The sequence below is a fragment of the Neomonachus schauinslandi genome, chromosome X (genome assembly GCF_002201575.2).
Source record: "Neomonachus schauinslandi chromosome X, ASM220157v2, whole genome shotgun sequence".
NCBI lineage: Eukaryota > Metazoa > Chordata > Mammalia > Carnivora > Phocidae > Neomonachus > Neomonachus schauinslandi.
This window is the reverse complement of record NC_058419.1, coordinates 43934922-44007010: the sequence shown is the minus strand read 5'-3', so window position 1 is coordinate 44007010 and position 72089 is coordinate 43934922. Positions and strand designations below refer to the sequence as shown.

The window sequence follows — 72089 nt, the reverse complement described above, 5'->3', positions numbered from 1 at the left end:
GGACTGGTCGGGGAGGAGGTTTCACTGAAGCTCTCTGAAGCTTCCAGAGTTTTTCCTTTCTGGCCACAGAATAGGAAAGGCACTGACAAACTCAAAGTCAGGAGTTTGGGTTGAGGGAGGTCTCTGGAAACAAGCAGGGAGCTCAGTTCTGGCAGTCAGGGAACTTTTATCCAGTGTCTCCCACACCCCCAAGATCCTTTTTAACTGGAGTCCAAGCCCCCAGTCCACAACATCTCCCTCCATCTGCTGCCTCCCTTCCCACTGGTGACCAACGTAGAGCATATTTGTGGAGAAAATGTGGGCTCCAGAAGGGCTGTGAGGGTATTATATTGTTGTTCTATAAATAGTTCCCTTCAATTCAGTCCATTGCTCTGAGAAGGAATTCTGACAGCTGATTCAGAGAGATTTTGTGGACTGGGTGCCTGGACTCTAGTCAAAAATGACCTTGCTTCCTTCCTAATTGTTACCCTGGGGCTGAAGAGCTATATGAAGGGAGAGCTGGGAAGGAAACCCTGAGTGCACCAGCAAGGCCAGATCATGGCAAATGGTGATTCTCAGTGGTTCCTATGTCCTCTTTCATCCTGTGGCAACTGCACAAAGCTAGCTTGATTGGATGAACATCTCAGGGTGAAGGTATCAAATGGCATCCCTGTATCTCTAGACCAAACTGTTTATCCATCCTAACCTGAGAATAGGGACCCAGCTCCCTTTTTAACCCCCCCCAATTTTATTCTCAGCTTCCAAGGTTTTTATTTATGCTCACCTAGGTGTTGTTGTGTGTATACTCTCAAGTCTTTGTGTCCATGTTTTGTTCTCCCAGCTTTTCCTGTTTCCTACAGACTGGTTCTATGTCAAAAACTCCACTAGCCTCCTTCTTCAGGACTTTGGAACACAATAGGAGCTTGGTAAATGGATCTTGACTTCCTGCTCAAGAACCGAGGGTCACACGAAAGGTCTATGCTATGTAAAACCAGCATAGTGTAGCAATAGTGGGAAAATTTGCTTATTATGTAGAAAAATAAGGTTAAATACTCATCTTATGTCATATACAAAATAAACTTTAGAGGTATTGAAAACTTAAACATGACAGGCAAAACTATGCAACTAAGTAAAAAATGTAGAAGAATATCTTTGCAGCATTGGGGTAGAAAGGTTTTCTTAAGGAGAGCACACACATCACAAGGCAAAAGTGGATGGATTCGATTAACGTCCATAAAAGTAAAGATTTCTTTTCTATGGAGGACATGATGGCAAATCAGAGGTGACAGATTTGGAGAAAATATTCATAATGTATATGAACAGAAAAGGTTAATATCCAGATTATGTAGGGCAAGAAAGAGATGGGAAATCTGATAGAGAAAACAATAAATGTACAAATAGGCAAGTTACAAAAGGGGAAGCTCAAATAAGTGTATCATCATCATCTGAAGAAATGGTCAACCTCATTATAATTAGGGAAAGGCAAATTAAAAGAGCAGGGAGATACTCTTTTATACCCTTAGACTGGCAAAACATTTAAAAAGAGTAAGATAATAACAAGTGTTGGTAGCAATGTAGGGAAACAGGGATCCTCATGCATTGCTAGGAATTATGTAAATGGATATAGCCATTTTGGAGAGGAATTTGGAAGTGCTTAGAAAATTTAAGTTTTTACATACCCCATGAGAGAGCAATTCCACTTCTGGCTATATATCCCCTAGCAACTGCTCTCAAGGGTACACAAAGTGGCTTGTATGAAAACGCTCATTGCAATGTTGCAATAGAGGGGAGTTGGAAACAACCTAAATGCCCATCAGCAGGAGAATAGATACATAAAATGTAAAATATGCAAATCATGGAATACTATGCAGTAATCAAAGGAAACACACTAGATCCATAGATGAAAACCTAATCAGCTCTCTGTAACTATGATACTACATGAAATAAAGAAGCAGAAAGAGATGTACAAAATAATACCATTTATGTAGAGCATGCACACAAGAGTGGGTGTCCATCTGGAAAGGAGATGGGATTGCGAAGGGCAATAAAAAGGGAAAGAAATAAAGTAAGAAGAATAAAAATAGAAATAAAATAAAACAAAGTGGGTCATGCATGAACTAATGATAGTGGGACTCTAAAAGAATTCTAATCAGTGCCATTCTTTGTATGTGAGGCACAACTCCCTGCCCGCCAAAAAGGTAAATAAAATAGAAAGAGAAATAAGAGAAGGTATAAGAAAGTGCCCAAAACCATGTCTGGCAACCAATACTTGCTCAGCAAATGTGAGTTTCCTTTTTCCTGATTCATCTCTCTTTTTTTTTTTTCTTTGAGAAGGAAGTGATGGTGACGAGGGAGTACTAAGAGCCAAACACCTGGGCATTTGGATCTGTCCATGGATGCCAACTGGTCCACCTGGAAGAGGAGTGCCCCTGCTGGAGGACACCAAAATTGAAACAAGGGCATGTGGTTAGAGACCAGCAAGAGGCTTCCACATCCTGAATGCTTTTCATTGGGATGTGAGCTGTCTTTGTTCCTTATGTCCCCAGTCCTACCATTTTTGTACTGAGAACTTGACCCAAAGAGCCCAATCAGTAGGGTTGCCAGGCTTGCCGTCCTGGATCCCGTTCGCTCAATGGTAGGGAGAAGCTTTCCCTTTTCTCCTGGCTGAGCCAACACTGAAACCTCCTGGCTGTGCTGAGAAAGGGACTCCATAACCAAGACACCTGACAGCTAGTTCAACGAAACTGCCCCTCCCATATAGGGACACAGGAAATGAACCCCAAAGCAGTGATACTGTTGAAGAGACTTAGCCCACATACTGAGCTAAAGAGTCCCAAGCAGGAAGGTGCTCAGAAAGCTTGATTTTCGCTTGCCTCAGCCTTGATCTCTGCTGGAGGCTGATCAGGTTAGCCCAGCCTGGCACAGCCTGAACAGGGCCAATCCTAGAGATAGTAGCCTTCAGGGACATGCTGCCAAAGTAGAGAAGTAAGAGGAGGAGTGGGAAAAGCCTTGCCCTCAAGGGCCTGGTTTAGGAAGAGCAGTCTGTGAGACATGAGTCGTGACAATGGAGTAACCAGACAGGAATGCCTCAAGTCTCCAGTCTGACTTTGACCTATTTTGTAGCTGAGGGATAACATCCATCATAAAGGTCCCAAGACAGAACCAGGCCAGTGTTCCAAGAACCAGGAGAATGGTATTGTAGGAAAGGAAAAATTCTTCCTCTATCCTTCAAGATTTCCCAGCTGGACTAAGAATCAAATTGACATGAGGCAGATTAACAGAAAAAACAAACAAACAAAACAACCAACCCACCACAAAGTTTTATTACATGCACATGGAAGCCCAATGATGAAATTGAGAGCTAAAGAAAGTACCAAGGCAGGCAGCTTTTGTTCTGTTTAGACAAAGAGACAACAAATCTGTGAGGAATTGATAGGACAAAGAGGACTTGACTTTGGGAGCTTCAATTAGTAAGGAATTCTAAACAGAATTTGGGCTGGGGTAGTAAATTAGTAAATAGTAACAAGAGTTGTTTCTACAGCCTTCTCAGCCCTGAATTTCCTAACTCTGGTGATAAGGATGTCTCTTTACCTCCTGGAACAGGGCAGGGGCCCTTCACATGGGAGATTTATTTCCTGATTTCAGGTGATGGAGGAGGGTCTGAGCATCCTTCTTGCACAGGCTGTCTCTTAAGTAACTTTTATTTAAAATAACCAGTATGCCAAAATGGCTTCTGGAAAGAGCAATTGTTTATCATTTACTCTCCTTCTCTTCTGAACCAAGCTCCTGTTTGCTGGGATTCTTATTGGGCCAGTGTTAGGACTTGACATTGACCTTAGCTTTGGTGTTGCTAAGAGAGATGGAGGCCTGGTCCTACCAGGCCACAGAGCTGCTTGGCTGTCTGTGTGGGGAAAAAGGGACTCAGCCATGTGGTGAGCATCTGTATTTATGCCCACTGGTCTCCTTGCCTTCACTGTATCTTCACCTCCACCTCTTCCCCCACTTCCAAGCTGCAGAGCCCTCAGTCCCTCAGTCCTCCTGGCTCATTCTTCTACATCTGTTGTCTATCTGTCTGTCCCTTTGCTTTCAAGGTCAGGCAATTGGGATTTGCTGATTTATTTTTTTTTAATTTGTATTTAAAGATTTTGCAGGCTTCCTGCCCAGGACCGCAAATGGCATGGGGAATGCCAGTCTGCTCTGAGTACTCCTTTGTCCAGCGTCCTTGGCAGGATGAGGGAGGGAGGAGGGGCCAGGGCCAGGTGATAGGGGAACACTGCTGGTCATATGTTCCAAGGCTCACTTTCTCAGCTTTTGTTATCAACGGCCCTTCCGGCCCTCCTCCCACTTGGACTCCTGAAGAGATAGGCACTGAGGTTGGTGGGGAGGGAGGGTGCAGAGAGAAAGGAAGAATTAGAGTTATGGAACACTTACCATGTGCCTCTGAGGTCAGCACTATTATCATTCCTCAGTTTATAGTCGAGAAAACTGAGGCCCAGAGAAGATAGATAACTTCCCCAAGGTCTCATGGGCAGTTGTCTGTGGAGCTGAGACTCAAAGACAGGTGTGTCTGACTCCAGCTGTGTTGCCTTTAACCACTCAGCTGCTCTGTCAGGAGCCCTAGGTTATGCTCCTGGCCATGTCACCAATATTTGTGGCTGTTAATGCAAAAACCTTCCTAGGCCTCCATTTTCTCTGGTAGAAAATGGGAAATGACAGCCTTTGTCCTACCTACCTAATTCCCGGCATTGTCATGAAGATCAAATGGGTTAGGGGATATGAAAGAATAAAAAAACGACATCTCCCTGGTGAGAGAATGGGGAATAGAATGAACAGTGTGGTCTGTGAGTTGGGCTGCTGGGGTTCTGGTCATGGCTGTGACCTTCTCTGGTACTGTGACCTTGGGTGAATTACATCAGGTTGGGCCTCAGCAGTAAAATGAAGGAGGTAAACTCGAAGATCCCATTCAGGTCTATGGCTCTGATCATTTCCCCTCCCTCTAGTCTTAGGCCATCTGCCGGCTGCTAGAGTGAAATTGTCCCACTCAGCTTTCTTCCTTCACTGTGTTCACACTGAGTGGCTCTGAAATGGCTTGGCATGAACACAGAGCGAGAACTCAAACAGTCTCCCTGTCTCCTACTGTCCCCCTTTCACTCTCTACCACCACAGTCTTGGTCCCAGGCATCACCCTCCCTGCTACATCCTTGTCATTAATGGGAGAAAAGACTGTGCCTTGACCCCATCTCATAGCCCAGCACAGCCCTACTCCCACTGGACCCCTCTGAAGAAAAATGAGTGACATTGGGGGTGCCTGGGTGGCTCAGATGGTTAAGCGTCTGCCTTCGGCTCAGGTCATGATCCCAGGGTCCTGGGATCAAGCCCCACATCGGGCTCCTGGCTCAGCAAGGAGCCTGCTTTTCCCTCTCCCTCTGCCTCTTTCCCTGCTCATGCTCTCTCTCTCTCTCTCTGTATCTCTGTGTCTCAAATGAATAAATAAAATCTTTAAAAAAAAAAAAAGAGTGACATTGACTTCACTTCATGTCACACTGCCTTTGGGGATGTGGTAAGATCCTGGTCCCAGGCTTAAGCTCTGAAGCAGCTCACAATAACAGAGGCTTGACTGCCATTTGCAGTCCTAAAATGCTATGCTCCCAGTCATATCATGAAACAGCATTTTATTGGGTATTTGTTATGTGCAAAATACTCTGCTGAGCACTAGGAAGGGAATAATCAGGTAGATGAGAAATTTATAGGCTGATGGGCTAGACGAATGTGTCTCCCAGTACATGTAGCACTTTGTGTATTTACAAGAGCATTCAGAACTTAATTGCATTAGATTCTCAAAACTTCTAGGAGATATGCAGGGCAGTATCATCTTCATTTTACAGATGAGTAAACTGAGTCATGCAAGTACCTGTGAGACCATATGCCTGTAAAATTAGAAGAGTAAGAATTGAAAAGTAGGTGGCAATTGCAGAGCTGTTGGATGATGTGAGGTGGACACATTCTAAGGACACAGGGTGGTGAGCTACTGGGAGAGAAGCATTGTGGGAAGGCTTTGTTTTATGTTTAGCAAGCTTATTCTCAGGGAACTGAGGGGGTCAGTCACCAGGACTGTATTTTTATGCAGAGGAATCAAAGCTTAGGGAACTCATGGGACCTGAGCACTGTTCTCAGGTAGCCCATGGGTTGAGAAGATGGAGGGATACTGCAGGATAAGCAGAGTGAAGGGAATAAAGATTCCTCTGGATACCCTCTGTTGAATCTGCCTTAGGGAGGTTCCAGAATGGAGCCGTAGGATTTTATTGGGAGTCCAGGAAGGTCTCCTCAAAGTTTTGCTCACAGAACCTTTTAATAAGCCAGTCCTGTAGGACAGCCCTTGCACCTGCCCTCACTAGGAGCGCTCTCTGAGCCCCAGGAGCTCGGCATATTCCCCAGGCCCCAGTGCTCTGGCCTCTTTAAAGGCAGCGTGGGCAGCCACGTTTGCCAAGCTCCTTAACTAACAAGCAATCTCTTCTCTGGCAGCCCTGCTCTGCCCTTCAGCTGGAATAATTGACCACAGAAGTATGTGCATGTGAGTGTGTATGTGTAGGGGTGTGTGTGTGTGTGTGTGTGTGTGTGTGTGTGTGTGTGTGTAAGGGGAGCCGGAGGAGCAGTTGTATTGCCTGGGGAGGGGATTCTCTCCCACTTTCCAGTTACTTTATTAGCTACCTCCTTCTCCAGACATCTGATTTAGCTAAGCTTCCTCCTTTCCTTTTTTGGCCCTTCTCAGATTCCTGGGAGGGGCTCCCTGCTCTGTGCCCTAAGGCCACACTGGCCCAGGGCCTTACTAAAGCAATGCAATAGGATTTTTTTTTCTGTGCCCCCGGGCATGGGGAACCAGATCCTGAGTGGCAAAGGACTAAATCAGGAGGTGGAGGGCAGGGGAGCAGGCTCATCCACACATAGGCACACTAGCAAGGCAGTGTGCATAGTGGTAAGGAGCACGGGATTGGGAAGCAGATTGTTTAGGTTGTTTAGGTTCAAACCTTGGTTTATATCCTACCAGCTGTGTAACAGCTCTGTGTCTCCGTTGCCTTGCCTCTAAAAGGGGGATAATAATAATACCTTCCTTATAAGGATATTTTATAGATTCAATGCATTGTTGTCTCTAAAGCGGTTAGAATAGTGCTGGGCACGTACTAAACACTCAGTAACTATTAGTTGTAATTGCTTTCCCTTCTCCACCCTCCACCCATAGTCAAGGCAGGATGAGATGGATCATGGACAATTCCTCAACCAGTCTTGCCCTTCCAAGGCTGGAGCTTGTCTGACCTTTGAGAAAGTGTTATCCCCTACCCGGCACCCCACTCCAATACAATTGCTGTTGATGTTGTTTTAGTTTGCCTTGTAGGGAACAGGCTCAGGAGGATTTGTTCCCAACTCCCAGGCCACCAGGGATTCTTATTAGATACTTGCACTGATGAGGTACCATGGCACCTTCTAAAGGTCTCTTTCCAGAGATCCTTGGCTCAGCCTCAGCCCAGTATAATCAGCTCTCAAGCCTTGAAGACTTCTAGAAGTGCTTCCTGTGTGAGTTCCCACATTGTCATTCCTTGAGGGTGTGAGGACCAGTGATCTACCTCACACAGAGAACAGAATGGTCTAGATCAGGGTTGGCAGTAGGTGCCCCAAGCCTCCTTAGTTAAGAACAGCAGAAAATGCCAGAGGGAGCTGGGGAGGAGGTCATGGCCTATACAGGAGCCAAGGGAAGGCCGTCCATGCCTTTAGCAAGAGCATGCTCCTCACTGACACCCACCAATGCAACCCTCCAAAGAGGTTACCTCAGGAACTTGATCAGCCTAAGGGAATAAGAGAGTATAAAATCAATGAAAATTCCAGCACAGGGGGAGGAGGAAAAATAGTTGAGAGATCCAGGCCAACTTTGAAGAAGCAGAGAATTATAAATAGCTGAGCTTTTCATTTTTTTCCTTTTGGTCGGGGCGAGGGGAGGGGAATTAGGAGGGTGCCGAAGTTGGACAGGATGCAAGAAACATTTGTTCTGCCTGCTCTAGGAAGAGGTGAGCGCTTGTGAATTCAATTTTCTGGATCAATGTCTGGAGTGGTCACATACCGCCACAGATCAAGGATCCCCTTGGCACTAGAATTCTCTTTGCAGCAGGAACACCCTGCCCGCCTCACCGCCACCCAGCCCCCAGCCCTCTGCCCACAGACCCTGCTACTTCTGGTCTTCCCAGGGCGTGGGCATGCCTCTTTGCAAGATTCGGTGGCACCATGTTGGCTGACACTTGAATTTACATTTGCTCCATACACACTGAAGGTAGCTTTAGATTGGACACTGGGAGTGAGGGTGGCAGCATAGCCCTGCCCCTTGCCCCCAGCCATTGAAGTCAACTTAGAGGACTCCAGAGGAGGTCGGAGCTGAGGACTTGAGTCTGGAAGAAAAACATTATTCATCCCACAAAGTCCTTTAAAGAGGCAGGCCTTCAGTAGAGAGTCATTTCACTTGGGGCTTTGGCATTTGTTTGGGATAGGATGAGGCTGCAGCATGGTCCTGTTCCTGAGGGTTAGGTAAGAGGGTGCTGCCAAGAAGACACTGGCTAGGAGGGAGCTGGGAGGGTAGAAATCTTGACAAGGTGCTTGTCAAGTCAAGCCAGCCCTTAGGCTATGGGGATATGGGAAGGAACTAAAGAAAGAGAACTACTATTTATTAGGTCTCTATGATTATGTGTCAGGCAGAGTGCCAGGGCTTCCCTGTAATGATAATGGTTACCTTTTAATGAGCACCTACTATGTGTCATGCACTTCCTGTACATGATTTCACTTACTCTTCACAACTACTCTCTGAGTTTGGCATTATTATCTTCACTTTTAAGTTAGGCAACAGGAGTTCAGAAAAATTATGTGACTTGCCCAAAGTTGCACGGCATGCACAGAACTGAGAATTGATTCTACTTCTGCCTGACTTTGAAGCTGGTGCTCATTATACTACACAGGCATTCCTCAGTGTAAAATCCTCGTCATCTTTGTCCCAGGAAATGCTCTGGGAAAAAAATAATTTCTTGATTATATTAGTCAGGATAAGATAGAATAAATATTGTAATGGATAGCCCCCAAATCTCAGTGATTTAATGCAATCACCAAATATTTTTTATCCATGTCACAGTCCAATGCTGCTTGGAGAGAGTGATGATGGGCTGGGCTGGTGGGCACTGATCTACATAGTCATTCAGGGACCCAAGCTCATTTCATAGTATGGCTTGGCTACCTTTATGTTCCTGAAGCCCTTTACTGGATCCTCTGCATTCTGCTAACAAGTAAGGGAAAAGAGAGAAGGTAGAGGAGGCACACCCATTCTTAACTGCCACAGCCTGGAGGGGACACACATCATTTCTGCTCACATTCCAAGTAAGGATGACCACCTCATTGCAAGGAATCCTGGAAAATGTAACTTGGTGGTGGGCCCTGTAAGAAGAGGAAATGGGTTTGGTGAGATCTGAGTCTCTGTCACACTGATCCGATACTCTAGTGTAATCCCCTAAAGTATCAGCTGTGCTGATTACTAGATTGTGACCTTGGACAGGTTACTTAGCCTCTCTGTGCCTCAATTTCCTCATTTACAGAATGAAGAGAACAGTAGTATCTATTATGTGATGAAGATTATATAAAGATTAATACATGTGAAGCACTTCTCTCAGAGCCTAGTGCATAGCAAATGCTTGATAAATGACTTCTAAAACTGTAAACCTCATTCTCTTCATCTTTTAGAGACCATATAAGCACGTTTCCATTTTGGACATTCTGAGAAGTCTTGAAGTAGAAACACTTATTATTTTCAACTTTGGTTAACCCAGCCTTTCCCCAACAGAGCCTTGCAGAGCCCTCTTTTTTACATTACACCTTTCAATATCCAGTGGAACTAACTGGCATCCTCTGGAACATGCTTTGGGAAACTGCCTTCTCCTTCCAGCCGGGGACTCAAATAAAATGTGTCAGTGCTTTGGAGATGTTTCCATTTGATGTTATTGATTCTTTCCATTCATCATCTCCTCTTTGGAGAGGGGTTGAGAGGAGGTTCTTTAAAAAAAAAAAAATGCCTGCCTGTATCACCTGGGCTGCTAGGGACTGGGAAAGAGGCATGGTGTCTTTGTTGGGGCTGGGGCTTTCTGAGGGGAGGAGCAGAAATTCAGTGAGTGGCTTTGGTGGCTATAGGATAAACAAGAGGATGAAAGTCCAGATGGACCAAATCAGCCCTCCATTCTACCCTTTCAGATCAAAGCTTGGAGAATCAAGTCTCAAGAATGCCATGGATCATTCCAATGATTCTATTCCCCTCTTAAATCTATGAGTGGAAATGGGAAAATGTTCTCTGATTAGTTAATAAAGAGCAGCCATGAATAAGGCACCATACTAGGCTAGGGCTTTGTGGGGAGGGGATAACTGGTCCCTAGAGCCCTTACATGCGGGCTATATGTAGCACACCCTCTCCCCCTGCTAGCCACGGTGCCCTTGTGGGAAGCCCCTGAACATGGGCTTGGGCAGCTCATAAGCAGCTACTCTCCTAGCCGATTCTCAGGAAGGAGCCACTATATTTGAAATAGTTTGCTTCTACTGTCCCTTTCTCAAGATGCCAGACCCTCCTCCTTGGTCCCATCTCTCTGGCTTCCTCTGTTGCCTTCTGGCCCAGAGAAGGAGCCCCTCTCATCATACCTGAAACCAGGGATGGTTGACAGAGCTTTAGCTCTACTCTTCCTTCTGTAGACTGCCACCTGCTCACCAAGGCCACCCCCCCAAATGAAAGTATAATCCAAATAAAGTACCCTTAGTCAGATACAGCCTCCAAGTAAACTCCCTTGTTCTCCTAACACACAATTCGAGATCGTGATCCCGAAACGGCAGCTACATAAAAATGGCTGGAACTTTGTTCTTTGCCTCCCTCCTTTTCTCTCTCCTCACCACCTCTTGAGACTTTCTTGACTGGTAATTATCTTAGAGCAGACATGCCTAGGTCAATGAATGCTCACACTTCTTCATCTGAGGGCTCTCACAGCTGTGACTCATGCCCACATCAGCCAGCACATCTGCCCCCTCTTCCCAAGAGTGCTTCCTTTAGCATCTCAACACATGGCACCAGATGGGAGGGAGAGAAGAGGAGGCAGGAGGTAGCGTCATTTGGCGGGGGGGGTGGGGGGGGGTGCTAAAGTAAGCTCTCCAGTGTGGAGGACATATCTTATACCCTTTCTGAACCCCTCCTCCACCGCTCCTCCAGCACAAGGTGGGCAGGAAGCTGACAGCGGTAAGAATTCACTTCACCCTACTGGGTGCCTGACAGCCAGTTCTCCGCCGTCAGCACTAGTCAGAAGCTCCGCAGGGACAGTTCTGGCTCCTCCCTCCCTGCTCCCTCGCAACCCCTGCGCTGAGCTTGCAGCCTCACCAGGCTGGCTCTGCTGGCCTGTGAGCACCTCAGCTCCCCAGCAACTCAGCCTGGAAGGGGCCTGACAGAAGAGGTTTGCCTGGTTTTGTTCTGTGCAGATATGGTTGGGTGATTCAAGTAACCAGGTGCAGGCCCTGGGACCTATCACAGAACACATCAACATACATACCCACCCACCAAACACACCACACACACACACACACACACACACACACACACACACACATTTTGATGAGCAACTACTGTGTGCAAGCCTACTGAGAACATTTGAAGTGGCTGGGAGCAATCATGGAGGAGATGATATACCAATATGCCAACTAAGATTAAGATGCAATTTATCGGCAAATGGATTTTTTTAGAACAATTGCTAGGAACCTAAGAGAATCTCCCTTGAAACACTCTTTTTTTTTAAGATTTTATTTATTTATTTGACAGAGAGAGAGACAGCAAGAGAGGGAACACAAGTAGGGGGAGTGGGAGAGGGAGAAGCAGGCTCCCCGTTGAGCAGGGAGCTTGATGCGGGACTTGATCCCAGGACTCTGGGATCATGACCTGAGCCAAAGGCAGCCGCTTAACCGACTGAGCCACCCAGGTAGCCCTCCCTTGACACACTCTTAAAAGCAGCATGATATAAGGCAAAGAACAAGCCCTGGGTTCTTGTGTGGGTTTCTCTTGCTTACTAACTGGGTAGTTTTGGGAAAGTTATTTAAATTCTCAGAGTCTCAGGACACCTGGGTGGCTCAGCCAGGTAAGTGTCTGCCTTCTGCTCAGGTCATAATCCCAGGGTCCTGGGATTAAGCCCCACGTTGGGCTCCCTGCTCAGCGGGGAGCCTGCTTCTCCCTCTCCTTCTGCCTGCCGTTCCCCCTGCTTGTGCATGTGCTCTCTCTCTCTCTGACAAATAAATAAAATCTTAAAAAAAATTCTCAAGTCTCAGTTTCATTATCTGCAAAATGATGACGATAATAATTTCTTCTTTGTGGTATGAAAGTAAGATAATGTATGTATTACTCATTATAGCAAGGGAGAATGCACACCGTAGGGAATCATGGGGTGTTTCAGCATTTGGATGTAAGTGATTTGGGAGAGGGTTTAAAGAAGTAGGGTTTCACTCTGAATTGGATGTTGTCAGGAAGCAGAAGTAATTCTATAACTGGGTATCTCAAAAAGTCTTATCTAAAAAGAGGGGGAGATTAGAGCTAAGATAAAGATGTAATTTAAGAAGTAGGAGTCACTCATATTAGCCAGAATTGGGAGAAGTTTGGTCGTGTCTATGGCTTAGATAATGTTCTTGTTTTGTCCGTGTTCAGATTTGGTGACCCAGCGGTTTTTCCGCTCTAATCCTTTCCCAGATGAGCTATTTCAGCCCCCACAGTGGTCTTTTTTGGTCTTGATCCATCATGGCCACAGAATGGCGGGTCTGATGTTGATGCTCTATGACATTGTTTGGCAGGAGAACATTAAGGCCCATCTGATACTACCAGATCAGGTCCTTATTGTCGGGGGGCTACCTGGTTCTTTCTTAGTGCCTCCTGTATAGCCAAGGGCAGATGAAGTCCGGCTATAGGACACTAATCAGTGACATCCCGATTTCCACTATTGCCAAGATTTTGCTGACTAGGAGGTTGCTTAGAGAATGTAGTCTGTGGTAAGACTGGGGTTAATCTCTTCTGCTCCTTACACTGCAGGGATGAGTTGTTGAGTCCTGCGATGTGACCATGGTTGTGCAGTAGCATTTGGATCTCTGAACAGGCTATATCAGCCAACTGTAATACTGACAATTATCAGAAACAAAATGATACTTAGTCAAGGAAACAAGTGGCTTTCCTCTGCTCCCCGGCAGTTTTATTTATCTTCTGGTATACAGTATGTGCTATGGCATAAAATTCCCCTTGACTAGTTTAGAGGAAATAAAAGGTAATGTGATGCCCATAACAGTGCTGGCTACTGAATGTAGACTAGTTTGTTGGGCTTTCTGAGTAGAGGTTACTTACGACTTTTTCTAGAGTCAGAAATAAAGTTTGGACCATCTTTTCTAGTTGTATTATTCCGAATGTGGGAACCACAGCTTGGATGGTATCCATGAAGAGGCGGTCAGTTATCCCTTCTGGGGAATTCTCCAGAGTAGCTTGTGTATGCCTCATTTGGGAGGTAACTGGGTAATTTGGGGGGGGGGTGATTTAAAAATTATTTCTAGAGAAACCCGACCCTCTGATGAAGTGGTAATTTTAAATATCTGAAAGTCAGAATTATCCTGAATATACACAATATAAGTTAGTGTGATGTCTGATATCCACATATGAAGATGTATCCTAGTGGGGCACAGACTATATCGGGAGCAAAAGTATCATTTATGACAATAGCAGTGAGCCTGTTTTTATGCCCTTCTAAATTAACAGAGTTTTTTGAGTCAAGTTGAACAGTTCTTGCAAAGCAGGCCAAAGGGTCTCTGAAGATCTGTGTAGGACGTGGAGAATTCCCTAAGAGAAGTAAGCAGAACGCTTTTCCTTCTTCAAGTAAATGAAGAAGCCTAATTGGGTTTTGAGTGTCATAGCAACTGACAGTGTGAAGGGGGAAGCAATACTTCCTAGGAGGTCAGGGCACTAGCTGAAAATTGGTAAATGTTTTTTGTCCATAAAAGAATTTGCACAGCATAGGGAACCATTGGGTTTAGTGGAGATCTAGAACTAAGCTAATTGAAGTTTTTATGTTTTGCTATTGCTGTTATAGCTCTTAGATAAGGTGCTTTGTCTTAGCTACTGTATCTAATGAAGGACTGAAATGAGCAATATACCTTTGACCCTTCCCATGTAATTAAGTTAGTACCCCAGTGCCTATCTAGAAACCTTATAACAAAAAGAGAGGTTGTGAATTTAAAATCCTGGAAAAATCTTTTGGTAGAGAGTTATATATCAGTCTTTGTGCTTAAATATGAGTATGTTTCTTTTAACTTTAAAATTATTCAACACAGGGGCGCCTGGGTGGCTCAGTCGTTAAGCGTCTGCCTTCGGCTCAGGTCATGATCCCAGGGTCCTGGGATCGAGCCCCGCATCAGGCTCCCTGCTCCGCGGGAAGCCTGCTTCTCCCTCTCCCACTCCCCCTGCTTGTGTTCCCTCCTGGCTGTCTTTCTCTCTGTCAAATAAATAAAAAAAAACTTAAAAAAATTATTCAACACAGAAAGATATCCGTATTTGCATATTTTACTTATATCTGGAAGATAAACTCCCTTTTTCATATGTCAGATTACTTTAATACTAAGTTTGGTAGACAAAGTTCTTACAACAGTTTGACTTAAAAGTTGGAGAAATTTAGAGAAACCTAATAGTTCTTATTGTCCTTTCTTTTATGAGATGAATAGGCATATCTTTGCGTTACTTAATGGCTGTTTTAGAAAACTCAAAGATTGTTTAGGAATAAAAGACATCTTAATAGTTTTATTATTCTGCATTTGGGAAAGGCAAAATTAAGAATAGTTGTTAGGGGCACCTGGGTGGCTTGGTAGGTCAGTTGGGCTTCTGACTCTTGGTTTTGGCTGGGGTCATGATCTCATGGGTTGTGAGATGGAGCACCAAGGGCTCCTTGCTTGGCGGGGAGTCTGCTTGAGGATTCTCTCCCTCTGCCCCTCCCTCCACTAGCATGCACGCACACACCCTCTCTCTCAAATACATAAATAAATCTTTTAAAAATAAGAATAGTTGTTAGTGGGACAAGGTAAATCATACATATCTAAAGGAAGAAGTATTTATCGTTAACACTGTAAAATTACCTAGCAATAAACAACAACGTCTATTAGGAATTAACTTTTTTAAAGTAAGGAATTGTTTAAAACACAATTTCTGAATATGTCACAAAGCGCTGAGAGTAACAATTTGGCGACAAAAAGGAACCTCTACTGATCATTTCATTCTACATAAAAAAAGACACATATTCTAATTTTACTCCTTTGGGACAATATTCATGTAATAATTTGTAGTAAAGTATTTATTAATGCATCTTTTTATATATGTACTTATGTATACATGGATATATAAATATGAAAATAAGCTATAATCTCAAGCTTTTAATTATAGTTTTAAATATAATTAATTTATCAGTATATTAAATAAAATATATAATATATTAAATAACTATTATGACTTTTTTTTTAGATTTTATTTATTTGACAGAGAGAGACACAGTGAGAGAGGGAACACAAGCAGGGGGAGTGGGAGAGGGAGAAGCAGGCTTCCCGCTAAGCAAGGAGCCTGATGCGATGCGGGTCTCGATCCCAGGACCCTGGGATCATGACCTGAGCCACCCAGGCGCCCCCTATGATGACATCTTTAATGAGCAAAATGAAAATAAGATCCATTATCTTATATACATGTTTCTACTTTTCTGTAATTATTGTACCAAGTACAACTATTTATATTCATTCTTATCTTTAATCAAAAGAACCAACTTTTGTTTCTTCAAACAGAAAACTAGAGGACAGAAAGTAAAGAATTATTTAGCTACTTTTTCTCCATGAGTAATTATTTCTTACCATTTTAACAGTTTCAAGAGGCAAAATATATATAAAATATCATCCAAAAGTGTTTGCATATTCTGTTAGTTGACTGCCATTTAAAAAAACAAAAATAAATATGTTTATATCTGGTTTGTTTTCTCTTTTTGGAAGTATCCAGACATCCAAAGATTATTTGTAATTAACTTAGGTCTAAGATCTTAACATTATCTACGAATCTGGAAATTATAATTTAACTAACACACTGAATTCTTATGATTTATAGCATTTTAAGAATGTCATCATATTAAACTTTTGAAAAGATATCCATTATTACTATTCTATTTAGTTGAATACAATTTTCTACACTTAATTTCAATTTAAACACATTTTGGAAACAGTGGTGATGTAGTTTTGGAATGTTGGTAAGGTCCGGAGCTGATGGCCAGGAAAGAATTCTATTAAAGCAAGCACAAAGGTGGGGTGGGGGAGGGAACAGATGGACTGGGCAGAAAGAGCTGCTGCACTGGGGAATGGCTTGGGAGTTTGGGAGTTGGGGAAGGTAAGGAAAAAGGGAGGTGTCCAAAAGGATTTTCATATGCTAAAAAAGACCCTCAGGAGGGGCGCCTGGGTGGCTCAGTTGGTTAAGCGACTGCCTTCAGCTCAGGTCATGATCCCAGGGTCCTGGGATCGAGCCCCACATGGGGATCCTTGCTCGGCACGAAGCCTGCTTCTTCCTCTCCCACTTCCCCTGCTTGTGTTCCCTCTCTCTCTGTCAAATAAATAAATAAAATCTTTAAAAAAAAAAAAAAGACCCTCAGGATACTGGAGGCCTTGCTGTTGTCAAGCTGAGGTTGTTTTTCCCTCTAGCAAAGCATTAACATTAAGACAGTTGGGAGTTGGGACACCTGGGTGGCTCAGTCAATTAAGTGTCTGCCTTTGGATCAGGTCGTGATCCCAGACAAGTCCCTCATCGGGCTCCCTGCTCAGTGAGGAGCCTGCTTCTCCCTCTCCCTGCTGCTCCCCCTGCTTGTGCACCCTCTCTCTGTCTCTCTCTCTCTCTCTGACAAATAAATAAATAAGATCTTAAAACAAGAAAGACAGTTGAGAATTTCCTGGAGGAATGTCACACATATCCCACCTGGGAGTGCAGGTGAGGGGCGTGCTGGGGGTGGGGGTGCTTTGCCCTCAGCTTGCCTTCTGCTCCTGCATCCGTGTTAATTTATTGAATTCATAAAACCAATGTAGGAAATTTAGGAAGTTTGAATTACAAAAAATTTAAATTTATTCTTAAACAAACCAGAATAGTGTACTAAAGATACCGAATCACACCAAAATTCTTCTTCTTCTTAAGTAGGCTCCAAGCCCAGCATGGACCCCAACACAGGCCTTGAGCTCAGGACCCTGAGATCAAAAATTAGATGCTCAACCAGCTGAGCCATCCAGGTGTCCCCCAAATTCTTCCTTTAACCTGAAACTAAAGCCTCTTCTTATTTTCTTATAGCTATAATAACAAGGTTATTGTGTAAATATACTTTTCAGGGCACACAAAAAGTAACATGGTTTAGTAATTTTAAAATTTTCTTTTAGACAAATTTGACTTTATTTGGACTAGATATTCCTAGGGTATATGCAAGACAACTAAATTATTTTTTGAAAAGTTAGTATTTAAAGTTTCACAAGAGAGGAAAAAGAAAGTGGAACAAAATAAAGTAAAAAGGAAAGAGAGAACCAGCTACAGTCAAATATGTAATTATCACTAAAAAGGGCTCCTTATGTTTCCTCTACAAGGTAAAGAAAGAAATTAACCTGTAGAAATACAGATTTTGAGGTATGCACACAAAAAGAGTGGCATATAGCTGGTTTTGATATAACATGGACCCTTGACAAGTTCATCAAGCTGTATAATTAAAAAGGCAGCATTTATTAATCTTCCAAATATGGAGACAGAGATGATATCGCCTGACTTTTAAAAAAACTGCTCTCTCTTTTAGACAAACAAGATAATCTCTTCATGAGGGTTGCTTTTGCTTTTTGTTCTAAAGTGCCTCTCGTTCATGCCCAGAGCTCCTTAAAGGGTACACTGCAATTTTAAAATATCCCTCGTGAAACTGTGCCAATTGGAGGGATAAGCATACAACTTAGCATCAAAGGGAGCAAACATGAGGGAAGCAGGTGTTTAGCCTGGAAGATGTCCATTTTTAGACTGAGAACATCCTGTGAGAACTCAACAATCTGTAAAGAGGGTGGTGGTGAACTTTGCCTTCAGAGTTTGGTCAAAGGCAAATCGCCACCAATCCAAGGCCAAACAAAACCCTCTGATTCTGGGTAGATGAAGCTAAAGAAAGCAGGTTTCAGGGACACAAAGACAAGATTGAGAAGTCTTTTTTTTAATTAAAGATTTTATTTATTTATTTGACAGAGAGAGATACAGAGAGAGAGGGAACACAAGCAGGGGGAGTGGGAGAGGGAGAAGCAGGCCTCCTGCTGAGCAGGGAGCCCGATGTGGGGCTCGATCCCACGAGCCGAAGGCAGATGCCCAATGATTGAGCCACCCAGTGGCCCCAAGAAGTCTTTATAAGGTTTTGAAATGATAACCTGAGATAAAGTTTGTCTGAATGACATTGGTGTGAGGAGACCTTCTGAATGTCTCAGTCCCTGGGGCCAGCGCAAGGAAAAGTTCATCGAATCTATGTCATCCTTTCCCTATAGACAACATTAAAGACAGACTATAGGAGCAATGTGTAAGAAGGCTAGAAGACAATTTCATCAAGGAACAATACAAATCTGACCAGATAACCAAAAACACCCCCAAGGGATCTCATTTCTACAAAAGCAAAATAAACCCAAAGCTGACGAACTTCCATGAGATAGCAGAGCTCAGTTCAGCGTGGATTTACCTCCCAGATATGGGCAGATTGGCACCTCAAACAGCTATACCCGAGAAGTCTAAGATGTGGTCACTATTACTAAGTGGAAGAGCTGGGTCCAAGGCAGTGAGTGTTTCAAGTGAATCTCCGTGACCCTCTGCTTCTGTCCATGCCCTCTAGCCCAAGACCACAAGGAGCACACCTGGGCTGGAACAAGTTGAGCTTACTGCTTTGTGCCAGGAAGGTAAACACAAGGGAGATAGTGGGGGTGTTGAGGTGTCTCTCTTTGTTGCAATGAACAATAATCCCAATTTGATCAACCCCAGGCATGTGCTGGCGGTCTTTGGCTGAAGGCCATTGACAGTGCATGAAGTCAGAGTGTGCATTTGGGCTTCTGCCATTTACTGAAGGTACGACCTTAGGCAAATCACTTAAGTCCTCTGATACTCAGTTTGCTTATCTGTAAATTTAGCTAGGAACAGCATCTACATCTTTTGGCTGTTGTCAGACCTAGAAGTAAAATTTGTTTAAAAAACAAAACAGAAGGATAGCTAGGTTGCATCTCAATAGGTGCCTAGATGAAATGGCTCAGGAATCCAGTGGACCAGTGAGTCTGGGTGCCTGTAATTTTGCTGTGGATAGTGAGTACTGCTTTATTGGCTCTGGAGTTGGCCTCAGAGAGAGGCTTGTATCCTGCAGTATGCCCTACTCCCTCAGTTAGGGAACCCTTCACCTGAGAGCAAATTTCTCCAAGGCTTATCTTGGACATATTTGTCCTCTAATGTAGTGTACTGGGTAGTGGGAAGAAGACTAGAGTGAGAAGAACTCGGTTTCAATCCTCACTCTTCCAGTGCTAGTTGTGGGCTTCAGAAGCCTCAGTTTACTCGTGTGTAAAATGGGTATAACAACCCTACTTCATGTGTTGTACAATTAACAGAGATTATGTTTGTGCAAGAGGAGTGGGGTGATAAAATGATTCTTTCATTAGTTGACATCAAGGTTTCTGTTAAGAAGAGGACACTCTTTTTTAAGGAAAATACGCTGATATACCAATTGCAGGGAAGAAGGAGAAGCTCTAATGGAAAGGACTGGAAGATAACACATGTAGCTAAACTGCCTTTCATAAGAAACAAACATGAATTTGGAGTGGGACAAAGAAGGGAAAAAAAAAAAAGGAATGGGAGAAGGGAGAATGAAGCAGGAGTGGATTGCAGGAGAATGGTGTGCCGAGAAGTCCCAAGTGGTAACGTAGCCTAGAACTTTTAAATGCAAGAATGTTTAGCAATCAATTTTTAATTGTTTGTATTGCTATAACATATGCCCCTTCATCTACTCAAACTTTGATAAATTCTGTTACTTGCAACAATGCTTCATGTGAGAGGTGTTCAAGGAAGTTCCAGGAAGGAAAGCAGCATTCCCAATCTGGTGTGACAAAAGATAGAAAGAAGAGAGTGGCCATGAAAGATGAACTGGGTGTGACTCAAAAGCTCATTAGGAGCCTAAAATCAGAACCACATCGGCCAGCTTCCTCAGAATTCTCAGAAACCTTTTATCTGACTGTGAAAGGACAAGCTGCCCCTCTGCTGACACCTGGCTTACATGTGCCCTTAGGTCTGGCTGAGCACAGGTAGGTGCTCCACGCTAGTTGTATCTGAATCTCCTTTTGGTTAATGTCTCTAATATGCTTTCCAGACGTGGTTGTAGACTCCCTCAGGCTAAGGGTGTGTCCAGAAATCCTCCCATTTTTTGGATCCCCCTCAAAGCCTGGCAAAGTACTGGATACAGGGGCGCCTGGGTGGCTCAGTTGTTGAGTGTCTGCCTGCTGCTCGGGTCATGATCTCAGGGTGCTGGGATCGAGCCCTGCATGGGGCTCCCTGCTCAGAGGGGAGTCTGCTTCTCCCTCTCCTACTCCCCCTGCTTGTGTTCCCTCTCTCGCTGTGTCTCTCTGTCAAATAAATAAATAAAATCTTAAAAAAACCCAAAACAAACAAACAAAATAACCAAAGTACTGTAGAAGGATGAGAAGAGAAGAGAGAAGACAAACCCGGAGAAGGTCAGGCTCTACATATGAAAAGCTGCCACTTACTGTGTGCTCTGTCCCAGACTGGGGTGGGACATGAACCCAGTTTGGCTTGCTACAAAACCCAAACTCTCAGGGCTCATCCCAGCTTGCCTCCTGTCAATCTTACCTAAAGCTAGGTGTGACTGCACCACACCCTCCACCCCTCCATGCCCCTCCGGCCCCCAAGGCTCACAAAATGAAGGAATTGGGGGTCCAAAATGCAGAGTAGAATGTGTGTCCATAGGGAACCGTGATTTCTTGTTTGCGGTTTCCCTAGCAACCCCCCATCCCCAACCCCAGAAGCCAGCTTGGCTGGCCACTGAAACTGTCTTTGTTGGTAGGGTTGCCAGAATTAGCAAATAAAAATACAGGACGCCCAGTCAAATTTGCCTTTCAGATAAACAATAAACACTTTTATAGTATAAGTATATCCCATACAGTATTTGTGACATACTCATCCCAAACAATTATTTGTTGTTTATCCGAAAGTCAAATTTAATTGGAAATTGTGTATTTTATCTGGCAAGCCTACTTGCCTGGGCACGGTATTTCAGAGAGTGCAGAAATAGGGGGCTTTTCGAATTTCCTGTTCAGTGGCTTCAGCAAGGAACCTAACACCTGCTGTTTTGGGCAGCCCTTCAGGAAACTGCTTCAAGCTCAGTCCTTATGACCAGCTCGAGTGCCGGGGTAGGCTGACCAACTTGTCAGGAAATCCCATATCTCAGGAAACCTTTTAGTTCTTGGCAAACCTAGATGTTTTTTTACCCTAATGAGGGACATACCTAGAGGAGCTGGAGATGTTGGAAGATAACATATGTGGCTAAACTGCCAGGTGAGTCTCAAAATATCTCAATACCTCTTCTTTTTTTTTTTTTTTTTTTTTAGATTTTATTTGAGAGAGAGAATGAGAGAGAGAGAGAGAGAGAGCACATGAGAGGGGGGAGGGTCAGAGGGAGAAGCAGACCCCCCGCCGAGCAGGGAGCCCGATGCGGGACTCGATCCCGGGACTCCAGGATCATGACCTGAGCCGAAGGCAGTCGCTTAACCAACTGAGCCACCCAGGCGCCCCCTCAATACCTCTTCTAAGCACATTGCCTCAGGTCCATTTTAAAGATGGACAGGTTCTGGGGAAGGCTAAGAATCTTAGATCTGAAAGGTGTTGGTTCTAGAGATCATTAAAGTTCAGCCTCTGCTTGTTAAATGTTTATTAAACATTTCCAGAGAGATTCTGTCACCTCACCTGGTTATTGTTATTGTCATTGTACCTTAGTATAGGCACTGTGCTAAATATTTTATGTTATCATCTTGTGTAATCTCAATAATCCTGTGAGGTTACTACTATAATTTTCTAGGAATTAAAATAGTAGAGACCTACAGAGGTTGAATTGTCCAAAGTCACAGAGCTGCTATTTGGTAGAGCTGGTATTCAAGCCCAGCGGTATCTGACTTGAGTCTGTTCTTAATAATTTTTTTTTGATAGAGAGAGCATGCACATGAGTGTGCAAGCATTGGGGGGAAAGGTGGAGGGGCACAGGGAGAAGGAGAGAGAATCCCAAGAAGGCTCCACACCCAGGGCGGAGCCTGACACAGGGTTCAATCTCATGACTCTGAGATCAAGACCTGAACTGAAATCAAGAGTCGGTTGCTTAACCAACTGAGCCACCCAGGCACCCCTGGAGTCTATTTTCTTAATCACCATATTCCATTGCTCATCTGGAAGGCCCATCTGATATCTAGCTAAAATCCTTCATGCTACATGTCTAATAACTTCCTTCTTGCTTAGTTACCCACAGAGAGAAGATGGCTACTCCCAGGAAACCGAGGACTAGCCACGATCTCCAAACCGACTTTAATTGGGATAGCCACCCCACCCCAGCATCTACCAGCTACCTTCATGTCCCCCTTTTTGAGGAAATTTGAGGACAGCTGGCCACCTCATGCCTAGAATGGAGAGTCCTATTGGCTCTTTAGGCTTGTAGTTTAGGCTCAGCGGCTCTCTCTAAGGCCAGATCCTTGGAGGGGTTCTCAGTGGGCTGAGAATTGAATAGATCTTCTGTGGCTGGGCAACAGTGGTGTAGCCAGGGTAGAGAGGACATCCCAGTGAAGATTTGCTTCTCTTTCTGAAGGCCCCTGCTGTGGAGAGGGAGCAGAAGCTAAGGGGAGTTGCTGCCACTCTACCCTTTGAAACCCTTCCAAGAACTGCTGGATTCAGCCTGTGTAAAGAATTGCAGTGCTTTAGAAAGTTTGAAGGATTTTTCAAGGGTAACCCAAGGAGCATGTAAAACCTTCTTTGGAGGGTCCTCTGGGGGAATGACTTCTTAGACTTTATGATTTGGGACTAATTGTGCTTAAAAAGAGAACCCATTTTCCTCTGGGGCCAAGGTGTCTACAGCCCAGGAAGGGGCAGGCCAGCATGGCGGAGTGCATTAACCTCTCCTTGCTTTAGGGGCTGAGAGAAGCAGCAGCTCCAGAGTCTGCCCACAGTCTCAGCTCCGGTGCTCAGTGTCCCTCATGTCCTCCTGGCTATGACAGAGAAAGTCCCACAGGAATGGAGTTCCCAGGGACAGAATAGTTGGAGGGGAGGAATAGTTGGAAGGTAGGGTTGCCTGCCCCATCCTACTAGGTGGCAAGAGGAGCCCATACTGGTGGGAGAGTAGCTGCCCAGCCCTCTTCCTAGGCTTGGCCGGGGTGGGGGGGCAGAAGGAGGGCAGAAAGCAAGCCTCAGAACCCTAAGAGGCTAGGGCAGGGCTGTCTCCCCATGCGGGTCATTTGTTCTAATCTCTGACACCATGATCTTAGCATCATGTGCTTACCGGGAGTGTCCCACTCACAGCAGAGAGAACTGAGGCTCCCTTTCTTCTCCATCCTGGTTGCTGGCACAGTTTCCCAAGGAAGGCACCCCAACCCCGAGGGCAGACAATCTGCTCCGTAGGAGGTGTCATCCATAGCCCAGAGTGACTTACCTGGACAAGCAGCCAGAGCTGAAGGGCTTGGCCTGACTTCTCTGAAAGGGACAGCCCCCCCTTACAAATATTATCCAATAATAATAATAATAATTTTATATATGTATATAAAATCATTATAATTATTATTTTTGGAGGGGGTCGAATCGTATCTCTGAAAAGGCAGCATTGAAAGAGGCTTGAGCAATTTCCTGAGAGGGTGGCAGACGTAGCCCTCATTGTTTGGGGCCGACAGAGGGGCAGGAAGGGCCCAGTTTCCCTGGAATGCAGAGGGAACCAGTGAAGACCTTTCTTGCTTTCAAGGGCTTATGCCTTCTCCTCCCATGGGTAGCAGGACAAGAGCAACCCCTCTCCCCCATCCAGCTGTGCCTTGGGAGTGGGAGCTGGCCAACCTGCCACAGCGAGGGCTTCACTTTCAAGATGGACCTGCCACCGTGGAGCAGACTCGAAGGGCCTGCACACTGCTGCCCCTCAATCTGCCTGAAAGACTTTTCAAATGAGATTTCTCAATAGAAAAAGTAATAAAAAAGTAATAAATGCATATAATTACAAATTCCCACCATACTAAAAGGCATAGAGTGAAAAGTCTCCCTCCCACTCCATGCCCCCATCCCTTTCCCCAGAAGCCACCACTCTTACCAGGCTATGTGCATCTTTCCGGAAAGATCAGAGATTTCCCTTGAAAATGTTCTGTTTTTCTTTTGGATTAGCTTGAATCTTAACTTTACTGACTCCTCTTTTTCTGACCTCAAGTTTAACCATACACGAAGTAGAGAAAATAGTATAATGAGCCTCCATGTACCCACCAACCAGCTTCAATAATTTTCAACTTTTGGCCAATATTCTTTCTTTTTTTTTAAAAAAGATTTTATTTATTTATTTGACAGAGAGAAACACAGCCAGAGAGGGAACACAAGCAGGGGGAGTGGGAAAGGGAGAAGCAGGCTTCCAGCCGAACAGGGAGCCTGATGCGGGGCTCGATCCCAGGACCCTGGGATCATGACCTGAGCCGAAGGCAGCCACTTAACGACTGAGCCACCCAGGTGCCCCTGGCCAATATTATTTCATCTAACCTTTTCATTACAATTTTCTGTAGGAGGAAAGATCCCAGGCATCATGACATTTCACCTATAAATAATTCTTATGCATCTCTGATAAAGACCCTTTTAAAAAATATATTATTTATTTATTTGAGAGAGAGAGAGAAAGAGAGAGCATGAGTAGGGAAGGGGCAGAGGGAGAAGCAGACTCCTCACTGAGCAGGGAGCCAGATGTGAGGCTCCATCCCAGGACCCTAAGAACATGACCTGAGCCAAAGTCAGACGCTCAACCGACTAAGCCACTCCGGCGCTCCTGATAAAGACCCTTTAAAAAAAAAAGATTTTATGTATTCATTTGAGAGAGAGAGAGAGAAAACACAGAGGGAGAGTGAGAGGGAGAGGCAGACTCCCAGCTGAAGAGAGAGCCCAACATGGGGCTCGATTCCAGACCCCGAGATCATGACCTGAGTGAAGGTAGACGCTTAACTGACTGAGCCACCCAGGTTCCCCTAAAGACGCTTTTAAAAAACATAATCACCATGCTATTATCACACCTAACAAATCCAACAAAGTCCTTAGTATCATCTAATCCCCACTGGCTGATTTTGAATCCCACTGATCTACAAACTCCAGCAACTTGCCCTGCCTGGATTTCTAACATGGGCATCTGGCTTAGTCTGAGAAGTACAGAAGGTTGGCGACTTGGGCCACAGCAGCCTAAAGCCTGTCCATCCTCCCCCTGGCTGTTCTTGCTGTCTGAACAGTTTTTTTTTGGAGCAGAACAATCTTCTGGGCAACTTCCAAGCAATGAGAATCAGGAAAGAGGCATTCTCTAGAGGTAGCTCTGTCTTTTACTTGCTGAGTGGCATGGAGAAAGCTGTCTCTGTACCCCATCAGTAACAGGGAACAAGTAACATTGGTTCTCAGGAATTAGGTGAGTATTTGACAGCCAAGGATAGTAGTAGTATTTTTGCTGCACTGAGAGATCATATCAAACATGCAGCCTCTTTGCAGGCACCACTGTGCCAAAGCTGGCTGGGTTTTCATGTTGGTGGAGGTGGGTTATGTGGACAATTGATTTCTCCATTTGCTAGTAGCTATTTGGCATGCCCCCCAGGCACTCCCAACTTTATTCATCTGATTATTTTGGCTTCCAGGCTACCTTTCACGCTATCCCAAAGCCATGGGCATCTCCACGATCCACATCCGACACATCCCCTGCTCCCATTCATTTTTGCACTGCTCTCTGAATCTTCAGGAAGGGAAGAAGAGCACCCTCCCCCACCACCCTATGCCAGCTCAAAGTATGTGACATCTCTGGCCCTCAGCCCTCAGTTCTGTTGGCCAGAAAGGCATAGCCAAACCAATCGGCATGAAGTTGGGTGTGGAAAGTTCTAGTCAGAAGTACATAAGACATAATATATTGCCTGCCAACCAACCAGACTTCTGTGCCAGGGCTAGAAAAGCTGTAAGAAACAACCACTGGCCTTCCTCAATTTGGTCTGGGAGGACTTTATCTTGGGGAAGAGAAGCAGAGCCTCAGCTCCAGAAGCCTAAATGCTAGCAGGTGACCCCAGATTTTCACTGGAACTGTGCCTTCTCTGTTTCCCTTTACAGTCTTCTCTGTGGACATGGTGGGAGATATGGACTGCCAGACTGGGCACTTGAGCCCTTGCTTAGTTTCCTGGGAGAAATTCACTGGACTTTGCTTTCACTGGAACACTTTTCAACATTCAATTTATACCATGTACCAAAGAGAACCCACCTGCCCAGTGGCCTTCAGGAATCTGGTGCTATGGGATCACACCACAGAGAGTGGAAGTAATATCAAAGTATTTTGGAATTATTTGCAAGAAAGCTGCACAACCAAAGCAAGCTAAGATCGAGGGGGCCCAGATCCTCTGAGGTACCATCAGAATTTCATGAAGCAAACTGTTTACTAATTTCATACAATCCTGCATTGTTCCCACAAGCACCCAGTGCAGACAGCTAGCTGCCACCAAGAAGGTTGGCAGTGCCCTCTTGAGGAATCCCTGGGCACTGCCAGGGACCCAGCTGGATTCTGGAGAACATTTGCCAAGGGCGCCCAGCAGAACCATTAGAAGTAGAATTAATTGCAGCAGAAATAGGTGAGGGTGGGTAGATTAAAAAAAACAACCCTTGAGGACCTGGAAAGAAACCCCGATGAAGCCCGTGGGGAAGGCTCAAGAGACGGGTGGTGAGTGGGTGCTGAGGCAGAGTGTCAAGACATACAGAGTGACTACAACATACTAGATCCTGGGGAGCTGGAACCTTAATCAACTGGAGACTGTGAGCATTACCTGGCTGAGCCCTTTTCCCATCCAGGGGCCTAAAAAAAAGGTGGAGACAGGAAGATATGATCCATCAAAGAGTGTGGAGAGAGAAAAAGAAAGAGGGACACAGAGACAGAGAGAGAAACAGAGACAGAGAGCAGAGACAAAAAGACTGAGACTTGGGGAGAAGACAGAATGAATAGTAAGGCGATAGAGATGAAGGAAAGGAGAAGAGAAATGTGTATTTGGGGAATGTGGTTGAAAAATTTGTATCTGTGAGTTTATTGGGAACATATCTTTTCTTCCAAGTAGCTTAACAGTTCCAGAGCTGCTGCTGAGAATCCAGGAGCAGATTTGTGAGGTGGCCCGAACTGAGCAATTTCCCTTGCATGCAGAGCTGTCTCATCTATCTGAGCCATGAAAAACCATCTCACCATCTCTCTCATTCCCTAAATCAGAACCCCCAAAGTTTGGACTGGATTCCTTCTGCCATCTGAGGAGTTGAGGGCACACATTTGGTGACTTCTTGCTTTTGATCCTCCCTCTCCTCCAGGGCCATTCTGACAATGATCATCCAGAAGTTAATTGTCGGCAAAATCCTAAAACCCAGCTTCCTTCATAGGCAGAGTCTATGGCTGGAGAGCCGGGCTAGCGAGGTCAGGGGTCCTGGGACTTTCTACCATCAGTCATATGGTCTTATTCTAGTCTACTCTGTAAAACTACCACTATGCAGTTCTGCAAAAGGGGCAGCATTTCCAGGGATCCTTTTTCCTTGGGGTTGGTATAAGAGCAAAGGATCTAGAGTTCTAGGATCCTGGACAAACCTCAAATACTGCAGGATTCAGGACCTGGGTGAAGCCACAGGGACATCTGTAGAAGACTCAACCATTTCCTAATGGCAGAGCCCAAGCCAGAAACATGTCCAAGGTCACAGCCCGAAGAGAACACTGTAAGACACAACCTTGTCACTCTCCACCACAGGAAGATTCGAGACTCTGTTCAGTACCTCCTCTTCTCCTCTCTGTCCCCAAAGCAAAGCCATAGGAAAAACTTGGTGGTGGTGGTGGGGGGTTCATGCCTTCTTTTTCTGGAGTCTTCCAACAAGTACTCCTTAAGTTATATGCCAACCAGTTTCCTTAGAGGCCACCCATGGGAGAATATGGCCCTCAAGGTCAAGAGAGCAGTGTCTCTCTGAGGCCCCTGAAGGGAAAGAGAACACTAACAAGGAGCCTAGATAGACAGTGGTTAAGATTCACCTCTTCTAGAAAACCTTCCCAGGCTAATTCCACCTAACATTAGGTACTCAAATACCTTCACAGTCTTTAGAAACAACTGTCATTTGGGTGCCTGGGTGGCTCAGATGGTTAAGCGTCTGCCTTCGGCTCAGGTCATGATCCCAGGGTCCTGGGATCGAGTCCCGCATCGGGCTCCCTGCTCTTTGGGAGCCTGTTTCTCTCTCTGCTTCTTTCTCTCTCTCTCTGTCTCTCATGAATAAATAAATAAAATCTTAAAAAAAAAAAGAAACAACTGTCATTGGTAAGGCAGATTTCATATATTTCCCCTGTTTTTGTTATTTGGCCATTTTTTCTTAGTGTTTTTTTTTTCTCTGAGGCAAGGACTATATTTCCTTTCCCCTTCTCTCCACCTTTACTGGCAGCCACTGCTTTACCCCAACCTGCTCCCTGCCTCTCACCAGCTTGGCCTTAGCTCTTTGATGACACTACAGTCTCAGGATGGGATATTGACTACCTGATTCCCAGATCCTGTTAGTGATTTGTCTCGAAGTCAATAACGGTCCTTGGAAATCACCGACATCCCTAACTCTGACCTTCTCTTTGCCTTATTCTGTGAACATGCATTGGTCTTGTCCCCTCTCTGGGTCTCTGTTATCTATAAAATTTTTACAATTGTAGCCTCCCCTAGCTTAGTCAAAATCTGTTTGTGGAATCAACAGCTTGTGTTTTGTCCTCATTCGGTTGAAACCAAGAAGGATTTGGAAGGAATTATTTTTCTTCTCTATTGTGATTCTAGAGCTGGGTAGGGGGAGGGATGCTTATTTCCCAAGGAGTGGGGGGAAGGGGAAAGGTGGACAGGGCAAAGAGCAGCTAGGAGTGAGGGGTGGGGTTGGGGCAGAGTTGGAAGGACCCTGGGGATAACATCTAGGTTTCTGACCTTGACCACCTGGCCAGGGCTACAGTTTCCATGGCTTCTGACACTTGTGCTGCCACATCCCACATTAAATAGACCCAAGCATCAGTTGGAGGCTTCTAGAACTTCATCTTTTTATTTCTACCCCAAACCACATTTCCAGATGTCTCTGCAGCAAAGTGAAATTCCACACAGGCAAGGCTTAGAGAAAAACAGAAAAACAGAAAATGAAACAATTGGCAGTGAAAAGCAGAAAGAGAAGATGGAGCCCTTAGAGAAGGGAGTATCCCTAAGGAGGTGGGGACAAGGGGAGGAGAAGGGGAGGAGGAGAGGAGGAGGAAAGCGGGCCTGTCTCTTTAAGGGGGTTGGCTGTCAATCAGAAAGCCCTTTTCATTGCAGGAGAAGAGGACAAAGATACTCAGAGAGAAAAAGTAAAGGACCGAAGAAGGAGACTGGAGAGACTAGGATCCTTCCAGCTGAACAAAGTCAGCCGCAAAGCAGACTAGCCAGCCGGCTACAATTGGAGTCAGAGTTCCAAAGACATGGGTGAGTTTCAAAAACTTTAGCATGGAAGATTCAAGCAGGTACAGAAATTTGCAAGAGAATTTCCAACTGGAGGGTTTCGGGGTTTCCAATGGTTTCAATGAGTTGTGTTTTGGCACTTGTTTTGTTTAATTCCTTAGCACTCAATTAAGTTAACTCCTTCTCTGCTGTACTGAGAATGTTGTTTTATTACCAAAGAACTCCAGCAGCACGTGGAGAGTACCACAGGTCCTTGGAGAGAGTGCCCAGAGGGTTGGATATGGTCATGTGTTCTCTTACCCCCTCACTTCCCTCTACCTTCTCTTTTCCCCTGTTCTCAGGCCCTGGTAGTGGCTGGGTCAGCTGACATCCCTGGTTCTTCTGGAGACAAATGAGTGTTGGCTAGCCCTCAGATGTATAAAATAACTGCTTGCTGATACAAAATTTGGACTCTGTTTGGCATCAGAAGGAAATTGGGAAATTGGGCAAGATGGAACTCAGGCTTGGCTATGGCTGAGAGGGCCAATCTCAGGTTCAGGGAATGAAAATAAAGGCCTCAATGGCTTTACCATGGGGAGTGGATATGGGTAGCAGGTGTGTGTGTGTGTGTGCGCATGTGCATGCAGGCACACATATATGGGTGACCATATCTAGCAAATATCACAGACTCAGCCTTTCTGAGGGCATGATTCAGACTCTAAATCCCTCCTATGACAGGGAAGCTGCTGGGACCTTAAGGCTCTTACTGACTTGGTTGAGTACTGAAGGCTTCTCCAGGTTCTATGAACAAAGAGAGAAGCTATAAGATCTGGTCTTTGGTAGTGTTTACTCAGAGTACAGAGCACAAGGGTCTTTGTCCACACAGGATGCCACAGAGATGTGCAGACATCGTTCACATTTGGCAAAAGAGTAGCAGCTTGAATGTATCCTAAATGAAACGAGAATCAATTGTCCTCTGTATTCACCATCAAATGTAGTACCCAGAAGACTCCAGCAACATCCATGGAAAAAGGTTTTCGATTATATTAAGCTGGTGTCAGCCTTTAGGTTGTTTCATCCTGAGAGAGATCTTTGAAGCATGTATTCAACATGGATAACTAAGAGGGCAGGGCACTGGACTAGAGCCAACACAACCAGGTTCGAATCCCAGATCTGCCACTTACGAACTTCATGACCTTGGGTAGATCACTGTGAATTATCACTTCATCTTCTGGAAAATGGGGATAACAATAACTGCTTTGTCTACTTTCAGGGTTGTGAAAATCAAGTAATAATGATGTGGATGTCCTTTGAAAATGGGCAAGCTCTATAACAATTATAAATAATGATCATACCAATTATTATGCAATAACACGTGTATAAGCTGACTCTTACTCTTTCCAAAGTGGTTTGGGCTTTCTTTGTGTATACTTTGTGCACTTGGGTAAGAATCATTTTACCAACTGAGTGTAGCCAGGTGAGAGGTGAATGTTAGGGGAACTCAGTTCCTACCCTCGGTAACATCAGGAACCCTATGTAATGTCAAGGCAGCTGATTGGGTAGGTTGTGAATTAAAAAATGGAGAGGGAGTAAAGAACGATGTGGACTATTACTTCCTCAGGGGATGAAAGCCTTGAGGAAAAGGCAGGAACAAATGAGGTGACCACAGGGACAGTTTCCTGTTATGGAGGCTGGATGATTTCCTCCAGGGGAATCTCCAGGGGAGATTGCCACAGATAAGGGCACAGTTGAGGTTGTGTATTGGATCCCAGATCTTGGGGGTGGGCAATCCTTGGGCCAGGTGCACATGAGTGTAGCCACTGAGTTTTCAATTATTCAATAACAAAGTATCTCAAGTCCTTTGTAAATAATAGACCATCTCTAACAAGGTACTGTACTGCTACTACTTCCGACATGGAGTGTGTTGCTGTTCAACAATTGTAGTAGACAAATTATATCGTGGAATCTGGGATTGGAAGGAACTTTAGAAGCTGCCCGAGCCAACTCTCAAGGCAGGATTCCCTTCTACAACAGCTAATTAAATGTTCCTATCGCCTTTGTTTAATCACCCCCAGAAACATAGAGCTCACTACCTCAACCACATACAATCTTACAGGATGGGAAGCAGAGAGGAACACTGAATTCAGTATTATCTATATAAAAGGTTTATGGGGGAAATGATAGTTCATTAAAGTTTGTCCTGACTTGGGAAGGGTATGTTCTAAATGAGTCTTTGGGATAACAATGGAACCGGAAAAGAGCTAAAGAGCAGTAGCTGATTATTCTCTGCTCAGTAACACAATGCCATTACTGAACAGCAAAACATTGGCTCCTGCAAGCCTGTTGTCTGAGAACAGTGGCTGTTACCCTGGTAACTACACTGTGATGCTTCCCTCCAAAGGTGGCTGTTTGCCGAGGAGGGTAGTGTTGGCTGGTGCAGGCTAAGTGAGGGTAGCCCAGGCAAGAAAGAAGTGTGGATACAAAGCAGGGGTCCAGTTTTACAAAATTCCTGAAGACTAACTGCATCCCACCAGGATGGCAAGAATGCCACAAGAATGCCAAGAGCTAAAAAGAAACCAGATCCAAACCAGCATACTCATTTACTCCCCCTAGAGACAGTGACTAAAAAGATCATGACAGCCTTCCCCACCCCATTCCTCACCTTGGCCCTGCAGAGCCAGAGGAGCTCTTGAAGAGCCAAGCAAACTGAAAGGCTTGCTCTGCTTGGAGGGGCTTTTGCCCTGGCTCTGCGCTATGAAAGCTGGAAGTTTAGTCAAGAGCCTGACAACTGGAACTATCCTCTCAAAGCTATATAAGTAGTAGTAAGGCCTAAGAACCCCTGGGAGATGGGTGGGAGGGGACATAGAGTGTTTAAACCCATCAAGGCACTGGCACCCAGCTAGTGGCATCTTTTTCCCTCATTGCCTTTTTGTGTAGTATCTTGAAGCCCTGAAAACCATCCCCAGGGTATAGTTCTTGGTCTTGAAAGAAAACAATGTAGAAATGCCCTCCTTGCCTACAGAACTTCAGATCCAGAGAAGATTGAGTCAGGGCAGTGACATGATCAGGTAAGGTCACATCAACCTGGAAGGCAAACAGCAGGTTTCCCTTTCTTTCCCACTGTTAGGGCCTACCCAGTTCCAAACTTACCTCAAAAACCCCATGAGTACTGATTGATTACTTCCTCCTTGGCTATTTAAAAATGGTTGTAAAGGTGATCTTACTGCTCTGTACTTGCCTCTGAGCTCTCTGCTAGGCAGGGCTCTGGAAAAGAATCAGTGACATCCCAAGGAAGAGAACAAAGCTCCCCAGATCAGCTTCACACTGCAACCAAGGAGAGAGGAGGAAACGGTGAGAGACTGACCTAAGGAATAAGGTATAGAAAATGTTGTCTCTTAGCTTATTATCAGGTGCTTCTCTTTTACCTCCACATACATGGGCAAGTTCTCTTTTACCTCCACATACATGGGCAAGATGAAGACAATGTGTCAGGAATAGAGTTTAGTAATCAAGCTTCTATTCCAACCTCCCAATGTTTGGGCATATATTGGCGTGTGTGTGTGTGTGTGTGTGTGTGTGTGATGTGTGTGTTTGGGGAGGAGTAGGGAGTATAGGAAATAAATTGGTCCAAATGCTGTTGCTATAGTAATAATAATATCTGTCCAAACAAGAGGCTGAGTTTCCTTTTTATTTAACTTTATCCATATGACTTGACCATCCATTAGGCTTAGATTCCCATGTCCCAGTGGTTGCAGGGCCCCCTTCCACCACTTGAATGCAGTATAAGTGCTGAGTTCATGTAGGGAAGACAAGATTATAGTCAGGGCTTTGTCTGACCAGGATAAGGCCAGAAGCAAAAGTCTTTGTCTCTGGCACCTCCTGATGATTGTTGTTTTACTCCTAGAACCCACCCACTGATCTCCATCCATCCCCAGTACCAGTCACGGTTGCTCTAGCATCTTGGCCCTGTCAACTGCTATAGGCCCCAATCAAGGAGGCCTCTGTTCATGGAGTGAGGTTAAGGGGTGGGTTCTGGGAGGAGGGTAAGACTGTAGAGCAGATTAGAGACTTAGGGAGATGGGGCCAGTTTTTCATTCAATGAGTTTGCCTGTTGTTTAGATCTATTGTATAGGGTTCTTCTATCTCTCCCTTTGTCAGCTGGATTCAAGGGACAGGCTAGGAATTGTGCAAGGCACAATTGGTCTCTTTCTACCATCTCTTTCACTGAAAGCCCTTCCTCTCCTCCCTTTGATGAGTTCCCAGATTCACACTGAATTTCCATCATGAAGCTGGTCCTTGAGGCGTGCCCAGGGCATGGGAAAGGAAGGAGGGTTTGGGAGCTCTTGGCTCCTGCTTAAAGAGACAGCATCAGGATCAACACAGTCCCTTGGATGGACATGGATCTGGATAAGATTAACAATGGTCCTGTTGATCTTTGTCAGATTCCTGTGAAAACTATTGGTCAGAAGGGCTTGAAGTTCTAGCACAGATTGATTAGACTCATTTTGGAAGTTTGTGGATAAATCTAGCCAACACCTTTGCTTACATTTTGCTCACAGGACTTGATCATATACATTTTAACACTAAGTTATAGGTAGCTTTGGTCTTTGATTCACAGACACAAGTTTGTTCTCCCTAGCAAGACTGAAAGGTCATTGAAGAAAGGGACTGGCCTTTATAATTCCCTTTTGTTTCTCATAGTGCCCAGCTTACTTCAAATATGCTTAGTAATTGTACTGAATCCACATCAAAAGAAATGAAAGGAAAACACTGGGAAGGGTCATTATTTTTCTCTATGACCTCTCATCAAAGTCAGGCAGTTTAATCCAATTGAATTGCACTGGGTAATATTATTATTATTGTAGTTCTTTTATGCCAACTCTACCATGTGACAATCTGTGCTTAGCCTGGAAACGTGAGCATGACTCTTAAGAGAGCCAAAGGACTTCAGAATCCCTCACAGCCTTCCTGAATCAAACCAGTACCCTTTCAACCATGAAAGGTGCTGAAATGTAGAGCTTGTGGCTTTAGGCTATTGTTCACACATTCCCAAAGACATTTCTTGGGCTGTGAAAAACCAAAGTGAACACCATGGACCTTTCTCAGAATGTTTTGATTGTCAACTACTTTGATGAAGACACATTTTTTGTTTTTTTTGGCATGTTCTGAGTTTTTTCCAATTGAAATTTAAAAGTTGATTTTTTTGTTTGGTCAGACTGACTGAGATTCTTCACTTCTGTTGAACTTAGATGTCCCCAGAACGACATTTCATCTGTGAAGAGATGGACATGTAATGTGTATGTTGATATCGTTGAACTATAGAGCTCCAGAGTGATTTTTCTGGGGCCATTTGTTTCCAACTCCACGTTAAAGACTCATTAAAACCTGTCTTTCTTGTCCCTTGCTTTGAGTGGCAGTGCAGCAGAAGTTATTTGAGGTCTAAGAAAATAGAGGAAAAATGTATGTAAAAAGAAAGCATATTGGTGGATGATCCAGAGTTGCTCCCAAGGCTTAGCCCTTTATCACCCAGTAAGGACACTACATCTGACACTCTCTGGTTATTTGGATGATGATCAAGGGATCAGATACACCAAAGAGGATTTTTTCTTATCTTTATAACCCTGGAGGGGGCATCAGCTAAAGCTTAGAGTGGAATTCCCTGTTTGGCTAGCAAGAGTTCAAGTTCCTTCGTCCCTGATCACACCTGAGCCATTTAGCTCTTCCCAGGGTGAAAAAGCTGGGGTGAGTGAGTGGCACAGGACGGTAACTTGCTAGGTTTGATGGCTGTCCTTACTCTGGGCTAAATAAACAGTTCTGCCATTGTTCCCTGGGTCTGACCCCCTCCCCACCCCCAGGCCTGCAGGCCCCTGCAGAATACCAATGAGGCTCCTGGGATCTCAGAAAAAAACAAGGCTTCTTTGTCCAGGGGAGCTATGGAGGGCTCTGTCCAAGCCCTGACCCTGTGCTGGGGAGAGAGGGAACAGAGAGGTCACTGACCTTCTCCTCCCCCCACCCTCAGGCTTCAGAGACCTTCTTTACTAGAAGAGTCTAGAGTTTGGGGGTGGGGAAGAGTTGGATAGACAGTAGGAAAATGGCAGCACTGTTTATTTCCAAGCTCTTTTTCTTAACTTACAGGATGCATCTAGTATCTTAACCTGTTGAGAAAGAGGAAGATCAATTTCTGGAATGTTTCCTGAGAACAATGATCAATTTGAACTGCTGTGTTTTTCTTTCTGGTATATACATGCATGTATACACAACACACACGGTGCACACATGCATGTATACACAACACACACACACACACACACACAGCTCTGATGAAGCACTGTTATCAAGCACTATTGCCAAGTTCATACTAAGTAAACTTTGCCTCCACTATAGCAACACAGCTACAAATTGATTGCTTCTCATAGAGGCCAAATTTTCTGACAGCAGTTCTTCAGTTCTTGGAAAAGGATGAAAATTCAGTTCTGCTGCAAATATTAGCTACTTAGTCTGCTTGCCTTGGGCTTCTGAACCTCATCTCTGGTGTCACATACCAGAATCTTTGAGGAAGATGCTCTTTGAGGACCAAGGGAGGGCTTGTCATTTTAGGGGATGATGGATAATAGAACTCACTCATTCTGTGGCTCTGAGAACAGAGACAAATCCTTCTACCTCAACTTTCTCATCATAGAGATAATGTCGTCCTTCAAAATCTGTTCACATTGCATCAGCCATGCAGATCCACAGATGTTTAATCACACAGGGCTAAAAAGAAACTGTACTAGTATTAAGAGGGTAGGGCAAAGGACTCCTCTAGTCCTTGCTACCATGGCATAGACAAGTGAGATTTGGATAAAAATTCAAACCTAGAAATTAGTACAATTTGCTTTCTTTTTATAAGGAGTTCCAACATGCTTTTCCAAAAACAGCTTCTCAGCACATCAGCTGTATATGTGTATATAATTCATATATACATATGATATATATAAAATATTTCATATATCATATCTATATATATTATATGATATATGAATAGATGTATAAAATCAGCATGTGCACACACACACACACACACACCCCACACACATATATGCTTTATGTATTTGGGATCTGGCCAAGTGGCCCAAGGGAACCACAGTTTCCTCATCTAGTCTGCCATCTACTTGACATTTGTTAAGTTTTGCTCCATGTGGCACTTACAGCATGGGGCTAGTACTTGGGGCACAGCTGTTCTTAGAGCCTACGACTTCTTGTGTGCCTTTCCTGTTTCTCAGCAACACTGGCATGGGGCCTAGGGTGACAGGTCTCAGTATCTCAGGGACTCTTAGCACTTTGAGACACCTGTGTTTCCAGGCTCTGGTGTGTTTTCGTCATGCCAGAAAGAGGTTTCATGCTTTGCTGACTTTGTATAGAGTCTTTTTGTAGCTGTTTGTTTTTTTTTTAAGATTTTATTTATTTGACAGAGAGAGACACAGCGAGAGAGGGAACACAAGCAGGGGGAGTGGCAGAGGGAGAAGCAGGCTTCCCGCGGAGCAGGGAGCCTGATGTGGGGCTTGATCCCAGGACCCTGGGATCATGACCTGAGCCGAAGGCAGCCGCTTAACTGACTGAGCCACCCAGGCGCCCCTTTTTGTAGCTGTTTTGACAGGACTCTGGTGTAAGCCTGAGGGTGCAGATATTGGCCAAGCTGCAATATAGGGGGACAAATCAGCCAAGCAAAGTGTTCAAAAATCATCAAGCTTGCATTTTTATTACTGTGAATAATAGTCACCCTCCCATTACTGTCTCCTGCTCTCTGCCAGTTTCCTCCTTCCCTTTGGACTGCTCTCCACATAATATTCTAGATGAAAGAGAAGCAAGCATTCCATGCGACAAATACACCCAATGTTCAGGAATATCCAGAAGCATGCAATTTCCAAAGTTTCCCCCACCTGGAATGCTCTCCAAAGCTCAAATCCTGTCTGACAATACCAACATCTCTGGCCTGCACCCGTCCCTTTGTGGAACTTTTGTTGCATTTACCTTCTGTAACCACTTACTTGGCTGCCTAAAATTGTTAGTTGAAAATATTAGGTCTACTTAGCTCATTCTTCCTCAGTAAACAAAAGACTCCCATATGGTGAAGTCTATGTCTTTTATGTTTTCACATCCCACATAACACCTGGCACAATGCTGGTCATATAGTAAGTACTCCATAAGAGTTGATAAATGACTGAAAGAAACAAATCAGAATAAAAAAGGAGAGGATGCTCGCATAATCTCCCCAGCTTGCTACTTTGATGACAGATTATTTTAAAAACCCATACATTCTGGGAATTAAAATTAAGGACTTATTTTCAAGAATGGAACAAAGTGATGGTTTTTGGGTCAATCTCACATTCCAGAAGCCTAAAGTTGGAGACTCTTGTGCTTTTGGACTCTGGAGTGACTACTCCATCTGTGCATGTGAGCGCAGGGCTTGACTGGTCTGGCAGAGAGGTATGAGTGGCATGAGCTACTTATGGAATATCCCTGACTTTTTCCCTCCTTCCTTCCCAGGCTTGTTAGAGTGCTGTGCAAGATGTCTCGTAGGGGCCCCCTTTGCTTCCCTGGTGGCCACTGGATTATGTTTCTTTGGGGTGGCACTGTTCTGTGGCTGTGGACATGAAGCACTCACTGGCACAGAAAAGCTCATTGAGACCTATTTCTCCAAAAACTACCAGGACTATGAGTATCTCATCAATGTGTAAGTACCTGTTATCATACACAAACCCCTCTTTATTTCCCCTCTCTCCCTGGAGACATATAGAACTCATTAGCTCCTTAGTGATTAGTAGGGGGTTTAGCCTAGAGCCAGACAGGATTCCCGAGTCTTCCCTCTGTTTGCAGATTTCAACTATGCCCCATCTGAGGTCCTGAATGAGGGGGAAATGCCAAATTCAGAAAGGGGAGTTCTGTCTGCCTGCCAGCCCACTTCTCACCCCCCACTGCACTTGCTTTGTCCCACGTGTTCTAACTTCTGCCCGTAAAGTTAACATTGACTGAGTTGGAGCCTCTGCAGTGATAGGTATGGAGAACTCAGGAAAGGCACAATGGCTGGACAGACTGGGGCTGCTGCTCTTGGTTTGACATACTGTTTGAGTCTGCTCAGGCTCCGTACGAAGACTTTCCTGTTCCTAGCACGTTAGGCCCCTATTCCTTCATCCCTCTTCCTCCTAGTCTAGCTCCTCTCTGCTTTCTCCTCTGAGGAAACATCTCTGAAGAGTCAGGCCAAGGAGAATAGAGCCCCAGTTCTTCAGGTCACAGGGTAAGCAAGGGGTGGAGGAACCTAGTGATTCCTCTAAAAAATTCCTAGCCTTGTTTAGGTGCTCACTCAAGTGTCCACCTTACTTACTCAGGAAGGGAACCAGTTCCTCAGTTAATAAGGTTTCCTGATATCTTTTGTTTATCTGTTCATGCAGGATCCATGCCTTCCAGTATGTCATCTATGGAACTGCCTCTTTCTTCTTCCTTTATGGGGCCCTCCTGCTGGCTGAGGGCTTCTACACCACCGGCGCAGTCAGGCAGATCTTTGGCGACTACAAGACCACCATCTGCGGCAAGGGCCTGAGCGCAACGGTAACAGGGGGCCAGAAGGGGAGGGGTTCCAGAGGCCAACATCAAGCTCATTCTTTGGAGCGGGTGTGTCATTGTTTGGGAAAATGGCTAGGACATCCCGACAAGGTGATCATCCTCAGGATTTTGTGGCAATAACAAGGGGTGGGGGATAATTGGGCGTGAGTCTGTGGCCTCATCCCCACCCAAGGCTGGGTCCTCTCTAGGGGCCTGGCTTTTGAGTGAGGAAGTGATGGCTACAGCTGAACGAGAAGGTCAGGAAGAACGTGGTGCCCAGTTGGCTTAGCCTCACCTTTCAAAAATTCCCTAGAAAATTTCATCTCAAAAAAAAAAAAAAAAGCATGACTTTTGTGGATACTTCATAAAATCGGACCATTTCTAAGCCATCTGTTGGTATTCCTTTACTCTCCTCTTAGCAGGGACCACAATAAAATTAGATTTGACCACCTAAGAACCTAAATGCTACTCATGGGATTGAGACGCAGGTACCTGATCTGAGAGGGAGGGTGGATCATGGAAATTAAATAATTCTACTCCAAGGTGGAATTCCCAATATTCTGGGATTCTACACTGTTGGAGGTCCCAGAGGAAACTAACATGGATATACATATTTAATGCTTCATCTTTGTCTGAGGGTTATCCCTGCTTCTAGTGAGGCACACATTGGTTTTCAGTCTCTAGAGTTAAGTAAGATCTTTTGGGGGTTGAATATCTGTGGGTTATGGTGATACCTTTTGTGGCCAGCAGTTGGCTTAGAAAGGTTTTTGGATCTGAAATTTAAACCTCCTATTGGCTTTGCTCAATGACTAGGGATGAAAAGTCTCATGACGAGGAATATTTTCTAAGCTCAGCCTAAGGTGAGAAATGGCACGACTTTCTTTCAAGATCTGCTTTGATTTCTTTACACCTTATCTGCCCAAAAAATCTCCTGAAGCCTCTCTAACCCAGGGATCCTCCTCACTCCAACCCCCACCCATTCCCGCCACCCTCCATCACACTTGGGGCCAGTTCTCTAGTAGATACTGCCAACGACATTTGGCAGAGGTGCCCTGCTTACTAATTTCATTTGGTGGAGATCCCTGGAATCTGGTTTCCTGTCTGGCACATGCCACTCCAGGATCTCCCAGTTTGTGCTTCAATGTCTGCAGGCCGATGCTGATTTCTAACCACCCCATGTCAATTGTTTTAGTTTGTGGGCATCACCTATGCCCTGACCATTGTGTGGCTCCTGGTGTTTGCCTGCTCTGCTGTGCCTGTGTACATTTACTTCAACACCTGGACCACCTGCCAGTCTATTGCCTTCCCCAGCAAGACTTCTGCCAGTATAGGCAGTCTCTGTGCTGATGCCAGAATGTATGGTGAGTTAGGGTATTGGTGCCTTGGCTCTCTTACCCCTGTGAAAGCACTATATATTTGGTTCTTTACTTGGGATGACAAGGGTGGTGATTATAGGGAAAAATGTTATGGATGCCTGGATCTTAGTTTGTTATTCCCTCCCCACTGAAATTGGAGAGATTTCTTCCCTTGGAAGGGAACTTCTCTTGGAAGTGGTGGGAGTTTTCTTGGCTGGTAACACTGCTCTAGCCTGGTTGAGAAGCAGTATATTTCAATAACAAACACAAGATTACACAACTGTTCAGTACCACCTTCTATTTTTTTTTTTTTTTTTTTGCAAATCTTTACAAAAGAGGATCCTGATTGTTAGTGGGATTCAACTTTTCAGCCAGGATGATTAAAGGTGTAAGAAGGGCTCTGAAAGAAAATCTCTGTGGAGCCCCACAACTCCATGAAGCTCACCCTGGTTGACTTGTGTGTCTTACTCAGGTGTTCTCCCATGGAATGCTTTCCCTGGCAAGGTGTGTGGCTCCAACCTTCTTTCCATCTGCAAAACAGCCGAGGTGAGTGGGCCATTTGAGTTCTTTCACAATGGAATGGCTTGTACCATACAAATTTCTACCCATGGCCTTCAATTTTAAAAGCCACAGGTTTTTTTTTTTGTTTTGTTTTTTTGTTTTTGCTGGATTTTGAGCATAGATGTTAAAACATCTATTTCCCTTAGAGCTGCATAGAAAGCCTTCCATTCCAAGACTTCCTTCCTTAAAGGAGAGATTTGTAGTTTTAGGTAAAGATAGAGATTAATGAAAAATCCCCCAAGTGAAAAAAAATATTCTTTTAGTTAAAAACCTTATCAAGAAAATGATTTCTGCATAGAGACATACTCATAGGTTTTACAAAACCACTTTCAGTTTGGAACCCCTCCGTCTCTAATGATAAGTAAAAACAAAAAGTACATTTGAAAGAGGAAAACACTGTATTGGCAATGGATATCATCCACAAATGAGGCAGGGGAATAAAAGTAAATCCTGAAGAAGAAGGCAGTAGCTTTAAACGTTCAAACTTTAAACCATGACTTTAAATTTGGGGATTCTGGGTACAACTGTAGGGAACCAGTTGATTAAAATATTTTTGAGTGTTTTATGAATACTTTGTGTTCTGAGTGCTCTGGGGCTAGGTGCTGTGACGTACATTAAAGAACAGGAGGCCTACACTCAGGGAAGTGAGTTTAGTTATAGATGCAGAATTCACACACAAGAAGCTGCATGCATGATCTACAGCAGAGCATATTTTTGCAGCTGCAAGAAACTCTCCTCCCTTTTGCATTTTCTTGCAGTTCCAAATGACCTTCCATCTGTTTATTGCTGCATTTGTGGGGGCTGCTGCCACACTGGTTTCCCTGGTGAGTTGTCTGAATGTGATCCTGGCAAATAAATGGTCCTGGGATAGCTTGGGTACAACTATGCTGAAAGGCAAAAAGATAGACTGCTAAACTTGTGATGCCAGAGAGAAGCAAGCGCCTGGGAAGAGACAACAAAGTGTAGACTGTGAACTTCTACTTTGGGTTGGCAAGGTAGAGAGACTTCAGAAATTAGACAGGAACAGGAATAGTGGTGTGGGGAAAGAGAAGGTAAGAGATTAATAGTCAGAAATGATAATATTTAACATTTACAGAGCATGTAATAGTGCCAAGAGCTTTGCAGTCATAAATTGCAGTTAATTCTCAACCCATGCTGGTCAGATGAGTGAAAGAACAAGGAAACATTACTAAACATGATTTTCCAAAGCCTGGAATTCTATATGCTGTCAATACGAATCCACCTCGGGCACTCTCCAAGGGATTTACTTACTCTCCTGAAAACCCTGGGAGGACCTTCTGACATTATTAGAACTGTTATTACTACAGTGTGATCCTATGCCCCAGGTTCTGCCAATGGTGTTCCAGTGCAGTGTCAATGGGGTGCATTCATTGTTCAGATGAAAAACCTAGGGCACTGAAGGGTGAAGGAATTTATCTGTAGTCATTAAGTAAGCAGTGATAAGGATAAGCTCGCAGAACTCCTGGCCCCTACTGCTGAGGTTTTTATGCAAACTGGAGTTGTTCCTCATTCTGGAAAATAAACTGATGCATGAAGCAGGGAGGGTTGTTCTGCCCCTTGTGACCGTGTGTCGGCAGCAAGCAGCCTGTGACTCGAGGTCACTCAGACATGTGGATGGGATGATGGCAGAGCCCAATGCACTGTTCACTTTCCTGAGGAAAACCCAGTGCCAGGACTTAGCATAGGTGTGGAATAAACCCTCATCGAGTTGATTCTCTGGGCCTGAGCCATTAGAAGGAAATGTCTCAGAGAGTACTTCTAGTCAGGCATGTAGGGTGAGAGCCTGGGACATGCTGCTTTTTACAGATCAGGGGTTTTTCCTTTATTTCACTGATTTTATTTCTACCCTTCCTCATTCGCAAAAGCTCTCACTCATATTTTCTCTTCTCTTCCTACAGCTCACCTTCATGATTGCTGCCACCTACAACTTTGCCGTCCTTAAACTCATGGGCCGAGGCACCAAGTTCTGATCTCCTGTAGAAATGTCCCTTTCTCTAATAGCGAGGCTCTAACCACACAGCCTACAGTGCTGCGTCTCCCATGTTAACTCTTGCCTTTGCCACTGACTGGCCCTCTTCTTACTTGACGAGTGTAACAAGAAAGGAGAGTCTTGTGGTGATTAATGTCTCTCTCTGGACTCTCCCCTCTTATGTACCTCTTTTAGTCATTTTGCTTCACAGCTGGTTCCTGCTAGAAATGGGAAATGCTTCAGATGGTGACTCCCCAACTGCAAGTCACAAAGGAATGGAGGCTCTAATTCAATTTTCAAGCATCTCCTGAGGACCAGGAAGTGTTTTCTCTTCAAAGGGCACTTCCACTGATGGAAACAAAGTGGAAAAAAAGATGCTCAGGTAGAGAGAAGGGATGTACCTGGTCCCCTTGACATCTATTGGGGCCAAATATATTCTCCTTGATGTACAAAACAGAGACCCCACTCCTGTCTCCCTCTTACCACGGAAGATAGAAGAAAAAAAAGAATGCCAACAAAACAATAAAAGCATTTGCCCAAATCTACCTATTGCAGCTGGGAGAAGGGGGTCAAAGCAAGGATCTTTCACCCATAGAAAGAGAGCACTGACCCTGATGGCGATGGACTATTTAAGCCCTAACTCAGCCAATCTTACTTACAGCATAAGGGAGCGTAGTGTCTGTGTAGACCAAGTGGGCACCTGGCTTTACACCTTATTAGAGAAAAGAAGCAGGGTATTGTCAGCATCTTCTCACTCCCTTTTCCTTGATAACAGCTACCATGACAACCCTGTGGTTTCCAAGGAGCTGAGAACAGAAAGAAACTAGCTCATTAAAAAAAAAAAAAAAAAAAAAAAAGACTGGCCTAAGGAGCAGCAGTTGTTAGTGGCTAACAGTGTAAACTGAGCCAGCCCTCTGGTAGACACAGGATAGATAACTCTTTGGATAGCGTGTCTTTTTTCTGTTAATTAGTTGTATACTCTGGCCTCTGTCATATCTTCACAATGGTGCTCTTTTCATGGGGTATTATCCATTTGGTCATAGAAGATGATTTGAAGATCTTGATTTGTTTCTGAATGATGCGTATTTCACATTTACCAGTTTGTTTATCACTTGTTTGGGGTTGTACCAGAAAGGTCTAGAGAATGATTCTTTGATAATGATTCTTTAGCAAATGGACATTGAACGTTAAACATTGCAAATAATATTTAAAATTGGCTAGTTCCATACATCCACTAGATTTTCTCCAAATTATTCTGCTCTTTGCAGAAACGGATTTGGTGAATTTGAACCTCAATTTGAATAACCTATTTGATTGTTCTTTTTAAGCTAATGGGGGATGATTTGATTTAGCAGTGCTAACTCAATGTGTTAAAGAGTCAGGTTTAACATATAGGTTATTCTCTCCTAGTATAGATCACTTAATAGAATGCCCCAGCCATCAGCTATTCAGTTGGTAAGCTTCCATGGAAACAGAAAGGTGGAAAGAGTTGGAAACCTGAATAACTCCCAGGTTTCAGGCTTCTCTTTCTGTGTTTGTTAACTTTGGGTTAAAAAAGAAAAGGCTGATTGGTCTTTATGGAAAGAGATCTTACAGATATGACTGTAGGTGGCTCTTTTGTTGTAAAGAGTTGTTTTTTTTCCCCCAAAGTTGGTTCAGCAATGTTTGAGGAGAAGTAAGATGTTTGCAAAAAGATACTTAATATTTGTTTTCAGACCAGTATACAAGATAAGCTTCCAGGCTGCATAGAGGGAGGAGATGGAAAAGGTTCTGTAAGAAACCAATCAAGATCAAGGAAAGTGAAGTAATCCATATCTTGTGTTTTGTTTTGATTTAATAACATAACAAATAACCAACCCTTCCCTGAAAACCTCCCACGCATACATACACACATATACACACACAAAGAGAGTTAACTGAAAGTGTTTCCTTCATTTCTGATACAAAATTTCAATTTTAACACACATAAAGGATAAACTTTTAGGAACTTATCTTACAAAATGAATTTTATAAAATTAAAGAAAAATAAAATTAAGAATGTTCTCAATCAAACATTGTGTCCTTTGAGTGAATTGTTTTGTGTAACCCCGCAATAGAAACTCGAATAATTAGACCTTTATTGTGCTTTGTTCAAGGAGCTTATTTATTTTTCAGGTCACCCAAGTCATTCTCACAACAATTTTCTGACATAAAAAATAGATAAATCACTTCTTTTTTTATAGCTTGGGACACTAAGAAACAAAGTAAATTACGCAAAGAAACCCAATAAGTACATACCTGAGCTTGACTAGAACACAGGTGGGGGTTTTTGTTGTTGTTTATTTTTGTTTTTGTTTTTGTAGAACTCAGGTCTTAATACCTGAGAACTTCTAGTCAAGTATATACAGCGAAAGCCTATATACCTGGACATGCCTGTTTTAAGGTTTCTTTTCTCTTAGAAGCTGGGTTTCAGAGCGTTCTGCTCATTCAGACTCAAATACAGTTACTTCTTTAATATAATGGTGCCCCAGCCCTGGTGTATTGAGGATTAAGTTATTGCTACGTTCTCTTTCAATTGTTTGGATATTCCAATAATGAGCCCTCAGTGCTTCATACATGAATAATGTTAGTTTTATATGAAAAGTACTGGATGAAAGGTTTAAGGTAGGGGCAGAGTAGATATGGTAAAGACAATGTAAATTTATTTATTTTTATTTTTTTATTTTTATTTTATTTTTATTTATTTTTATTTTTTAAAGATTTTATTTATTTATTTGAGAAAGATAATGAGAGAGAGAGAGAGAGAGCTTGAGAGGGGGAGGGTCAGAGGGAGAAGCAGACTCCCCGCTGAGCAGGGAGCCCGATGCGGGACTCGATCCCGGGACTCCAGGATCATGACCTGAGCCGAAGGCAGTCGCTTAACCAACTGAGCCACCCAGGCGCCCCGACAATGTAAATTTAAACAGCTGGTGGCAGGGCACTATTAAAATAAATTAGTGACACCTATTACCTTGGATGGCCCGCCCACTAGCCCACTTGGGACACAGTGTTTAATCCCTTTTACAACCCTAGGCTAGAATGTGACACTCTTGGACAGCACTCTAATGACCTGCCCAAAGAAAGCTGACTTAAAATTAGGAGTAGATTCACTGTCCCATAGTTGCTGCTGGCAAGGAGCACGATTGCCGAGAAAGGAGACTTTAGCTGGGGGCAACAGGTCAGTCGTCAGTTAAGGAGCTCCGCTGAAAAGTAGTTTCAGTGTAATCTCCTGATTTCTGCTTCACCACAATTAATATTCTGCAAGCAAGTCTGGTTGGATGACGTTAAGACAAAAAGCATAAAAATATGACAAGGACTTATTTTTAGACACTGGCAAACAAGGACACAGCACCATATTTTGGAGAATTGATTCAGGGTGCTATAGAGTGAATGTATTTTTGCCTCAGAACAGCAGAAAGCCAGTTCCCAAGAAAGCCGTGTTCTCCATCTGCCCTTATTTGGCTCTGCCCTCTGGGACTGATCTATAGATGGAGTTTCCAGGCTCTTAGAAGCTGAGAGCATCTCCAGTCTATCAATTGAGCCCATTGTTCTTAGCTCTCCCACACACCATAAACCTCCTTTCTCTCAACTGAAAGAGCTCTCTTTGTGCTTAGATCAGCCAAAGATCAAGATGCAGCAGTATAAACAAGAAACATTTTCTTACAGCGTCAGTTGTATTGCTTTTTCTATCATCAGGGTCAGTACCGAGTGCAGTTATGCAGGGTGTGGATGCTGCAGCTTCGGCCAGAGCAACATTTGTTCATTCATTAATTCAGTCTACAAACATTTATTGAACATCTACTAAGCATTGTGCTAAACACTGGGAATTTCTTTCTTTCTTTTTTTTTTTTAAGATTTTATTTATTTATTTGTCAGAGAGAGAGAGAGAGCACAAGCAGGGGGAACGGGAGGCAGAGGAGAATCAGGCTTCCCGCTGAGCGAAGAGCCTGATGTGGGACTCGATCCCAGGACCCTGGGATCATGACCTGAGCTGAAGGCAGACACTTAACCAACTGAGCCACCCAGACTTCCCAACCCTGGGAATTTCATGTTTGGGGGTGGTGTGGGTAGAAAGGTGATACAGATATGATCTTACATCAAGGATCTCATTCAGCACACAGAAGAGAGGTCTTCCAGGGTGAAGCGGAGTGGAGGCAGGGAGTATGCAAGAAGCAGTCTGACCAGCTGACTGCAATGGGCATCTGAATTCTCCTCTCCGTACGTGGGAGAGGTGGTAGTTAAGGGCCATGACTTCACGTGGCTCTGGTCTTCTAGGGCCCTGGTAAAAACAAAACTTCAATTTAGAGTCCTAACAACTTGTGACTGGCTCTCTCCGTGTCACCCTGCTTCTGACCTTACATGTGACAGTATTTATGCACACCCTGTCACAATGCATGTGCATGCTTCCACCCACTCAATCATCTGGGGAGTCAGAGGGCACATGGATCTGGATTTATATACACACGGGCTATTCAGCATGGCTTTTCCTTTTCACCCAGGCTAAGTCTGAGAAGCCATGGAAGAGCAGTACAAGGTACAAGGCACTTCTTTCTGGATTTCCTTACCACGAGCACAGATAATGTGTCTATTTTGACATTAACAGTTAGCTTGATAAAAGTTCAGTGACAAATGTAAGAAATATTCATTATTACATTGAAACATTAATACTAATTAATACTTGGACTTTTCCTACATCAATAAGCAGGTGAGGAATTCAAGTCAATATCTATAAGCTGGGAAAATTTTCCTTGTTCACTTTGAAACAAGCAACCATGCTCTTCATAATTGTTGTTGTCCTCCAAAGTTTGGTGTCTCCAAGTTCCTGCTCTGGTACTCCTTGAATCAATCTACTTCATTCCAAAGGAAAGAAAAATAAGATAAAGACCTGAGTATTTTCCAGATTATGACATAATCAAAAGAAATACAACATTAACATTTTATTCAAACCTTCAACAAACATCTATTTAACAAATCCTCTGTGCCAAGTATTATGCTAGGTGCTGGTAATACAGCAGTGAATAAAACGGGTAGTCTTTGTCCACATAGAACGCAGCTTAAAGACAAAAGGGTTAGAGAGGGTTTGTGGTAAAGGATGAGACTACCATCCTTTGACAGAAAAGGTGGAAAAGATAGAATCAGGGAAAGACTTGTACAGTCCCCTTAGAAACAAAGGGCCAAGTAAAAGAAGGTGTAGGCAGGCAAGTCTGTATCTAAAGAAAGACGGCTGATGTGCTACGATATTTAGGGTTGAAAAATGTTAAATGGCCTTGAGTTCATTTTCCTCACTAACATGGACGGTAAGCCAGCTCAGGGATCCCAAGAACTAGCTTCATGGATACTCCATGTGTTATGTGAAACTCTACCTTTCTTTTTTTTTTTTTGTTTAAATTGATTTTTTAAATTTTATTTTATTATGTTATGTTAATCACCATACATTACATCATTAGTTTTTTAAAAATTTTATTATTATGTTACGTTAATCACCCTACATTACATCATTAGTTTTTGATGTAGTGTTCCATGATTCATTGTTTGCGTATAACACCCAGTGCTCCATGCAGCATGTGCCCTCTTTAATACCCATCACCAGGCTCACTCATCCCCCCACCCCCTCCCCTCTAGAACCCTCAGTTTGTTTCTCAGAGTCCATAGTCTCTCATGGTTCATCTCCCCCTCGGATTTCCCCCCCTTCATTCTTCCCTTCCTGCTATCTTCTTCTTCTTCTTTTTTTTTTTTAACATAAAATGTATTATTTGTTTCAGAGGTACACCTTTCAAACATGAAAAGGGAAAACCACAAAGCTGGATTCTGAGGGTTACAATATTAAAACCAAACAGACCAGCTGATATTTGAAAATTTGTAGATGGGCTCTAATTCTATTTGATGACTTGAGATCACATGTAGAGTGGCTTAAAAAAAAAAAGAAGGGAAATACGGCTCTTGCATGGAAATCCCTTCCATGACCTCAACTGTACCAGAAATGAATTTGCCAAAATCTCATTTGATTTAAAATCTTAAATCAGCCCTCGTTAACAAAAAAGAAATGGGAATGGAAACATCAGCATTCTCCTATATGCAGATGATATTTTCACAAGCTAGGAGTGGTTTTAGTAAATAAATGGCTCAGCTAATGATTGCTGGAAAGAAAGCTTCCATACCCATTTTCCTAAAATCAGATTTACCATTTTCAGTACGTTTCCAACTTCTTGTTGGTGGTTGGTGTAAATAATTCCAGAGAGCAAGTAACCAGGATATATTCTGCAACTAGTGTATCTAGATGGAGACACACAAGTAAATTACATTTCTCAAAGCCAGGTGTTTACTGAGTGTGTGTGTGTGTGTTGCCGTTGTTTGTTTTTAGTAGTTGAGGTTGTTACAGCCACTTTAAAATACTACCAGGTTAAATTTTTAAAATATTTTTGGGGTGCCTGGGTGGCTCAGTCAGTTAAACGTCTGTCTTCGGCTCAGGTCATGATCCCAGAGTCCTGGGATCGAGCCCCACATCAGGCTCCCTGCTCTGCGGGAAGCCTGCTTCTCCCTCTCCCGCTCCCCCTGCTTGTGTTCCCTCTCTCGCTGTCTCTCTCTCTGTCAAATAAATAAATAAAATATTTAAAAAAAAATAAAATGCTAATTTTTTTTAATTTTTAAAAATTAAATTAAATTTAATTAAATTTAAATTTTTTAAATTTGGGGGTTTGACGGCTTATTTGCCTCAGTGGTAAAGACCTAGAATAACTGAAAAAATCTTGGCCCAGCCCACAAGCAGCCATACCTCCAACAGTAATAGTGACACTTTATTGAGCTCTCCACAAAGTATAGTATAGTACCTTAGACATCTTATCTCACTGAATCCTTCTATCAGTCCTCTGAGGCTGAGGCAGCCATCATCCCTCAGCTCCAGGCTGGAGCATGTGCTATTATTGGTCACATCGGTTTGAATTTGAGGATGTCAATTGTATCCCACCTCAGCTGACTGCTAAAGCTGCAGAGATGAGCTGCATCCAGGTGTTTGTCAGGGAGGAGAAGCTCAGTTATTGTAGCTCAGTCCATACCAGAAACTCCACTGAGAGAAGCAGGGGTTCCAGAGGATAACCTGAAGGGAGTGTAGGCTATTCATTCCCTAGTCATCTCCAAACATCCTTGATTGGGCAAACCTTTAGTAAAACATGTTGGAACCCACACTTCTCCCCACCCCGCCCCATGACCTTGCTTCTCAAAGTGTGGTCTGAGGACAAGGGACATCACGATCACCTGGGAGCTCGTTAGAAATGAATAATCCCAGGCCCTGCCCTAGAACTACTGAATCAGACACTGCACTCTAATAAGATACCAGGAGGATGTGTGTACACATTAAAATTTGAGATGGTTTGGGAGTGTCTGGGTGGCTCAGTGGGTTAAGCGTCGGCCTTTGGCTCAGGTCATGATCCCAGGGTCCTGGGATCGAGTCCTGCATCAGGCTCTCTGCTTGGCGGGGAGCATGCTTCTCCCTCTCCCTGCCCCCGCTCATGCTCTCTCTCGATATCTCTCTCTCTCAAATAAATAAATAAATAAAATCTTTTAAAAATTTTTGAGATGCTTTGTATGTAATTACATAAAAATGCATTAAAATGTATAATACACTTATGTTTAAAAATTGTTACATTCATAATATATGCAGTATAAAGCATGCAGAACAGAACATTTAAAAATATGAGCTGGGATAAATATGAATAATATTTTAAAACAAATGTTCTTTTACTGATTATATATAAATTTATCTCTTACTTGAAACATATTGTGATAAATATTTTAGTGAGAACAATGTGACAGACTATGCCTCATTAATTTTGAAATGATGGTTTAACATTTTGGAATACTGAGTTCATTTTATTTATTTATTATTTTTTAAAGATTTTATTTATTTATTTGACAGAGAGAGACACAGCGAGAGAGGGAACACAAGCAGGGGGAGTGGGAGAAGGAGAAGCAGGCCTCCCGCAGAGCAGGGAGCCCGATGAGGGGCTCAATCCCAGGACTCTGGGATCATGACCTGAGCCGAAGGCAGACGCTCAACGACTGAGCCACCCAGGCGCCCCTACTGAGTTCATTTTAAACTAATGCTTGTCTCCAATGGATGTCATCACTGAAAACGATACCTCACAAAGATTCATAGATCTAACTGGCTGCAATATGACATCAGCTCTTCTCAGTAAAGCACTAGTTAGTAAGCTAACTTTTCGGTCTCACTCTGCAGTTAGGCAGAGGTTTTTGTTAAAATTTGGGTATTAAATTTCCAATCTCCCTGACATCAATCAGTGGCTCTTGCCTGTTAAAATATTTTTACAAATGAGCTCAAGTTATTGGAGTAGAATGTTTTAGGCCAATTTTAGATGCCCCATTACATTTTTTTTCCTTACAACTGGGTAAATTGGTGTCACATACAGTTCTCAGCATCAAAATCACAAGATGATGAAAACACTTTCAAATATTTATTTTCAAAATGCTCCCTTCATGGCATATTTCTTTGAAAAGCACTTTGTTTTTTATTTTTATTTGTTAAAGATTTTATTTTTCTATTTATTTATTTGCTAGAGAGAGAGAGCATGGGCGAGAGAGAATGAGCGAGAGTACGAGCAGGGGGAGTTGCAGGCAGAGGGAGAAGCAGGCTCCCTGCTGAGTAGGGAGCCCGATGCGCGACTGGATCCCAGGACCCTGGGATCATGACCTGAGCCGAAGGCAGCCACTTAACCGACTGAGCCACCCAGGCGTCCCTGAAAAGCACTTTAAAAAGGCATCATTTCTTGACAAATAAACTGAGTGATGACACCAGAGTCGATCTTTATGTTAGATATTAATAAAATAATTTCTTTCTCATTTTAAGATTAAAAATTGATATAAACACTAGTGCTAATGGATCATGTTGCCAGCTCATACAGTACACACATCCCACATTAGAGACCATACTGTGTAGCAGTTTTTCCAAACTATTTTGAGTATGAAAATCTCTTTCTTTTTTATTTTTTTAAAAAGATTTTATTTATTTATTTGAGGGGAGGAGGAGCAGAGGGGGAGGGAGAGGGACAAGCAGACTCAGTGCTGATCATGGAGCCAATTCCGGTTTCCATCCCAGGAGCCCGGATCACAACCTGAGCCAAAAACATGAGCCAGTTGCTCAACTAACTGAGCCACCCAGGCACCCCAAAAATCTCTTTCTAAGGTAAAAACTTTTCTCAGGTCTCCACCGTGATACTTTTTGTATTCATTGGTTGAGAAAACATTTAAAATCTATTAATTCAGTAATGCTCTTTTAAAACTTTTTCTTATAGAAAATTTCAAATACAGGGATGCCTGGGTGGCTCAGCTGGTTAAGCATCTGCTTTCGCCTCAGGTCATGACCCCAGGGTCCTGGAATCAAGTCCCGCATCGGGCTCCTTGCTTAGCAGGGAGCCTGCTTCTCTGCCTGCCGCTCCCCGATTGTGCTCTCTCTTCCTCTCTCTGACAGATACATAATAAAAAATAAAATCTTTAAAAAAATAGAAATTCCAAATACATACAAAAGTATAGAATGGTGCAATCAATTCCATGTATCCATCACTCCACTTCAACAATGATAAATATTCAATAACACATTAAATTGTTTGTATTTTATTGCTGTCCACACGCATAAAAATACATCATTCATTCATCTTACTGATATCTTCAGTGTTCATATGAATATGGGGATTCCTTGCAGAAATGCCTCCATTTTCTACCCCACCTACAAGCATACAGAAGAGCAAAGCCTTGGGAATTGCTCCACCTTAGAGTCTAAAAATTTCTTAAGCCAGACTGACAGGCAGCAACATACTTGAATGGCTTCATATTGGTCCCCATGGAATTATTTTTAGTGAATTGCTCTGTTTTGTGATGTCAGTGACTTATATTAAGGGGTGTTTTTAAAAAGTGGTCTTATGCAACGGTGACTGTTTACTATGGGTGTGTTTTTGTGGTTGTCATTCACTATACTACATTTATCCAGAAGGCCTCAGTGGAGGCATTTCTCTGCAGTCTCAGTATCAAAGATAGTCATGCTTTATGTGAATGGTGGAGTAAAGCAGACCGTCCTTATGATTACTGACGTTGTATTTTGGGTGTCTTTTTCTGGAACACGTTCATCACTTTAATAATTTAATCCATTTCTGAGTTGTTGGAACAGTTCCAAAACGACCTCTTGCTTTGTTGGGTTCTTTTCCTTTCCCTCTTTCCCCTCTCATCTCTGTGGAAATGCACAGGATGGTCAGGATTGAAAGACAAAGAAAAAGAACAGTTGTAGGTCTGATTTTCCCCAGCCCCGACTTCAAACTCCAAAATTCAGAAACCTTTACAATGCTGGGCTTAGATGTGGTTTTGCCAGTGAGTTAATGTATGTATTCAGGTATGGTGAACTAACATCTCTCAGCCAGATCTGGGCATATTTGATACTTCAACTCTAATAAGAACTTCAGGATCTTTGTCATTTTAATACATCAGCCTGGAAGATACCCTGTCTGGCAAACACTTCTAGAAATAGATATGAATTTGAATAAAAATGGCTCTATGCCCAAAGCTTTTACTTTCACAGGTAAAGGAGGCTTTTACAAAAGAGTTCATTACCTCCTTCTCATAATAGAAGCTTAGGGGAGCTAACTCCCAGGGCTGTTTTCCACATCCTGGGGTTCTCCAATTATTTCAAGGAGTATCAGGAGAATGATACAGATAAGATTTTAGTGCAGTTCAATTTTTAAATGCATGTGTCATACATTTTTAGGAAAAGATAATGAGAGAAACTCAAATGAAAGAAGCAATAGTTTTCAATTCCAAAGTATCTGGGGATTATTACTTTAAAACAGGGTTACCAAAAGAGTGGATCCATTATAGGCTTTGCCTCATCTCCTCCTCTGCCTTCCTGGGCTTACAGGTGGGTGCAATGATGTCCCCAGGACCGGGTTTTACTGTGACTCTATGTTGGTACTCAGGCCCCTCCTCCGTAGTGTTCCTATACTCCATTCTCCCAGCCTGAGTACTCACCTTGTACACCATTTATAGTAGGATTGTCCTCATTTTACATCACCACAGCAGTCACTTATGACTCTGTGGGAGTCCCCTCCTAGGAGTGTGGCTCAGACTTGCCCTTACCAGTTGGTCCCAACACCTTCTCGGGCATCTTCTTTCTGTTAATTCGTGAACGGCCTTCTAATGGCCACTGCCAAACCTGCCTGAACCTCTCCAGAGGAATTTTTTACTGTTGGGCCCAGCTTCTGCACTCTGCTCACCCTACTGGAGTATAAATAATTTGTTTCACAGAGAATCCTGAAATATGACTAACAACCTGGAAATATGATAACAGCAAGCTCATATAACTTTCACTGTGTGCTGGCATTATTCTCAGTGCTTTGCAGATACTAACTCAGGCAAGCCCCATAACAACCCAGAGGTAAGTACTATTACCATCATTCTGATTTTAAATGAAGAAATTGAGGCTCAGATAGGCTAAATTCATTGCCCAAATTTATATGCTAATGAAGTAGAACTAAGATTTTTTTTTTAGAAGATTTTATTTATTTATTTGACAGAGAGAGACACAGCAAGGGAGGGAACACAAGCGGGGGAGCGGGAGAGGGAGAAGCAGCTTCCTGCGGAGCTGGGAGCCCGATGCAGGGCTCGATCCCAAGACCCTGGGATCATGACCTGAGCCAAAGGCAGATGCTTAACGACTGAGCCACCCAGACGCCCCGAACTAGGATTTTTAAAACCACTTTACTGAAGTGTGATTGACATCCAAAAAGCAGTAGACATTTAATATATTACAACTTGAGGGGTGTCTGGGTGGCTCAGTCGGTTAAGCATCTGCCTTCAGCTTAGGTCATGATCCCGGGGTCCTGGGATGGAGTCCAGCGTCAGGGACCCCGCCCAGAGGGGAGCCTGCTTCTCCCTCTCCCTCTGCCTGCCGCCCCACCCACCCGCTCATGCTCTTTCTCTCTCAAATAAATAAATAAAATCTTTAAAAAATATATTACAACTAGATGTGTTTGGAAATAAGTATATATTTTGAAAGCATCCACTATCAATGCCATAAACTTAGCCACCACCTCCAAAAGTTTCCTTCTGCCCCTTTTGTTTTGTTTTGTTTTTCCTTTTGTGGTAAGAACACTTAACAAAAGCTCTACCTTCTTAGCATAATTTTAAGTGTACAATACAGTATTATTAATCATAGGTCCTATGTTGTAAAGTAGATCTCCAGAACTTATTTATTTTGCATGACTGAAACTTGTACCCTTTGGCGGAAACCTCCCCATTTCCTCCTCCCCCCACCCAGCTCCTGGCAAGATTTAAACCTAGGTAATCAGATTCCAGAGTGTCTGCATTTAACCACGGCTCTATGGTCCCCACAGGATAGAGGACACATCCTCCTATCTTAGGGGAGCAGGACTTTGAAATTAAGAAAAACATTTCTATAACCAAACTGTCCTGTTTGTCCTGGGAAGAGGTATGTTAAGGACAAAATAAGATTAGTGAGAACAGAATGCCAAGGGCCGGGAACAAGCTAATCAGAACTTGGGACACCTAGTCCCCACAGTGCAGAAGAGTTCCACAACATAAATGCTACTGTGCAAATTATGTAACCACAAAGTGCAGAACAAGTTTTATCAATAAATAAACAGCTAAAAAATACATACTACATAAAACACTGGCACATAATTCACGGGGATACCAGCATGTTTACAGACGATATTAAATACACTAGAGTGGGTGCCTGGAGAGAAAGAGGGGAATGAGAGTAGAATCATGGAAGAAGGAAAAACAGACAAGAAAAGAGAGAGAGGGGGAGAGAGAGAGGCCTTGCCCAGAATGACAAAGAACACTTACTAAGAACTGAGGAGTATGATCAACTCAATTCTCAGCCACCTGAGGTCCAAATTAAACAAATAAACAGTTTTTATCTGCAATGGAATCCTTTGCTCTTGAAGCTGCTCATAAATTTTCAGGTTGGATGTATAGAGTTTCTGATACATCTCAGGGGTAAGCAGGACTAAAATCTAGGAGGTAGCCATGTAAGAATGAACCTTGATATAGTTTTTGCTTTATTGGGAAATAGCTAGGCTATTCTTTGCCACTTCCTTACAGTTAGCTGTGAAAATAAACTCATACCTCAGGCTATCAGTGTGTGTTAGTATTAGTGTGTGATAGATTACTTTTATTTTTATTTTTTATTTATTTTTTTAAAGATTTTATTTATTTATTTGAGAGACACACACAGAGAGAGAACACGAGCCGGGAGGAGCAGCAGAGGGAGGGGGAGAAGCAGACTCCCCATTGAGCAGAGACCCGGAAGTGGGACTCGATCCCAGGACCCTGGGACTATGACCTGAGCTGAAGGCAGATGCCCAACTGACTGAGCCATCCAGGTGCCCCAATAGATTATTTTTTAGTAATTTTGTGGAGATATAATTCACAAACAACTGACCCATTTAAAGTGTACAATTCATTGGGTTCACAGAATTGTGCAACCATCACCCCAATCAATTTTAGAACATTTTCATCACCCTAAAAAGAAACCCTGTACCCATTAGCAGTCACTCTCCATTCCCTCACACCTCCCTCTCAGCTCCAGGCAACCACAAATCTACTTTCTGTCTCAAAGAATTTGTCTGTTCTCGATAGTTCATTTAAATAACATCATATAAAATGTCATGCTTTGTGACCGGCTTCTTTCCCTCAGCGTAATATTTTTGAGGTTCATCCATGTTGTAGCATATATTAGTACTTTGTTCCTATTTATTGGCAATAGTATATCTTTCCATTGTTGAATGATATAATAATAAATAAATAAATAAAATGTATTCCATTATATAGATATACTGCATTTGATCTATTCTTCAGTTAATGGACATACGGGTTTTTCCCACTTTTTGGCTATTGTGAATCACGTTGCAATAAACATTCCTGCACAATTTTTTTGTGAGAACGTGTGTTTTCAATTCTTTTAGGTATATACCTATAAGTAGAATTGCTGAGTCATTTAGTAATTCTATGTTTAACGTTTTGAGGAGCTCTCATTCTGTTTTCCACGGTGACTGCAACATTCTACATTTGCAACAGCAGCACCTCATCACCAACACTTGTTATTATCTGACTTTTTCATTATAGCTATCCTAGTGGGTGTGAAGTAATATCTCATTATGGTTTTGATTTGCATTTCCCTGATGACTAATGGTGTTGAGTATCCTCTCTTGTGCTTATTGGCCATTTGGAAATGTCGGGGAGGAAAAATTTCCCTCTATCCTTCAAAAATTCTTCTGGCTGGCCTAAGAATTAAATTGGCATGAGACAGATTAACAGGAGAAAATAAAATTTAATTTTGTAGGTATGGGAACCCGACATACATGAGAGTTTCAAAGATAGAACGTTAAAATGAGGTATAAATATCATTCTAAGCTAACAAATGAGATAGATGCCTGGAGCCTCAAAGGGAAGGAGGGCAATTCACAGGGCAATAGAAGAAGAGCGGATGCTTGGTAATTAGATGTTTGCCTTGCCATACAGATAGATCACTCTGATAAAATTTATCTCTGGTAATGACTCTTATTCTGAGAAAAATCCCAATTTAAATTCTTCTAGATAGTTAGGGAGGCACAAAACTTTCTCTTGAGTCCAAAGGGTCTCTATTGCCTTCAGCTCAAAATAGTCCACATGCCAAAGTGGCACATTTTGGGGAGACTTGTTCTGAACCCCTTCATATGTCTTTGGAGAAATATCTATTCAGATATCTTGCTCATTTTTAAATTGGGTTCTTTTTCTTTCTTTCTTTTTTTTTAATTATTGCATTGTACGAGTATTTTATATATTCTAGCTGCAAGTCCTTTATCAGGGACATGAGTTTCAAATATTTTCTCCCATTCTGTGAGTTACCTTTTCACTTTCTTGATGATAACTTTGTAGCAAAAAAGTCTTTAATTTTGAAGAAGTCTAATTTATCTATTTTTTTCTTTTGTTGCTCTTGCTTTTGTTATCATATCTAAAAAACCATTGCATAATCCAAGGTCACAATTTTTCACCTGCTTTCTCCTAAGACTTTTTATAGTTTTTTTTTTTTTAGATTTTATTTATTTATTTGACAGAGAGAGAGAACAAGTAGGCAGAGAGGCAGGCAGAGGGAGAGGGAGAAGCAGGCTCCCCGCTGAGCAGGGAGCCCGATGTGGGGCTTGATCCCGGGACTCCGGGATCACGACCTGAGCCGAAGGCAGCCGCTTAATCGACTGAGCCACCCAGGCGCCCCAAGACTTTTTATAGTTTTAACACTTATATTTAGGTCTATGATCCATTTTGAGCTAATTTTTGTATTTTTTTTGTTAGGTGTGCAACTTCATTTTTTCCATGTGGATATCCTGTTGTCACAGGAGCATTTGTTGGAAAGACTATTCTTTCCTCGTTAAATTATCCTGGCACCATTGTTAAAAATCAATCGACTATGAGTGTAAGGATTTATTTCTGGGTTCTCAATTCTATTCCATTGATCTACGTGTCCACTGTTATGCCATTACCACACTGTCTTGATTACTGTAGCTTTGTGGTAAATTTTGAAATTGGGAAATATATCATCCAAATCTGCTCTTCATTTTCAAGATTTTTTTTAGTTTTGGGTCCTTTGCACTCCCATATCAATTGTAGCATCAGCTTGCCAATTTTTGCAAAGAAGCCAGCTGGAATTTTGCCAGGAACTGTATTGATTTTGTAGATCAATTTTAACAATATTAAGCCTAAGAATACAGGATATCTTTCCATTTCTTTCTTTCAGTGAAGCTTTGTAGCTTTCAGTGTACAAGTCTTGCACTTTTTTGTTAAATTTGTTTCTTTATTTCTATTCAATGTTTATTAAAGATTTCAGTCAATGTGTTAAGGCAAGAAAATAAAAATTAATAAAAAGGTACAAACATTAGAAATAAATAAAAATGTCATTATTCATAGGTGACATAATAGTGCTCATAGAAAACCCAGAACAACTGCAGGTAAATTTTAAATTTGTTTATAAGTATTTTATTCTTTTTGATACTATTTTAAATGGGATTATCTTCTTAATTTCCTTTTTGGATTTTTCATTGCTGGTGTATAGGAATAAGACTGGTTTTGTGTGTTGATCTTGTAGCCTGCAAACTTGTTGAACTTGTTTATTAGCTCTAATAATTTGGGGGGGGGTTTCCTTAAATTTTTAAACATATAATATTATGTCATCTGTGAATAGAGATCATCTTAATTCTTTATTTCCGATGTGGATGCTTTTGTTCTTGTTCTTGCCTAATTTCCCTGGTTAAAACTTCCATTACAATAATAAATAAAAGTGGAGAAAGTGCATATCTTGTCTTATTCCTGATCTAGGGAGAAAGCATTCAGTCTTTCCCCATTATGTATGAAGTTAGATGTAGGTTTTTCATAGATGTCCTTTACCAGATTGCGGAAATTCCCTTGTATTTCTAGTTTGTTGAGTTTTTTTTTTTTTTTTTTAAATCATGAAAGGGTGGTCAATTTTGTTATCTATTAAGACGATCATGTGTTTTTTTTTCCTTTTTTTCTCTTAATATATTATATTACACTGACTGATTTGCATATGTTCAGCCTTATATTCCTGGGATAAGTCCCACTTGGTCATAGAGTATAATCCTTTTTATGTATCGCCTGACTCAATTTGCTTGTAGTTTGTTGAGAATGATTGCATCCTTATATATTTATAAGGATTATTAGTTTTTTCTCATGTCTATCAGACTTTGGTATCAGGATAATAATACTGGCCTTATAGAATGAATTGCAAAGTGTTTTCTGTTCCTCTATTCTTGGGAGAATTTATGAAGAATTGGTGTTAATCTTTTTTTGAAAGTTTCATGGAATTAATTAGTGAAGCCATCTGGTTCTAGGCTTTTCTTTCTTTCTTTCTTTTTTAAAGCTCCCATGTAGTCTCTTTTTTTTTTTTAAGATTTTATTTATTTATTCAAGGGAGAGAGAGAGAATGAGCAGGGGGAGGGGCAGAGGGAGATGCAGACTCCCCGCTGAGCAGGGAGCCCCACGTGGGGCTTGATCCCAGGACCCTGAGATCATGAGATCATGACCTGAGCTGAAGGCAGATGCTCAACCAACTGAGCCATCTGGGCTTTTCTTTGTGGGAAGCTTTTTGGTTACTAATTTAATCTCTTTACCTAGTATAAACCTACTCAGATTTTCTATTTCTTCTTGAGTCAGTTTCAGTAGTGTGTGCCTTTCTAGGAATGTGTCCATTACATCTAAATTTTTTTTTTTTGAATGGTGACCAGCTCCAGGGCCTTGGTGAGCCTGCGGGAACTCAGGCTGTGGTCTCAGGGTGTGGGACCCAGACTGCATCCTTTGGAGAGAAGCGTGGGCTCCAGCTGGCTCTGTCCACTGAGGCCTGGCCCCTGTCAGCGCTGGAGCACATTTTCAGTGGCTGCAGCTGCAAGAGGTTTCTCAAAGGCTTAGTCTTAGCTTTGGTCTTCCTATCTTCACCTCCATCCACCATGTCTAGAGACAGATCCATTCTGCCAAAGCATGGCTGGCACCATGACATTGTCCTGCTCAGATGCCTTCAGTGACTGCCCTCTACCCACAGCATAAAATCCAAACCCCTTTGCTGGGGTCCATTTCCCACTAGTCCATTCTGGGCACTGCTCCCTCCCCCAGGTATGGCTTTCACTCTTCCTAGCTCCTATCCCATCTTCTGCATTGTGATCTTGTGGTTTCCAGAGCCTGTGTTGTTCTCCCTCCTCTCTGCTTAACCAATCATGTCTCTCCCGCTGGGCCTCAGCCCCATCACCAGCAAAGGCCCCATCCTCCTAGGAACGCTGAGCACTTCTCTCTGCACTAGTCATTTGGCACATATCAGAGAATGAGTGCCTCGTCACAGCGCTTGTATTCTTGGCTTCGACTATAATTTGTGTTTTCCTGAGCATAGCCCTGTCTCCCTATCTTTGTGGGCATAGACCAAGCCTTATGCTCTTTTTGATCTCCCACAGGGCCTGGCCCAACCCTGGGTAATGGCTAAAGGGGAGATGGGCCCAGGCTGCCTGCCCCGTCTTCTCATAGCTCCCCACAGCTCCGCAGTCTCTGATGGCTGCTTTGTTTTCAGGCTTGAGCCTCCCCCTCCCCAACCCCTTTTCTTGTCCTTCACTAGAAGCTCCTAGCACCATTCAGTAGTTTGCTTTTATTAATCATTTTGATGGTTCTTCCTTGGACCCTCTTCAGTTTCTCTGAAATTAATCAGTCCAGAGGCAGCCAAGAAAAAAACCTGAGAAGTCAGAGAATTTTGTCTTTCATATGACCCTCCCTCAGATGGTTTTTCATTGTCTGCTATTGAGCCAGACAGCCATTGTTTTTGCTAACTCTCCCCTGAGATTAAACTTGACTAAAAGAGGCTTGTAAATGTCCTTCTCAAAATTAAAAAAAAAAATTCTTGATTGCCTAATGAGACACTCTGAGTTCCCAAACCTGAGTAGCTGGAAGCTGGGACAAAGTGGTTGTTCTAAAATAGAAGTGCATTTCCTGGGGCTCAAACAAGGGTAGTGGGAACTCATCCTTGGGGAAGGAAGTCTCTTTCTTTGTCCTGGTTCTGCAAACACACCTAAAATGACACATTTTAAGAGAGAAACTAACAAATTAGAGTTTGCTCTGAAGTCAATGCTCAGACACCAAAGAATCATACTAGACTCTTCATGACCCACATCTAGTCCTGTCCATTCCACTCTCCTCCCTCTCCTTATCATTGAAACATGAATGATTATAATAGCCTCCTCTCTGCTTTCCCTGCCTCTCTATTCTAGCCCCAAATCCAATCACCCTACTCACTAGAGTCAGGACTCTTTACAAAAGCAATTCTGATCTATAGTAATTTCTCTGTTTAAAACTCTTTACTGAAAAACTACACTGTTAGGGACACCTTCCTCCTCCTCCTCCTCTCTAGTACCATTGTCACCCCACCCCAATTCCTCCCATAATAAGATGCAGTCCTTCTCTGCCTCTCCCACTCTCAAGGGACCCTACTCTAAAAGAACAACATTTCCAGGGCGTCTGGGTGGCTCAGTTGTTGGGCATCTGCCTTCGGCTCTGGTCATGATCCCAGGGTCCTGGGATCGAGCCCCACATCGGGCTCCCTGCTCGGCAGGAAGCCTGCTTCTCCCTCTCCTACTCCCCCTGCTTGTGTTCCCTCTCTCGCTGTCTCTCTGTCTGTCAAATAAGTAAAATTAAAAAAAAAAAAACTTAAAAAAAAGAACAATATTTCCTGGGCTTCCTTTACTAAATTATTCATCTTTGCTGCCTGGGCATGACAAAAGTTCTCATTAAAAGCCCTGGGTGGGAGTGAGCTGCCTGGCCCCAGCTCCCACAGTTGGCTGGAGACAGAGCCAAGCAGAGGAAGAGGTGCAGTGACAGGGGTGGGAGCTTTCTCTAGAGGGCCTGTGACAGGGAGTGCCTGAGACCCAGGGAGCAGGAGGGTGATGGGACACATGGAGGCTCTTCACTGCAGGGTGACCACAGTGCTGGTCGGCTGTGCCATCCTCCTCAGAAGCTTTGGACAAACACAGAAGCCTGATTGCACCATGCTTTCCAGCCTTAGAACCTTGCAGTGCTGAGGAGTCAAAGAAAATCCAGTTGTGGGATTGAAGAGAACTCAGCCTCTGTCTAGGCTGTTGCACTCTGCTTGGCTGGGTAAAGTAGGCCAAGTTATCCCTGTTGTACCTAAAGGGATGGGGCCATGTGGAAAGAGAACCAGAGTGGAGGAGAGGAGACCTAATTTCTGGTTCCAGCTCTGGCATTATCTGGCTGTGTGACCCTGGGCACATGGCTTGACTTCTCTGCGCCTGCGTCTTCACTTGTACAAAGGAGGAAGCATATACAGTGTAGTGATTCAGGGAGTGGGCTCTGGAGCCAGACTGCCCCGCTTCACACCCCAGCTCTGCCTCTCCTGAGGTACATGACCATGAAAACCTGTTTAGCCCCACAAAGCCTCAGTCTCCTCATCTGTAAAATAGGGACGACAGTGGTGCCTGCCTTAAAAGATTGCTGCAAACACACGTACAGCAGGCAGCACACAGGCTTAAGAAACACTCAATACATGGTAGCTATGTGTCTCTCAACAGAGATCCTCATTCTCCAGAGTCTGATCTGTTGAATGGTGACCTTTCAGGTCTTTCATTTGTCCCTGTGTTCAAGTCACTGGGACTGGCTTTTCATCCTGGAGGGAGCATGACATTCTGGGGATGAGAAGATGTGGTTTGTGGATTACCTGAGCCACCCCTTCAGAAAATAGGCAGATCGACACAGATTGCCTGTGATTGCATGCAAGCCCACGTGTGACCCTCCTCATTTTCGAGGCGTCCTTGGAAATCCTGCTGTGGAGAACAATGCTCCTGGGCTTCACAGACACCTGCCCATGACTCTGCATATGGCAGGGTAAGGGCTGTGGGGAAGGAAAAATAATTGCCCCTCTACCCTTCTAGGTTCCTGGCTGAGACCGCCCTCCCCTGCCCACCATAAAAGACAGCTTAACAAGAGAAAAATAAACAGATATTTCATAACCTGTATACTTCCTGCATGCATGGGACAGACCCAGGAAAACTGAGTAACTCCCCAAAATGGCCCAAGCCACCACCTTAAATACCATCTTCAGCTAAAGACAGAGGAAGAGGTTTGGGGGGAGGGGAGTCACTTATGGTAGGTTACCAGGCAAAGCACAGTAAACTAGGGTAAGGTTGTTATGCAGATTAAGGTTGTTGCCTTCCCCATGGATAAGAGTTTCTAGAGATTTAGTCATCCTTCTCTTCCTGGTACAGAGAGGGAGACCCCTCTACAAATGGAGACTTCCCTTGTAAATGTAAATGTCTCTTCCAAAAGGGTAACTTGTACTCAGTTTCAGAGCTTCTCCTGTCTGCTCTTTCTTAAAAAGAATCAGCTAAGATAATCCTCATGTCAAAGGGACATGTTTTGGGGTGGCAAATTCTCCTCCTCTTCAATGCCCACCCTCAGGGAGCCAGAGGCTGGGTAGGCCAGGGCCAGGGCAAGAGGACAGCAAGTCCCAGGGCCTGTCCTCCCCTGGCCTCCGGGTACCCAGCCAAGCAGCTGGAATCGTGACACTTCCCCTGGTCTCTTGCCCCAGGCCTGGCTGCCTTGGCTTCTCTGTTTGCTTTCCATTTGGGGAGTGACCTAGGATTCTGCTAAGAGACTGAAACCTAGGAGCAAGGGGCCCAGGCCCTGCTTTGTCACCTTTCCAACCCATTAATGGTATTGCGAGCAGTCCTGCCAACAGAGCAGCTAGGACTGGCCCCAGAGAGGATTGCCACTCAGCAGTGTCCTCCAGGTTAGGGCTGTCACCACTGCTTCTCCATCTATACCTTCATTTATTCATCCATGCATTCAATTCCAAAATATGTAGCTGCCACTTATCCTGTGCCTGGCCCTGTACTAGGTGTTGTGGATAATCAGCAAGGAGAAACATAAGCAGGGGCCTGGACCTCATGGAGCTTACTGTCTGGTGAGGGGGGTGGGGAGGGTTTATGACGCACTGCACACATGGATGTGAGATTACAACCTGTAATAAACAGAAGAAAATAAAGAGCAGGATGTTGTGCATGCCTACATGATCAAGTAGTAGGCCAGGAAAAGACTCCAAGGAAGGTGGTGTGTTGGCCTGACCCCGAGAGAGAAAAGGCACCAGCCAGGCAAAGAGTGCAGGGGAGATGGGTGCAGGAGGGCCGAGGTGTGTCCCTGTTCCAGGCCCCGGGCATTTCCAAACCCTTTTGCCTTGGAGGAGTCAGGCTGTCTGAGGTCTGGACGCTTGTTGGCTTTCACTTGTCCAACAGGCTCTCTGACTGCTGCCATTGAATGTTTTCATCACCAACTCTCAGACCATGTGCATCAGAGCTGGCTAGAAAACTCAGTAAAGGGGCGCCTGGGTGGCCCAGTCGTTGGGCGTCTGCCTTCGGCTCAGGTCATGATCCCAGGGTCCTGGGATCTGCCCGCATCGGGCTCCCTGCTGGGGCGGGGAGGGGGGAGGCCTGCTTCTCCCTCTCCCACTCCCCCTGCTTGTGTTCCCTCTCTCGCTGTGTCTCTCTCTGTCAAATAAGTAAATAAAATCTTAAAAAAAAAAAAAAAGAAAGAAAGAAAACTCAGTAAAATGTAGATGCCTGGGCTGCACCACCCCCCAGAGACCTGGATTTAGGGGGGTCTGGGTGGAGCCTGAGAATTTGCATTTTTAACAAAGCCCCCAGGTGGTTCTGCCATAGGTGGCCTGCTGCTCTGTGGACCATTCTTAGAAAATGCTGGCAGGGTAGAGTCTAGATGCCTTGCATAATTGGCATGTCTATTGTTATAGTCACTGGTCACTTGCCTCTAGGCTGCTCATCCCCACTCTTGCCACAACCCATCCTGCACATCGCTGGAGTAATCCTACTATAACACAAACCTGAGTTTCCCACCTCTTTGCTTAAACCCCTTCTCTTATTGCATATTATTTTCAAAATACATCCACATTCCTTTGTTGGGATTAAATGGTTATTTGTGCTTTTGCTTCTGCCTCAAGGTTTGCTCCTGCCGCTTCCCATTTACTCTTTTCATCTCCATACCTCAAATAGTGTTTGGTGCAGGGTAGACACTGGACGAATACTGATTTACTACTATGAAAATGATGGGCTTAAACATGCCGTATTTTACTGAGGGACGTGGGAGATTTCAAGTCATGAAAATAATACCTGTGAGAGACAAAGTTGTCTTCAAATATTGGAAGATCTACGTCATGTGAAACACTTGTTTTGAATGGTCCTAGGACCAATCAGTGGGAAGTCATAAGAAGTCAGAATTTGATTCCATATAAGGAAGGGTGTGCCATCTTTGCAAAGATGTAGTCATCTGCATTGTTAAATAATAAATTCCCTGTCACCTGCAGTATTCCAGCATTGATTCAGTGATCACTTGGCAGGTATTTGGTGAAAGTACTCAAACATGGGGTGGAATTTGGAAGAAATTACCTACCATTCTTGAAGTAAGATTCTGTGGGGGAAAATAAAGGTAAACGGGAAAAGGAAAGAAAATGAACTCTCCTTTCCAGGGAAGTAGAGTATTGGGGTTTATGTTATCATGCACACTATACCTATATACATCATACCTGGAATACCTGTTTTCTATACTATGGAATAGATTAAAAAGTAATATCCCTTATTTTTTTCTTTTATGATCCAGTAAGTAATTTAGCCTCTTGCAATGTCTATGGGTTATCATTATAAACATTACTTCTCATTATAATATTGAAATGTGCAAATGCCAGTTAAGAAATATCTGCCAGAATTTTAGATAAATCAGCTTTTACTACTGTAACTAAAGAAGTGTTCTAGAAGAAAAACAGTAAAAAGTGCATCATGCAGAGAAACAATGATTCTCCAGCTCAATTTAGTATGTTATAAAAAAAATTTCACTGGGACAAAGAGCCATGACAATATAAAGAAAAACACTACAGATCAGGAAACTCACTTGGCTGAGATTTTAGCTAATAACAAAAGCTAACAACTCCTATATAATTTAACAGCAATTTTCACAACTGATTGCCAATGACCATTTTTCTTTTTGGATCTCCACATAAAAGGAACAAGGAGAATACAGGATTGAAGAACAGAATTTTAAAAACCTTTCTTCAGGTATCTCTTTCCTTCCTTGTTCTTTTTACTAGGGACATTTAGATTTTAGTCATTTGAGTAATTTTTAATCACACTTTTTTAAAGACTCAGGATGCTAACAATGACTAACTGCTCTGATTTCAATGATTTTCAGTAGATTTTCTTTATTCAGTAAGACAAAGCCTATTGGGGAGGCATACCTTCTCAGTAGTTCTTTCCTTGGGAGGAATAATAAGGGAATGACTGATTCTAAAGAAATTTCTCCCAGGCAAGAGCTGCTTGCTGCTCCTTACTTCCTCCCCTTCCACTGTCTGAAGCCTAAACCCTGCTTTGCTTAGAACCTTTCCTTTCCTTACCCCTCTGGTTTCATTCCCTGCGCTCCCCCATCCCTATCTCTTCTGCATCTCTCAAACAACATAAGACAAATAAGTGCTGGGGATCTATTGTACAGGATGGGGACTATAGTTAACAATAGTGTATTTTAAAGATTTTATTTATTTATTTTAGAGAGAGAGGGAGAGTGAGCTCACAAGAGTGGGGGGAGTGGCAGAAGGAGAGGGAGAGGGAGAATCTCAAGCAGACTCCCCGCTGAGTGCAGAGCCTGATGTGGGGCTCAGTCTCACAACCCTGAGATCATGACCTGAGCCGAAACCAAGAGTTGGACGTTTAACAGACTGAGCCACCCAGGCGCCCCAACAATACTGTATTTTATACTTAAAAGTTGCTGAGAGGGTAGGGCTTTCATGTTCTCACCATAGCAACAGCAGCAACAACAAAATGGTAATTATGTGAGGCGAAGGATTGTTAACTAATTTTATTGTACTAAGCTTTTTGCAATATATGCATGTATCAAGTCATCACATTGTATACCTTAAACTTACACAGTGTTATAGGTCAGTTATACCTCAATAAAGCTGGGGAAGAAATGAAAAAAAAAAAAATCCTGGTCCCAGACAGTGAGGTGTCCTGAAAACAGCACTGGACTGAGAAATAGGAGATTAGTTTTCTAAGGCCTGACCTGTCACTTCAGGAATTTGTCTAACTTCTCCGGTCCTCAGTTTTATTATCTATAAAAAGAGGGGATTTGGGGGCACCTGGGTGGCTCAGTCATTAAGCGTCTGCCTTCTGCTCAGGTCATGATCCCGGGGTCCTGGGACCAAGCCCGGCATCAGGTTCCCTGCTCAGTCGGGGAGTCTGCTTCTCCCTCTCCCTCTGCCTGTCGCTCCCCCTGCTTGTGCTCTCTCTCTCTCTCTCTGTCAAATAAATAAATAAAATCTTAAAAAAAAGAGGGGATTGGATTACCTTATGTTAGAGTCAGTTCCAAAATTTGACCTAAAGTAGCACACCAATCATCATGCTGTCTGCGCCTCACTGGAATCATCTTCCATCTTTCAAAACCCCTGTAAGACTCTTGTTTGTTTTAAAGGGGGCCTTTGCATCTATTAAATACTGTAATCCTTTACCAACTATGTCACAAGAACCTGTGCTGTGAAGTTCTTTTTAATAATTTTTAATTATTGGGCACCTGGGTGGCTCAGTTGGTTAAGCGACTGCCTTCGGCTCAGGTCATGATCCTGGAGTCCCAGGATCGAGTCCCAGGATCGAGTCCCGCATGGGGCTCCCTGCTCAGCGGGGAGTCTACTTCTTCCTCTGACCCTCCTCCCTCTCATGCTCTCTGTCTCTCATTCTCTCTCTCAAATAAATAAATAAAATCTTTAAAAAAAATTTTTTTAATTATTAAACTCTGGGCACATTTAAAATTTAATGTAAATAATGCAGTAAGTCATGAAAAGAGAAAAAAATGTACTCTGGAAGTCTATTTTTATTCATAATGTGAAATAAATATGCTAATACCAGATGGGGAGCAATGGATTAATATCTCGAAGAAAAGAAAGAATTTTTTTATCTACTCTGTGCCAAGCACAGATTATTTCTGGTGATCCTCACAAAAACCTGTTATGGAAGACTTTTTCTTCCTACACAGCTGAAGAAACTGAAGCCCAGCAAGGTTATGTAACTAGCCTAAGGTAACACACCTATTTAGTGGTAGGACTGGGATTTGAATCCTGGAGATTAAAATGTACGTGTTTACAATATTGTGAATATACTAACTGCCACTAAATTATACACTTTAAAATGCTTAATGTTGCCATGAGATTCTTACCTCAAAAGGCAAAAAAAAAAAAAAAAAAAAAATTAAAAATCAGAAAAAAAAGTACAGATCTTCCTCCACTGACAATGGGGTTATGTCCTGATAAACCCATCATAAGTTGAAAATATCATAAGAAGGAAATGCATTTACAACACCTAACCTGTGGAACATCATAGCGTAGCCTAGTCTACCTTAAACGCTCTCAGAACACTGAACAGCAGCCTACGATTGGGCAATATCATCTAACACAAAGCATATTGTAAAATAAAGTGTTGATTATCTCATGTAATTTATTGAAAACAGTACTGAACATGAAAACCAGAATGTTTTTAGGGTACCGAATGGTTGTCAGCATATGGGTCATTCACCATCATGATCTCGTGGCTGACTGGAAGTCCTGGGTTGTTGTCACTGCCCAGCTCATGAGAGTATCTATCACCTATTGCTAGCTTGGAAAAAGATCAAAATTCAAAATTCAAACCATGTTTTTTGCTGAATGGGTCTCTTTTGCACTAGTGTAAAGTCAAAAAATCCTAAGTCAAACCATTTTAAGTCAGGATCCTCTGTATGTGTTTATAGATTGTGTCAATTTAACTAACTAACAATATAGTAAATCACAGTATGGTAAACTGGAAAATGCTTAGGACTCAGCTCTTTGACTAGCCAGCTCTGTGCCCTGGAACAAATCATTTTACCTCTCCAGAATTCAGTTTTCTAGTCTATAAAATAAGGGAGAGGGAGACTACATGGATGATTTCTAGGCGCCCCTTCAGCTCTTTCAGTCTGTCCTCTACTTACTGCCTACGGCAGAATACTAACTGGTCTTCATTGCCCTCTTGTGGGTGAAAGATGAACTGTAACTATCGCTGTATTTGTACAAGATTTTGAAATAATCACCTCATTAAAATAACAACACTAAATCCAAATCAAACCAGCCATTTGGCATCATGCAGATAAAAAAGCTGGATGAATGAATATTCTGCTTTCCACCATTTTTCCTATCATGGTGACACAAGCTTAGACTCATAACCTTTCTAAATAAAAATAAGTACATAGTTCCATGTGGTCAGGAACAAAGGACAGATCAGGTAGACATTTTTCTCTCCCCTACCCATCCTAGTTTTCTATTTTATTAGAACATGACCTTTTCAATAATCTGTCAGTGTTTTTAAATACCATAAGCGAAATTAAAAGGGAAGACATATGGGAGAGGATTGCAGAAAATCTGCAGTATGGATAAGATCAAACGTTAATACCCATAATATATAAAAAAAAGAGTTTCTAGAAATCAATTAAGAAAGAAAAATGAATGTTTCCTACCCCAAATGGGCTAAGGACCAGAATAGGTTACTCACTCAAGAAAAAAATAAAAATGGTCAATAAATGCATGAACAACTATTTACTCTCAAAGGATGAAAAATATGCAAATCAAAACATGAGATCATTTTTCATCCATCAAATTAGGCAAATGTGGTTTGAAAGGAAGATAATATTCAATGAGTGATAGAGTGTTTAGAAAAATAGGCCTCTTATGCTACTGGTGTTTATGTAATTTGGGACAACTTTCTAGATGGCAATTTGTCAATATACATTAAAAGCCATACAAATAGTCATAATCTTTGACCCAGAAATTTTACTTATAGAAAATAAAGAGAGATGTGAATTAAGATTAATATAAGGGACATTAACTGCCGTTTTATAAAAGGAGACAGTTGGAAAACAATCTAAATGTCCAGCATTAAGTGTTTGATTACATTTACTATGGTAAATCCTTCAATAGAATATTAGGCAAGCATTAAATACAGTTCCTAGAAGAATATGTAATGACTTAGATGAAAGTCCAGTATATGTTAAATGAAAGATTACAATTAGTGTGTTTTTATTATATAAATATATTTATTACATAAATATATATTTACATATTTATATTATTTATTACATAAATATATATAAATATATTTATATAATATATATTTATATAATATATATTATATATTTACATATTTATATTATTTATTACATAAATAATATAAATATATTTATATAATATAAATATATTAATATATAATATAAATACATAACACATATTTATATTTTATATAATATAAAATAAATAAATTTTATTTTATTATATAAATATACTTTTATTATATAAATATATTAAAATTAAAATCTGGTTACCTCAGGGTAATAGGATTACAGATAACTTACTTTCTTTATCTTGCTTTTCTGTTTCTTTTGTTCCTTAGTTTTCTTGTTTTATTATTTTTTTTTTACCATGGATGTATTTAACTTCTGTAATCAGAAAAAAAAAAAAACTAAAGACAAGTTTTTAAAAGTTCTTACTGGTGACACTGTTTTCTCATTGGGAATAAATGGAAAAAGAGATGATTCAAAGTTTATACCAACCCTTGTTCATCTATAAGAAGACTCTATATTGAACAATATATTACAGAACCCACCCTTGGATATGTTGATTTTAAGGCAGCCAAGAACAATAAAAGAGAAGAGATAAGCCCATCTCTTGCTTCCTCACGAATGTACCACAGGAAGGCATGATTTGTATTTTTACTCTAATCAATACAGCTAAAGTTGAATTAAGAGCTATTTCTTTCATTCAGACAGCATTTCTCAATCCATTTGATCAATCAATTAAGTAGAAGCACAGCTTGGCTTGTCTGGCTAAAATTCAGGGAGGCTAGAGTGAGACTCATTGCGCATTTACCCATAATTCATAAAGCATGAAAGGAATTGACAGGTTACTCAAAAATACATATACTTGCACTCACAAAACCCACCATTTAAAAAAGCACTTAAATATGGCTGAATCAAAATTTTCTATATTGCTTTGGAGAAGATCAAAGTGATTTATAAAGACACATAGATCCCTGCAGCAGTTCCTATATGACTAAAGATGACAATTCCTTCACATTTTGAGTTGTGAAGACGCTTATTCTCACTGGGAAAGCACTTTAGTAACCCTTCACCCCCTCAAAAAAACCTCACAC

The 72089-nt window shown here is 42.9% G+C and overlaps 1 protein-coding gene across 2 annotated transcripts; it reads left to right on the top strand.

The window, feature by feature from the left end:
* The first annotated feature begins 29691 nt into the window (after positions 1-29691).
* On the top strand, positions 29692-45310 carry PLP1 (proteolipid protein 1). Of its 2 annotated transcripts, none has more exons than XM_021691349.1 (7): positions 29692-29817; positions 38299-38485; positions 39201-39462; positions 40544-40712; positions 41179-41252; positions 42026-42091; positions 43187-44098. In XM_021691349.1, exons 1-7 carry the CDS (start codon positions 29814-29816, stop codon positions 43256-43258), a joined length of 834 nt encoding a protein of 277 aa, XP_021547024.1. In that variant the 5' UTR covers positions 29692-29813; the 3' UTR covers positions 43259-44098. The 2 variants fall into 2 exon arrangements, with proteins under 2 accessions (XP_021547024.1, XP_021547033.1); XM_021691358.1 differs by having other exon boundaries at positions 29697-29817; positions 39201-39357; positions 43187-45310.
* Positions 45311-72089: the final 26779 nt, after the last annotated feature.

Coding starts and splice junctions, on each gene's coding strand:
- PLP1 (XM_021691349.1), top strand. Junction 38,486..39,200: donor TATGAGTATCTCATCAATGT/GTAAGTACCTGT, acceptor CTGTTCATGCAG/GATCCATGCCTTCCAGTATG. Junction 39,463..40,543: donor GGCTAGGACATCCCGACAAG/GTGATCATCCTC, acceptor CAATTGTTTTAG/TTTGTGGGCATCACCTATGC.